This window comes from Vipera berus, assembly GCF_964194415.1.
Source record: "Vipera berus genome assembly, chromosome: 5".
Taxonomy (NCBI): domain Eukaryota; kingdom Metazoa; phylum Chordata; class Lepidosauria; order Squamata; family Viperidae; genus Vipera; species Vipera berus.
The window spans coordinates 48,031,505-48,092,452 of record NC_138207.1 but is presented as its reverse complement, the minus strand read 5'-3'; the positions used below and the strand labels follow the sequence as shown (position 1 = coordinate 48,092,452).

The following is a 60,948-nucleotide window of genomic DNA, read 5'->3' as shown; positions in this document are numbered from 1 at the left end:
TTTCATACATGTCTATTCATATTTTATCCAAACAAATGAGTTTGTGTGTAGTTCGTATGTATGAACTAAACAGCTGCAAATTAACACTGATAACTGTATAAGTTGCACTGAAACCCCCTTTTTGCAACTCCTGAAAATGAAATCGGTGTCTTTCCCCAAGAATAACCATTATTATTTTGGAATCCTTGCATGTATTTGTATAAACAGATGTAGATACAGCTTAGATCACCCTTCTCAACCCCTTTTCATTAGACACTTACCTGTTAGTGTCCTACTGCCAAGGATCATAATTCTTGCATGCCTTCCTATCAATTGACAAGTCTGCCACCTGACAAGGCAATATATTCATATACCAGTGAAGATGGTCTGGGGGAGGGGAGAACTTGGGACCACCCTCCAGTATAATCTGAAGCAGATCAAGACTTTCTCAGTTGTTTTTGCTCTTTCCTTCTATGCTCCTTCCTGGCTTTCAAGTTAATGGTGTCCACAGCAAGGGCTCTAATGCTGATTTTTTAAAATCATGCCTTACACAACTAGATAAGCCAACAGGCATGTTTTCCATGAGCAGCCCAAAAAAGATTTTTGAATTGCAGCAAGCAGATAAATAAGTAAATGATTTTTAACTTGCCCGAAGAAATAAATCTCAAAGTATTTCATTTCAAACATCATTTTTTTGTAATCAAGACAATACATCTTTATATTTGTTATTGCGTAAATTAAAAATACCATAATCACAAGGTTCAATGCAATGACAGCATACTTAATTGTATTAGGTTATAAATTACGACAAAATGAATTTTACTCAAGGTTAAATATTAAAAATATCAAACGGAGTGCAAAGGATGTAACACCCCATACTTTTTCAAGTACTGTAACATTAACAACATACTCTTCTATTTGTTTATTAGAAGTCCCACCCGGTTCAGAACATACTCTTCAGAAAGTGTTTATGGGATTTCATTCTATTTCCGCCCCCCCAAAAAAAAAACATTTAATCCCACTGAACATATTTTCATAACCTAATTATTTCCCAAATTTCATGATGAACAAAACAGCAGGGGTGAACAATACTGAAGCGATATATGGGGAAAACAAATATTACAAACATTTCACCAACACTAACCGCGACCAATATCCCTATCTGAAAAGAGCATCACCGCTCTGTTCTTCTATTCCACACACTGTCCTCAAAGATCCTTAAATTACTCAAGGCGAAGCTTCTTAGAACGATCTCAGGATTTCTGTGCGGCTCCTGATTCCACAGATTCCCAGCATTTTTAGACGCTCCCGCTTCATCTTACGATTGCAGGGCACAAGGCTTTGTCGGGGCCTTCCGCGGCTTGTATCGGGAAGCCCGCAGCAGAGCACGGAGGAGTCGAAGCCGGGGAGGACAGCCCTCCCTCCGGGTAAAAGCAACAAGCGGCGCCGGCTGGCCGCAGGCCCGCCGTTCTCCGCTCCGCCCGTCCTAATCCGATTTCAGGCGGGCAGTGCCAAGGAGAGGCCTCCCTTCCCCCCTCCGCCCCTCCGGGCAGCCCCTCCCCGCTCTAATGCTCGCCCCGTAGCTCAAAGTAACGTGCTTGTCCCGGCCCTGCCCCTTCGATGGGCTTCGGCGGCGATCATTGGCTCTCTGGGCCCCGGGCTGCTCCGCTCGGAGCCAGGACAGCGCCAGGGAGGGGCCGGTCTGAGGAGGAGAGCGCTCCGCACTTTCCGCGCCGCGATCGGGTTGCAGCCGCCGCTCGTCGGAACAAGTGAGTCGATTTATCGTAAAGGTGGCCGCGTCTCCCTGATCCCACCGTTCGCTCGCCGTGGCCTCTGCCTCCTCCTGCCTTTTCTTAAACCGGCGCCTTTGCGGATCCAGCCTCTTCCTCCTTTCACGCTCCAGGCAGGGCGCTGTCCGCCGTCTCTTTCGATTTCCACCCGTGCCTATGAGTCAGGGCTTGGGGTGGAGATCGGCCGCCTGCGCCCACCAGTCCCGTAGGAGTGGGGAGGGAGCGCTCTTCGCGGGCTAATCTAGGATGGGGCGCCATCCATCCGTCCATCCCAGATTAGCCCCCGCGTACGGATCGCGTCGGCAGGAAGTCTTAATCCCCACCGCAACCGAGGATCTTTCCTTCTTTTCAACCCTACAGGGATTTCTGCTCTTTTAACGTTGGCAGCTTCCCCGTTTTGTAGTCGCACCACCAAGGCTGGGAGTTTTGCGAAACTGAAAGGTTTGGTTGAAGCTGCGGGATTGGCTTCAGTTTGCTTTAAGCTGCTTTGCGACCGTCGTACTTTAGTGGGATTTCAGCTTGCATCGCCCATCACACCTGCTTTCTCTTATCTAAATTACCTGTCCAGCAGCACGGCTGTTGGTTCTGTGGCCAACCATAATGGGACTTGAACCCCAACATCTCAGAGTGATACCGCAAGGGGATGACTTTGCTGTCCCGTGAAGATGGAGCAGGCTGGGTGGAAGGGCTACCTACATCTTCTGATTGAAATGATGGAATGATTATGTAGGAGGCAATGGTTTTTAAAAAGCTAATTTGCAACCTGGGTTGTGAATTGGAATAGGAAGTCCTCTGTTTGATAGAATTGAGGCTTTCTGTATGCTTGCAATAAATAGTTGGAAAAAGGGAGAGGTGCTCTTTTGACAGAAATCCTACCTTGGAATTGCTTCTCCCATTTAGTCAACCCACTGGGTTATAGCAGTTTAAAGGTGATGTCTAAGAGTAGCTTTGATTCTTCTATAATTTAAGGACTGTTTTGTGCTCAGTGCTCAAATTTCAGTGCTTGTTTCACTCTCATATACAGCCAATGTCTATTAACAAAACAATTAAAATGATGAAAATTGCTGTGCATGACATTGAAATAGGCTTCAACTTGAGATCATATGCCACTTGTGCAACCACAGATCATATGATATTCCTGTATTCCTTCAAAGCATACATATTATAGGCACACGTGTTTATTATTTATTAAAGTATTGCTTGCTTGGTATTTTATGATTTCAGGTATGTTTTTTTTACCATTTATTTTATTTCCAAAGTTAAAATACAAAATAAAGAAAACAAAGAAAAAACAAACTAACAAAGAAAAAAAATAGAGAGAAAAACAAATTAAGGATTTTAAGTGTATTCAAGTTACAATATAAAATTATAAAAAAAATATAAAAAAATAAATGATCAAAGATTAAAACAGCAGTAGTTACAGGATTCATCCCTTGTGTGAAGACTCCCTGCTAAATGAACCTAGAAAATATGTCTAACTCACAATGTCACCTTTGCCTCATTGTCAGCCCATGAGACTAAAAAGCCAGCTCTTCACTTGGCATCGAGAAGCAAGTGTTGGCCCACACTGACCTACAAAACTGAAATGACACAATAGAGCAGGTGCTGTCCTGAATCTTCCCAGGACATTCTTCTGAGGGAGTGAGCTGCAATCGTCCACAGATATTAATGTTTGAGTTGGTACATGCTGGCAGAGATGCTCCCTTAAAGAACATTGTAGACCTTTATAGCAGCCAGTGGTAGTTCTCTTAGGATCTACTTAAGTGTTTTATCATCTCTAGCCAACGGTGTCTGCATGGGAAAGAAGGTGCAAAAGGGATCTGAGAAATTAACATACTATCCTGAGGCTGCAACACAAGTCCCATTGCTTTTCTATGTGTGTCGTGTGGCATCTCATGCACATCTCAAAGTTGAAGAACTTAAAGTGCAATATGGTAATGTTGCTTCATCATTCTGATAAAATCTGTAGACACCCCTGTTTCTAGGTGTGAGTTCCAAGCCACCTTCAAGGGCAGTTCCATGCACATTGCAGTACTGTAATCTGATATGCCAGAAATGGACTAGCTTAGTTTAGCTCACCCCTCCATCAAAGGCATTGTAGTCAATGAGTCAGTTGCACCTAGTCAAACTGGATCACTGAAATCACCTGGATCTGGGTGACAGATGAATTCCACAGATGGTCACCTGCTCCTTCGAAGAGAGTGCATGATCCTCCAGAAATATTCCTGAACTTGTGAGCTACCACACAAATCACAATTTGATTTAGCATGGAGTGAGAACCATGCCAGAGGATAGTAATACTTGGGCTGATTTCTTCCAGAATTGAAAGTGTCTCAAGAGCAAAGCAGAAATAGGATATTTTGTATCTTCTTTAGAATCTTCAAATCTCTTGAGTTCCAAATTTTAGCCAGGGACAAGATAGAATACAAGTAAATTGAATGGAGATGTGTCAATGAGGTTGTGTCATTCTCTTATCTGTCTATATCTATTGTGCAATGATATGATTATTTTGCTTTCTTTGTCTTCTTGCCCAGAATGTCTGCAGAACTGTCTTTGCTCATCAACGTAAATGAGCCACGATGGGATCAGAGCACCTTCACGGGAAGAGCAAAGCATTTCTTCACAGTGACAGATCCCCGCAACCTTCTGCTTTCTAGCAAGGCCCTAGAAGATGCCCGAAGAGTGATACAGGATTACAGGTTCTTTTGGAGAATTGATGGGAAGCAGTTATAATGACAAAAGGGAATTCTAATAACTTGGTCCAAGTTGCTTAAAACACCTAACAGAATTGTGACCCTCCTTTTCCATTCATCTCATCTACTGTAAATGCTTGCCTTCCCTTGCCTTCCATTTTTCTTCTGAGCATTATTCACTGCTTGCAACATTCAGTATGGTACCTGTGATAAATAGTGAAAGCAATGGGAAGAAAATTTATACAGGTGAAGCTGGGCTGGGAAAGTGACTCTCACTGATGTTCCAAGGAAAAGTTTTGTTTGTGTTTTTTATTGAACTCTTCTGGTGGTAGTTTGGTGGTGTGACTTTTAGTTAGCTCAAGACTATTGCACCGTTTTTATATGCAGTCCCCAATTAGTATTTGGAACATAAGAAGAAATATACCCTAACACAACCTTAGGGTGATGAGAGTGAAGCTGTGTGAAGAGAGCAGCAAAGAGCTTTAATTCACTCTTCTTTTCTGAAACTCCTTTTTTTGGGAATTACGAATATAGCTCCCCTGTTCCTAAGGCTATCTCTATCTCCTCTTGCCATTAATATTTTCTCCAGAAACCTCCACAACATTATGTACCATCTTCATTTTTCTTTCATTTGTGTGGACCTTTCCAGAATGGGTAAAGTACAACCAGGCTTGACTGAGGACCAACTATGGCGGGCAAAATACATCTATGACTCTGCCTTCCATCCAGACACCGGTGAGAAGATGATCCTGATTGGACGTATGTCTGCCCAGGTGCCTATGAACATGACCATCACGGGATGTATGCTCACCTTCTACAGGCATGTGTGTAACGACTAAGATCTGACACCTTGTGTGGGAATAGTATATGGAGAAGTATGAAGTGAGGACCAAAGACATATGTGATGAATGAATGAGAGAGCAGCTTCTATTTTACTTTATGAAAAATACAAATGGGGTTAAGGGAGTATTTAGACCTGACTATATGCTACAAATACAAGTTTTTGTTCCATGGATTGCTCAAGATGCTATTAGTCATAGGAGGGGGGGGGGAAAGATAGACAATATAGATATCTCTCCTCCCTTAAATTTCAGCACTATATCAGATGAGGTGACTTAAGGCAAGAAAGCGGTAGAATAGGTGGGAAAAATTATCTGCCACACATGTCTGACTTAAATGAAAAAGATGCTGCTCTCCTGCATGATATATGCTTGGGATTAATAGCTTTTTCTGGATATTTGACTTTCTATTTCTAGAAAGGAATGGAGAATAGGGTGCTTAATGCCGGAAGTGTGAAAAAGGCAGTAAAGGCCATGTCTACCAACTTCAGTTTGGTTCAGTTTCACAATTTGCCAATGGTTTAAAATGAAAGTTTGAACTGACTATACGGATTTTAGTATAGATTTTTTCCTACTGTGTACTTTTTATACGGACTTTTTTAAAATAGCGTGTGATAGTATGTATCCACTCTTCAGCATATATATCTGCAGCATACTATATAAGATGTGAATCTTCTTTAAAGGGTTCCAAAGACTATGAGCATGATAGATACAGATTTGATACTTTATGCATATAAATAACATATAACATATGAAATAACATAACATATAAAATGCAACAGCATTTTAATATTCAAACTATTGCATGTAATTGACAAAGGGATACATACATGCCAACACATGTTCTGGAGAGTGTTCAGTGGCTTCACTGAAGACCATGTGCATAAAACTACTTGTGTATCTGTAAGAATGTGACTGCCAGATGTTATGTTAATGTTTCTGTATGTGTGAGGACAGATAAAGTTAAGGGCATTTAGAAATGTAAACGTTTGCAAGGACATGTATTAAACATGTTTGCAACTTGTTATCAAGTGAAACCACTGCCAGGCCTCTTGAAGTAAATGCACAAATGGGTGTTACTGTACACTAAGATAAACAAGGACAGTTTTCTTAGGATGCTGGAAGTTAAGCTGGCATTTTGGTTTCTCTGATAGCTTTCTGTCTTGCCTTCTTGTAGCTTCTGGGAATCCTGACTGTCTCTTTTCCTACAGGACGGCCCCTGCCATGGTTTTCTGGCAATGGGTGAACCAGTCATTCAATGCCATTGTCAATTATACTAACCGGAGTGGAGATGCACCTATCACTGTCAAGTAAGAAAGCAGTAAAATAACTGGAAATTAATATAAACTTCTCTACCAATGGTCTTAAGTTGCTTGGCCTTAAACCAGCAACAGGCTGTGGCAATTTCTAGGAAGTACCATTTTCACGATTCAGTGCTTACCTAGATAGCAAAACAGGAGACCTCTGTTCTCTAATTCCAAATGTGATTTGTACTCCTGAAGGTATTACTGCCATGTTACCGCTTACTCGTTTTTTTTGTTTACTGAGCTTACAGATTGCTCCAATGGTTGCTGATTATGAGCAGCAGACATGCCCAACATAATGAACATGATTAAGACCATAAGAATAACATAATAAAATTTAAAAAATGTATCAGCATAGATAAGTACCTTAACCAAAGAGAGAGAGATAATATATCCAGTGCTAGAAGAAACAAAATTATAACAAAGTTACAAAGATTGCCAGAGTTAACAAGTTTTAATATCTTTCTAAAACCTAGTGGGAGCTACTTGGTTTTCCGGGAAAACTCTTTATTTCACAGGAGAGGACAGAAATTGAAGACAATCTTTTCCATGATCCTGAGAGTAATGGTCCCCGAGTCTGGGGATACAGAGGGACCACCCTACTTTACCAGAACTTATTGCATGGCAGGTATTACTAGCAGGGTGGTCCCAGAGATCCCTGAGCCATGCAGTGCTTTAAAAGGTGACAGCGTGCGGCTTGAATTGTATTTGGGAGCCATCTGGCAGCCAGTGGAGCTCTTGAATGAGGGACAGGAATGGTTCCATTTGATAAAGGGAGGCAAGCCTCGTTTGGCCTAGTATACCCAGGTTCGTTTTTGTGTTCTCAGCGACCACTGATTGGCAGGACTGGCCTTTTTTGTCTGGTGTTTTTGTATTTTGTTAACATTTTAAGAAACTTGTTCATTCGTTTTGCCCTTAAAGCCCTCTAAAATGAAAAAAAAAAGCAACTTGGTTAAAAAAAGAAGGGTCCCTCAAGCTCCTGCAAGGTGTAAGGCACTATCATGCTTGTTAATTTTCCACCAGCCCCAAATACAATCCAAAACTTTAATTTTGCCCATCTCTGATGAGAGGCATATGCGCCTTATGATACTCTGAGGCTGCTTTAAATACGCAAAATTGCTACCCGCCCTGCCATATTTCTGGGATGGGACTGGGCTTAAGGTTAAGGTTAGACCAGAGGGCTGAGAGTTTCTTAGCGTCACCAAGTTGTCTATTTCTTTTGCAGACAGTTGGGAACAGCTTATGTCAGTGCTACCACTGGAGCTGTGGTGGCAGCTCTAGGACTCAAATCTCTCACCAAGGTAAGAGACCCGTTGGCTCCCTTGCCTCACAGAGGAATACTGTACACAGCTTGATCAAGACTTCCTGAAGATAGAAATCCTCATCTCTGAAATGAGAAATAGCAATCCGACCTTGTTTACAGAGATGTTTTTATCTCCTCCCTTGGTTACGACATGATCTGCCTCTTTCAGGAGCAGGAGGATTTATGTTTATCATGGACATTTGGATAGTGGTATAAGCTAGCTGAAAGCTAGCTAGGTATAAGCTAGCTGAAAGGGACGCGGTGGCTCAGTGGGTTAGGATGCTGAGCTTGTCGATCAGAAGGTCTGCAGTTTGGCAGGTCGAATCCCGAGTGCTGCGTAACAGAGTGAGCGCCTGTTACTCGTCCCAGCTTCTGCCAACCTAGCAGTTCGAAAGCATGTAAAAATGCAAGTAGAAAAATAGGGACCACTATGGTGGGAAGGTAACAGCATTCCGTGCGCCTTTGGCGTCTAGTCATGCCGGTCACATGACCACGGAGACATCCTCGGACAAGCGCTGGCTCTTCGGCTTTGAAACGGAGATGAGCACCAGCCCCTAGAGTCGGAAACAACTAGCACACATGTGCAGGGGAACCTTTACCTTTACCTATAAGCTAGCTATGGATTTCATGGAGACATCTTTATTTCACATTAATAAGCCAGGCTAACAATTTCACTCTTACTATCCTACTTACTATTTGTATACATATAAATATTAAGAAGTTCCTAATATAACAATTCTTGTGCTGCATAACTCATTTATCTGAAAGGAAGATAGTTCTGAACGTAACTTCCCAAATCGCTAAGAAAATTGGATAGAATACTCATCTGCTTTCCTTTGCCAGATTCTTAAAGAATTATTTTTCCAGTTCAAAGGTTTTAAGAAACAAATCTTTTTTTCAGTTCAATTCTGCATCTCAGTCAAGTGTAGAGCATTTCCCCATTTGCAGCTGGCCACAAACCTGACCCAGCAATGCCTTTTTTCCCCTGCCATGTCTTCATAAAGTTCATTTCATCTCACCCCAGCTCGTACCCAACCCAGTTTAAAGTTTCCTGAAGTTGTTCCTGTGGGAGGATAGTATATTCCCCTTCAAGAAGTTTGTCAGTGTTGCAATCAGATGTTCCATGGAAGGTTGTAAAAAAGGAGCTTGTCAAAGTTGTACCAGCTTGCATTTTACAAGTTGCTTAGATATACTGAAAAAGCAACGTCAGTCAACCTTTGGCAACATATACCCCTTAATATTTTTCTCTTAGCAAATTTTCTCAATTTCACCAATCATTCCTCAATTTGGATAATACTAAATCTTTCCATTTTTTGCATACGGTAACCTCAGTGCTATAATCATTTATTAAAATAATCTCCTGTGTCTTTTTTCTGTTTATCAATTAATCCTAAAAGGAAAAGTTCTGGTTTCAATATAATATTAATGTTTAAAATCCTCTGCATCAATGTATGCATTTCAATCCATTTCTTAGCTTTTTACGTTCCATCAAGCATGCTAAAATATTCCTTAATCTTGTTCACATTCCCAACATACATATGAAATATCTTTATACAATCTAGATAATTTGTTTGGCATAATGTGCCAACAATATATCATTTTATAAAAATTTTATTTTTGAGATCACAACATAATATAAATTTCAAGACTTTTAGCCACCTATTTTCCCATTGATCCATCTGTTTATTAAAACCAAAATTCTTGTTCCAGTTGATTAAGATCCCTTTTGGCATTAACTATCTAAAGTGTATTCCTTTTGCGATTAACTTTGTAGTCAAGAAAGTATTACTTCGGGTGTCTCTTATTCTCTTAGGGATCTGCTTCAACAACACAATTTCTTTGTTTTTATATTGTAATGGTTCATCTCTAACTCTTCTCAGTATCTCATCTCTTATTGTTTTAATAATTTTAATTTCTCTCATCTTAATATTTCCTTCTCTTAATTTTATTCCATCTCTTAACATAATTATTTGAAATAATATATGATTCAAATACCCAAATATTTTAATTTTTTATCAACCTTCAAAGTTTTCTTCATCAGTTCTATTTGATTTGAATGAGATGTTGTTACAAAAGAAAATGGCCATGGAGGATTGCAAATATAAGTTAAAAGAACTTCTTGAGAATAATCTTAATAAAGGCACAGAAGTAAGAACATAATACAAGTAAGAGGACATTTTATACAACATAATAGTGAATTTAAAAAGAAAAAGCAAGAGAAAATACAAGTGATTTTGAATAGATAAAAAAGGAAAAAGAATGTTAAAAAATCTCTAAGGAGGATAACTATAAGCCACCAAATTAAGCTTCTACAGAGGCAATTATGTTAATAGTGAAAGAGATTAAAATAAAGGTGAATTATGCAAAGTGAAGACGAATGGAGGAAATGGTTGGCATATAAATTGCAAAAGGAAAAAGAAAATGATATTAAAGTTACAAGAAGAAAAATACTGCAATAACAAATAATGCAAACATACTAAAAGTGTTTCATCAGCATTATTCTATATAAATGTCAAGAAATTTCCAAAGTGCATTATAAATAAATATTGTTTTAGATTATTTTTCAAGCTGATAGTATGGTTTGTTAGTATGGCTTAAGCCTGAGCAATCTCACCAGTTGGAGGCCCGGCTGAAAGATTTGCTTAGTGGACTAGATAGTTGCTTTGCATAATCCAATGCATGAACAAAATAGTATACACTGATATAGAAGGAAAATAAAGGCTGAAATTTTGTTATATCTGTATGGTGAATTCTCAAAGGAATTAATGACAGTTCCTGACTGAATCAATGACCCTGTTGTAAAATATAATTCTGTTCATCATGTTATTAATTTAATCTGTATCACAAATCTCTTTCTTCTCTCATTTCAACCCTCCTTCCTTGATAGCATTTGCCCTCGATCATTGGACGCTATGTACCTTTTGCAGCCGTGGCAGCTGCAAACTGCATTAATATTCCATTAACAAGACAAAGGTAAGATGGTATGGTTTGTTGGATGGAAATGTAATGGGAGAACTGCTACAGGAAGTTCAATTCCTGGTAATTCCTTATAGGTTGCATATTTTAGTATTATCTTATAATACTAAAAGCATGGAGTATGTATAGCTGTAATAACATATATTCAAATTCCTGTAGTAGATCTTCAAGATAACATGTAAGGTTTATGCTGGTCTATGACCATGATAAAGTTTTGATTGATTGGTATGTAATGTTTGTATCTTAATATTAATTGTAAGCTGGGTCGCTGTTAGCAAAAAAATTCCACTGTTATTTAAATCAAGAACTGGGATTCTGAAATAGGAATAATCTTTTCCTCCATTCATCTTCATACAGCAACTTTCTTCCCTTCCCATTTATTCCTTTGCAAATACAGGTGCAGTAGCAAACAGAGATCAAAAATTTAAAACACTTCCACCTTCATTGGGATTCCACTGGAAATTAGCACTGGGGACAGCTGAGGTGTATACTAATCAGTTCTTCTCAGCTGTTTTCTACAAAAATGAAATCATCTGGGCATCTAAAAAAATCAGTCAAGTACTTCCTCTATTTAATAGAGAAGAGGTTTACAATGTAAAGCCTGTGATCATTGCTAGGCTGTGAAAGTGCTGCAGGTGGATCCTGGTGTGGGCATATATATGATCAAGACATTTAGATAGATAGTAGATTTAATTATGGGAATGTGCAAATGCCCATTGGATGGGAGCACATGTTGTAGTGATTGGCTTCTATTGTAACCCTTAAAAGCTTTTGTTGATAAAGTGGGTCCTATATAGAGGACTAAGGTTGCTATAGTCATCAGTATTATACAACAGATGAGGAAAAAACAGCGTAATGAAATACAGAGAAAAGACAGAATGAAGAATAGACAGTTTATGTTTCCCTATTAACTATTTCTATAGGGAGCTAAAGTTTGGTATCCCCATTATGGATGAACAAGGGAATCGGCTGGGGGAATCAAAGAAGGCCGCCCAGCAAGCCATTGTGCAAGTGGTGATTTCACGCATTGGCATGGCTGCACCTGCAATGGGTATGTTGTGGCTACCTTGACAAATATTTGAATTTCAGTGAATATTCCCTCTTCACCCACCTTTTTTTAAATGAGAAATTTTGAATCAAAATTAAAATAACCTCTGAAAGTAGAGCCTGAAAACCACAATAATATAATATTGTATTTCAGCTGTTTGCTTAGTTGCTGAAACTTCTGAATTCAGTAGAACTTGTTTCTGATGAGAAGAATATCAAGAATTATGCTACTGGGAAAATATCTTTGTTCTTCACAGTTGGGGCATTTGGGAGAGCTAGAGATACAAGAAGAAATATTTCAGCGTATTTGAAAGATCAATCGCAACAGAGATATACTGTGCAGTGGAAGAGATGGATAGATGGGACTAAAAAGTTTTACTTAGCATTTGAATAAGTAGCGGATTTATATGATGTATAATTAGCTTGTAGTTATTTTATTAAGAGTTAAAGTGCGATAGAATTTAATATCTTATTGTTGTTTGCATATTTTAGATTATGTTTGTTCGTATTTTTATACCCTGTATTTAGCTCTGGGAAGTCGGGGAGGGGGGAGGGGAGGGGAGGGGAGAGTTGGGGAGGTTTGGGGAGAGGGGAGGGGGAGGGGAGGGGTTTTGTATTCAAAAATGTACTGTAAAACTTTTCAATAAAAAAAAGGAAAAAAAAGAAATATTTATTGTAGCTCCAGTCTCAGTATATATAACTGCTTCTTGGAATAATCTTCTCTAGTGTATCATCTTCAATTATTAACTATATTTCTGAGACTAATGGGATTGTAGTCTAAAAGATCCCAAGATGAATGCAACTTGAAGGTGGAGAAAAGGTACATCGTGAAAACAAATATCCCAGCAAATCCAGCGTGTGCAGGTTTTCTCTGTCCCTTTCTTGGGAGACATCTAACTGACCTTTATGTTGTCTGACTCTTCATCCACTTCCTCCCCACAGCCATCCCTCCTGTGATCATGAATGCCCTGGAGAAAAGAGCATTTCTGAAGGTATGATCAAGTTCACGTTCCTCCATGACTTTAGGCCTAGAAGGATGTGGTTCCCATTTTTGTCAGGTTCCTTTCTAGCACAAGAGTAAGAAGGAAGTTGGCAAAGTTTAAGCCTAATTTTTGCCTAACCTGACCCCACACAAATGGCAGCTGCGAGACAGGAAAAGGAAATTTAGTTTTGTTTTCAGATGCATCAGTTGTCATGTTGGAATCAGGGTTGGTTGGATGGATGAAGAACATGAAAATTATATAAAAAGTATAAAATTATACTTTTTCCAGTTGGGTCCTCCCCAGAAGTGTCAATTTTATAATTGGAACTTATAACTATGCTGGCTAGAGGTCCCAGAAACCTGAAGGGCAACGGATTCTTCTTTTTTTGCAAATGGCAAATATGAGATTACCGTAAAAAGAAACTATCCTATGCCACGTTTAGCTCCCGGCATTAAAAACTATCATGAGATTAATACTTTAGTGAGATTGCTAAAGTTGTCCTACCATTTTAGTCCTATGATATTAATTCTGGGAACCATATACAGTAGCACTTTCCCCCTCATATTTCTGATTTCTATATTCTAGTGTTATTAAGCTTTTTTTTCTCTCAGAACTCCTTCCCACTTTTGAAATATGTGGAAGGCCCCAAAAGAGCTTTTGCTTGTATACGTTATATTATTTACCATAGTAAAAATTAAAATTGTCCTACGTGAAAGTGCCACTACTTTTTCTCATGATTTTTTTTTTAATCCCATTTATATCCCGCCCTTCTCCGAAGACTCAGGGCGGCTTACAATCTAAGCACAAATCAATGTGCTTAGCAATGATTGTTGATGGGATTTTAATATTATATTAGTTGTTGTATTGTATTGTATTATTGTATTTTTAAGGTTGATAGATGAATAGTTTTGATTTTGTGGATTCCTGAGAGGGTCTTGGGAGACTCCAGGGGTCCACAAAGGGTACACATTGAGGACCGCTGTTACCGTAATGTAGGGTTTTGGCAGCTTCTTTTAGATGTCCTTCCAAGGTCTGTGTTATCATTCATTTTCCCTCTCCAAACGTTTATTGCTGAGGACAGCAGCTTCCATGGGAAATGGCAGACAGAACATTGTAATTCAAGCCCCTCATGGGTCTTTCTATGTGCATCATCATTGTACACATGTTCAAAAGAAGTGGGACTTGCATTATGATGGTCTGCAGTTTTGCTGATTTTGCCCTCCCCCCTTTTTTCCATCTAAGGAAATTATACAGGTTTTCTGTATGTTAAATCAGTTTCTGGGTTTTAAAAAATAGAAATATTCATAGCAGGAGATTAACCTATTCCAAAACCAAGTGCTGAGAGCTTTGCTGAAATGTATAATGACTTACTTCCAGGTAAGAATGTCGTGTTTGTAACACTGAAGATATTCCAGAAGGATGGCTGTGGCAAAGGCAGGTGTACTTGCTGTACTTCAACACACCTGTTGAATTGTGACACTGTGTTGTTAAGGCAACATGACATTTTGCCTCTGCTTATATATTTTACCTTTACCTTTATATATTTTGTGCATCAGGCTCAAAAAAAGGTCCGTCACCATTTCAAGAAATGTATGGCTATGATTGCTCCATAAATCGTTTCACCTATATAAACTATAAATAAAGAATTATTTTTTGCTTTGGAAAACAATATGAATATTCCGTGTAAACAATTTCTTTTCTATTTACATCAGCGATACCCCTGGATGAATGCTCCTCTGCAGATTGGACTTGTGGGCTTGACGTAAGTGACATCTTTCTCCTATGCAAATAGAATTGTCCAGGGACAGATATCCAGGACTTCTGTATTTTCTATACCGAAAAATGAGACTTTACTAGTTGACTAATGAGGAATTACACCAATATTTAGCAAGGGAGTTCCCATCTGTTTGTGGAAATTTGGGAAGACTATGATCTTTGGTCTTGTTTATCCTGTTCTGAGCATCTAACTTGTACCATCAGTCCAAAAACTTTGTGCAATCCTCTAGCACCAGTAGATGATGAACCTGGAGTCTTCCCAAATGTGGTGCCATCCATATTCTGGACAATTTACTTTATTCCGCACTGTTGTCCATTGCAGCTGGATGTTGGAACTGTAGTCCAAATCATATGCACTAATTAGGGAAGCTGAACAAGGGTTAACATTCAGTCCTTCCTCTTAAAAATCTAATTAGAGGAATGTTACAGTGTTGTTGGTTGGAGTCTGAAAAGGCACTGGATACTAGAGGGAAACATTGATTGGGAAGCAAGAGAACTACAATATAGGATTGTGTTATGTGTGTTGTTTTCCCTCAGCATTCTAATAAGATATTGGAAAATTGTTTTATGTAAATCCATTACATGTGGTAGACAATTATGGTTGTTGATACTCAAGTAGCTGGTGAGCATGATAGTTTTTTCCCCTCATGAGTCAAGTACACAATGACAAAATGGCAACCAACAGTATTTCTTCCTTTCTTGTCTTTCTTCCTGTAGTTTAGTGTTTGCCACACCTCTTTGCTGTGCATTCTTCCCACAAAAGAGGTAAGAAATACTCTTGCATATTCTTGCATGTTACTGTTGCTTTCAGTTACGTACAGTATTTGTTTCCTCAATATTTTTCAGGAAAGTGTATTCTAGAGCATTTCCCCAAATATTGTGCCAAAGAATTTGGGATATAAAGCCCAGCAATAGAACTTTGCATTGAGAAGATCCCAGATGCATTTTTTGATATTTCGGGCTGGAAGGATCTGCTAAGCAGTGAGGGACAAGAACAGCCAGTATCAATTAGAAAAGGTTGAAGGCAATAAGCACATTTTCTCCCCAATGGCAACCTTTGGTTCTTGACATTTCATACTTTCAAGCCAACATATGTTCAGAGTTACCTTCTTTAAGAACTTTTTTTAAATAGACATTTACACATTCTAATGGACAATTCCATACTGAATATTGAATTTCACATTTCTATGGGGTGGTCATAGAAGCGTAGAGTTCATAAAGTGTTGTATTTAACCTGCCCATTTTGTCTCTTGCATTGTGGTCAGAACATCTGGTTTATGAACTAAAAAACTGAATATTGAATAATATTTGAAATAATGCAGTCAAATGAATAATGAAGGGCACTTTGAATTTATTTGCCATCTTACAGAAATAATGATTTCTTTCCCAAGGCCACAATGTTGAATATATAGCTCAACCAGCTTTTCCATCTTTGTGTCTTTAAGAGGGCTATGCAGGTTATAGGACCTGTAATACAACATCTCCAGAATACATATTAAATAAAGTCTGTCAAAGTCTGTAGAACCCTAATTTTCCAAAACAGGCATCAGTAACCCTAATTCTTTAAGTTATTGGTGTCCATAGCAGATGTACTTTCAAATAATATGTATATTATTTCCTTTTGCAGTTCAATGCGGGTGAATCGCCTGGAACCAGGTGTCCAGAATTTAATCAGAGAGAAGAACTCGGATATTGAGGTTATCTATTTTAATAAGGGACTTTAAGAAATGATACCAGATATTAAACTGGTATGCATCTGAAAGAAGTCAATGATGAACCAGTGAACAAGCACACTAAAGGAGAAAGTTACATTTTGTAATAATATAATCTCTTTTACTGTATATGCTGCTCTCTTATTGGCTGCCAAATCTTGGCAGTCCTATGTGTGTGATATACCCTTTCTGCATTCAGGAACAGATTATAATCTGGCAGTGTACTTTTGCTGTGATCAAAACAGAATCATTCCGGTCTTGACTTGACTCAGCTTGATGACAGCACCAGAGCTGCTGACAGTTTTTACCCAATTCTTCTATTATGCATAATTCTGCTGTAATGTGTAGGGTGTTGTATGTGAAAGAAAGAATGTTTGTTCTACACATGTAATCCCTGTGAAGTAATATTTAAGAATCATGAAACCAAGTTCATTCTCAGGAGACGAGCTCTACTGAATACTTTTAAATTTTACAGGAATCAGGTTCAATGGAAAAGCAATTTGCCCTTTGTTTCAACTGAAGTCTTTCTTACTCAGCACCTAATAAAAACATCATGGTTTCATGAAGGACTTGCACATGTTTTTGAGCTGATTAGATTCCTGGGATTGTAAAAAGGCTTTGCTCCAAACCATCTGTTCTTATAATCAAAAATGACTGCATAAATAACCATCTCTGCATCCTCTTGCTTTTTAAAACATTTTTGCAACCAATGAAGCATTCAGTTACAAAGATAGCAATATATGCAGCCCTACTGTTAAAAACCCCATGAGGTAGATATCATCATTAGTGAACTATGAGTGTGAGAAAATACTGGGGTTTCATGGTAATATTCTTTTTTACCATAGTCACCAAATGAATGTTTGTTTAGTAAATTGAGGACTACCTTACATGATGGTAATCTTTCCCAAAATAAGAATGACATTACTTATTTTTTCTTCATGCATCTTCATAATGCCCATTTTAGAGCACAAATCTTCTTACTCATAGGAATATTTGTTTGGATTACTTTAAGAAGAGAAATAACAATCTTTGGTCCATAATGCAATGTGTAACTATTATTCATAGAATGCAGGCATACCTGTGCTTGAACTGATTCAGTGATCCTGGAATTATGGCTTTAATCATGTCTTCGCAGAACATATGAATGGCCGAATGCAAGCATTTCCATGGCCAATTATGGCACCTCCTTCTGTGTGCCATCTAGACACAACAGATCAATGCAAGGATCAGTCAATTTGCACACAGAGATCAAATGCACTAAATCAGCATATCCACATCCTAGAAGAAACTTTGGGTGAAGATATCACATAGCACCTCTTAAATATTTTGAAAAACCTATGCAAAATGGGTGGCTGAAATGTCAGAATTATCTTTACAGAGGTATTTCTAGAGAAAATACTCAAAGGTGATAATAGTGGACAGTCCTTTGATGGTATGCTGTATAAATCTGGTATCAAATATTATTTGCAGTTTTAATCAAAAGTTATTTTTGCCCTTCACTAGAAGGACCAAAGAACTTAATTTAGGCACCACAATGCATAAGAAGCTTCACTGAAAATGATGCCAGAACTGCCTTTCCAAAAGATGTTGCAGGTCAGTACTTAATCCACTTTTCTGTTCATCTCTATAGCAAATCACTTATTTTAATCTGAGTAAAATTGCCTACCTTTGGTTCCTTATAAATGTCACTAATGTTGGAGGCTCAGAAGTTCAGTCAGAGGTTGCTATGTGCTTTTTTATGTTTACTCTTAATGAAACCTCTTGTTTAGATTCTCTGGTATGTAATCTTATAATATTACAATACCTTTTTGAATTTTTATATCAGTGTGGTTTTTTTTATATGCTAGGTTGTGGTGGAGTTTTATCAAACTAAAAATTATTTGTGTGCAGCAATCCATTATGTATTCCATATCATCATGACTGTTGTGCAGCTTTCCAAATAAAGAATATAATTTCTGTCTCTTGAATACAACACTGTTGCTGTCTTGGAGTGATAGAACACATGCACATATGGTTCCTGTTTCCACTTAATGAACTATAAGCTCTGTTTACTTTTTAAGGAAAGGGGTTGAACAAAACTCCTCTCTGTCTTCTCCTCTCCTGGTTTAAGTCACTTAAGTCTCTTCAGGATTAATCTAAAGGCTAACGTTCCAACCTCCCTAGGATTTATTTATTTATTTTTATTTTAATTCCATTTATATCCCGCCCTTCTCTGAAGACTCAGGGCGGCTTACAAGCTTAGCAGTATCTTTCATTCTATGTATATGCCTGCTTATTAGGGCTTTCATACACACCCCAAGTGGCATTATTACAAAGTCAGCTTAATTGCCCCCAACAATCTGGGTCCTCATTTTACCTACCTCGGAAGGATGCAAGGCTGAGCCAACCTTGAGCCTGGTGGGATGCGAACCTGCACTAATTGCAGGCAGCTGGTGTTACTTAAGGAGGCATTAGCCCACTGCTCCACCACAATGTCCAACCCACAATGTAAGAGATCAGCAGTCTTTTTCAACTGTGTATCTTCCAGATTATAACACCACGTTCTCCATCACCCCAACAAACCTGGCCATTGGACCTGACTGAATTTTCATCATCTCCAAAAAAACAATTCTTGCCATTGAACTGGGGACTTGAAATTTCTGACAAACCCTTAATGTCCACCAAAAAACTTCCCGTCTACGACACAGTCATCCCATAAATTGACATACCATGCCTGAGAAAAGAACTGAACCCAAAGCTGGGGAAGAGGAGCAGATGCTTCCTGCTTGTGCATATCCCCAGCTGCTGGCCACTGAAGGTTTCTGTCCTCTAGATGAGCATATTGCATGGAGGGTTGTGGGCATGAGCTCTCAATCAATGGCTGATAAATAATGTAGGAGTCTGGTGCAATAAGACATGTCACTTATAATGTTGCACTCATAAATTAAAGATGAAAAGGTACAAGTCTCTTGCCAAAAAAAATGAAGACAATTTTTTAATAGGTTGCCAATCTGCTGTGAGATGGAATCCTCTAGAAAAATGAATTACATTTTTATTATCTGTTTTATTATGCTTGAAAGAACAGGATTAAAAGAGAATACAGTTAGTTTTGAATATAGCTGAATGAAAGGAGACTACCTTCCTTCCTTTACAAAGGATGTTGTTGAATGTGGAGATATATTTGTTGGAAGAATATAGGGTGGATTATTTACATTGATGTGTAGGAAAAGGATTGCATTCCAGCCTACATGGAAGCCATAAAAAATATTCAGATGGTTAAGAAGAAAGTTATCTATGTACCTTGGATAGAGAAAAAGGTTTCAAATGAAAACCTGACTGGTTGCCTTAAAGAAATATGTGAAAATAACAGTCTTTCTTACCTCTGTAATTCTTGGCTGTTTCCATCTATTCTCTTTTCTAAATTCTCTCCTGATTTCATTAATTTCTCTGAACTAGTAGATCCTAGGTGTTGAGTGACTTAGGTATTCGTTGGTCACACCAAAGTAGTTAACTCACAATAACACTGAATCAAATTATTGTTTTCCTCCTAAATCAAACACATAGCTCAGATTTTAAAGATTAGAGGTGGCAAAGTCCATTTCAGCATATGAAAAATGTCTAGACTGTATTATGGCAGAATTTGTGCATTAATAATTATTGAAAATATTCAGTAACTCCCTTAATCCTCTTCGTTACTTGATGGCATCCTTGTCAAAGAAAACACTGGTTAAAAAAAATCTTGAAAGAAATCCCAGCCCCTTCCTTTGTTGTTGTTGTTAAGTATATTGTATTAAAATCACAAACTCTTGATAAATTGATAAACTGTTGAAACTGAACTAGATTATAATTGGAAATTGTACAACTCTGCAATTTTTTATAACTCTGCAAAGTTTTTGTACTTAGTTGTTGTTTAAAGAGAACTAACTAATTTGACTCATTGTTATTATGAGTAAATTATTTTGGTGTGACCAATGAATATCTAAGTCACTCAACACCAAGAATCTACTAGTCCAGAGAAATTAACGGAATCTCATACAGGAGAGAATTTAGAAAAGAGACTAGATGGAAACAGTCAAGAATTACAGAGGTAAGAAAATTGCTGTTTTCAAAATATTTAAAGTAACCAGTCCATAGACGAGAATCCAAGAATCTCTTATGTTCGACTATTTCTTTGTCTCTCTGCACTGGCCAGCTGCCTCCTATTTTTTCTGCCTTCTCTGTCCATCTGGCTTCCACATACCCTCCCTTCTCTTCCACATATGACTTTTATTTTACCCACTTCTCTGTGACTGTCAAAAATCAGCCCATCTCTACTAGAGGCTTTGCTTTCTCCATCACCCATTTACCAACTTTTCCTTGATTTCAGTATGGAGACACCTGTGATTGAAGGAATGCATGCCTCTTTTCAAAGCTGCCCTTTGTGTTGTGTTATAGTGTCCCTTGTAATAGGCATATTTTTAGAGATTGTCTCATGCTGTTTGATGTTCAGCTTTGATCTCCCACAACATTGTACTAAAGATCAGCAAATAACCTTCATGAATTCAGAAAACAAGCAAATTCCAAACCTGTTTGTGAAGTTGCTTGTATGCTTTTTAAATAGAAATCCAATGCCTGCACAGTTACAAAGCAGAAAAAAATGCATTACAAGTTAAGTTGTAGGTAGTGCATTAATAACAATAAGTAATCATATGTAAAGCTTTGTTTCATATCCAGTATAACAACATTACTGCACAATGCATTGCTACTCATATGAGATATCTGATAAAATATTTACACCCCTTTCCATTTTCTCAGGAATAAATGAGATCGCTTGTTCAGGTTGCTTGTTTCATTCTGAAGTTGAATAAGCCTCCATTCAATATTGCACATTATTTTTAAGCAATGGGACTTAAAAAGAGATGTGGGTTTCAATAGCTACATTTGTTACATCATTGATCATCTTAAACCATGATTTGTTGACAAATCACTATTTATGGGATTCAAACATTACACTACACTATTCATGATAGCTTATAAAACATAATGAAATTGATTGACACTCCAATAAAATTGGCCCAAACAAGCCGCATCATGGCTTAATGCAATGTGCACCTAGTTGTGTCTGTTTTGGAGATTCTCAAGGCATCTGGTTTATGAGATTCCCAAAGTTCTTTTCTGCCTAACTGTCTAACCTGCAACTCTGCTTGGCTCAAGTACAATGACAAAAGGAGTCAAGTCCACAACTAAAAATAAAATAAAATTGGACATGCTCAGCCTAGAAAAGAGAATTGTAAACATCTTTTTCCATTTCTCTTTTTAAACAGAATTCCTGACGATGGCAATTATTCTAGCTTTAAAGTAACTACTTTAAACTTAAAGTGAGTACAATATAAAATATTGTATATTATTAAGTGAAAGAGATCAATCTTTTCACCAATAAGTCAGAGCAGATGGTATGTATTAGATTGTTAAAATTCTAAATTGAGACCAGAGGAGGGTTGTTTTTTTTGCGGATTGATGGACAGATAGTTTGAGAAAAGTTATGGAACTTTGTTTTTTATATGATAACTGCAACAAAATTATTCTATGCACAAAGATGGAAAGATTTAGCAATGCCCATAATGGAGGAATGGTTGGTGAAAATGATGGAATTTGCTGAGATGGCCAAATTTACTTGTTAGATTAGGGAAAAGACAATATCTACATTTATTGCTGACTGGAAACACTTTACTAACCTAAAACAGAAAAAAAATGAATTCATGATTTATGGTTTTGATTAAACAGGATAGATTATAGAAATAAGAGAGTTATGCTGTAACCATACAGAAGTTAATTTATAATTGTACTTATAGCTGCTGTAAAGAAAATTGGAAGCTATTTCTTTGTATCTTGATTCTTTTCTATTTTACTTTTTTCTTTCTTGCACTTTTAGTTTCTCTTCGATTTTTTCTTTTCTTACTTTGTAAGATAGTTTGTACTAGTTTTTATTTTCCCTTTTAAAACAACTTTTATATAATTATGTATAATTATATGTAGAGAGAGAACTGAACTTTAACACTCTGATAAGTTGGGCTGGGCTGACCATACTGGCATAATTTCCAAGCAAGAAAACAGTAGCTGTGAATGTTACATATGGATAGACTTAATTACTGCCAGGGCTCACTGGGATTCAGCTTTGGCATCCATTTCAAATGCCAATTTGAATCTTAGTCAGCCCTAGTAATAAATAATGTGGGAACAGAATCCTGGGACATATCAGATATATACGTCCCCTGGGGAAATATATAATGGATTTCCTTTGCCGCCATCAAGATAATTCCACTAAGAAATGGGGAAAAGACATCCTTTTTTTCTGGAAAGAACTTGAATAGCAGCACTTTTCTTGATTTAAATGGTTACATAAAGGTAGAATAGAAAGTTTGAATAAGGGAAAATTTTCACTTATTTAATATTACATCATTGCAGAGAGAGAGAGATGCAGAGTGAAAAGAGTAAAAACAGGCAGAGAATTAGACAACCCAATATGGTTTGTCAATGTCAACTTAAGCCAACCCACGAGGTCATGCAGGAAGAAAAATAGGCACCACCCATTTTGTCTCTTATTCAGATCACCAGGGATAAAATTAGATGAGACAATGCAGGCACACATCTTTTCATAGTAAGATAAGACATTTGAAGACAGTATTCCTTAAACCTCAAAGTTTATGTATTTATTACTCTGCAGACTTTCCTGGCTCACAAATACATGGCAATGAAAACAAAAGCCTCAAAGCATTTCTTTGTTTTGGAGAGAAATGTTTATAAGCTCTAGGACACACACACACACACACATTTCTTTTTGTGTACAACTCATCTAACTTCATCCATGGTGGCTTGCCTGCCCCCCCCCCCCCCCGGCCCCAATACATGTATAACCATTTTTTCTTTCCCTCTTTCTAGCCTCATTAGTGGGTTCTTGTTCTTACCTGCTGTCATCTATTACCTTTTCTCTTTGCCTCTCTGAGGGATCCCCGTGCTTGGTTATGATGAAGCAGGCCATTAAGTGGAGTACAGTTTTACCTTTAGGGCTGGATTGTTTGCTCTCTTACTTCTCAATTAGTATTTTGGAAAATGTGAACCAAGATTAATGGTTGCATTGTTTCAGGACAGGATAAATGAAGACTGGGAAAGGCAACTTGCAACTGGCAGAGCTATGGTTGGCATAGAGACCTGCTGCTTCCAAGACAGGCAGAGGATGCCAATTCAACAAGCTAGAATCCATTTGGTAAAGGCCAAAGCAGTTGCCAATTTATGGGAGATGAATGTTGAGGATAAAAAATAGAACCAGGAAGAAAACAGATTCTCTGGAGATGTGTGGAGACTTATTTGAACAGCAAGATAGATAGACAATGGATACCCTACCAATCTTTCATCTTGGGAAAGACTGCAGTGTGACAGAGGAATAATAATGATATACTTTGACACCATTGTAGATAGTAGTAGATATACTACTACTCTACTCTACTCTTCTGCAAGAACTTGCCCTGCAGCGACTCTGAGCTCTGGATGTAATCTTCAGAGCATCTCCACAAGTGGATGCTGAGTAATCATTGAAAAATAAACAAGAGATAATTACGTTTCACCAGATTTGGTGTCAGGTTATCTGCAGAACTACTTCCCAGCAGAGTTGGTCCAACTGTTTTAAATGTCTTCGGAGAGGCAGCTGGTTGTTGCCCGTTTTCTGGAAATTAGTGTGGTTTTTAAAAGTTTTAAAACATCTGTTATATAATTTGGGTTTTATTGTGGCAAGATATACATTTGATAAATAAATTTCATTTTATTTATTTGTATCTATGCCACCCGTCTCACAGATATATTGACTCTGGATGGCTTACAATGTGATAATTAGTTTACATAGATATTAATTGTATGTAAATGGAAATCAAATGTAATTTTTGTCCTGAACCTCAATCCTAACCCTAATTCAAACTCCTTTATTTTGTCTCAGCACTTGGGATCCTTCGACCTAAAGCATTTGTGCCATCAATATTGCAATAGATGTTTCTGAATCTCTAGAGCTGGACTCAATGCAACAGAAAGTAGAGTTGATGAAGAATGATCTTCAGAAATTCCTACTTACTGTAGAAAAAGTCCTACTAAGATGCTCATATAAGGTGGAACTTTTGATCAGTGGTTTATCTTAAATCATCACCACGTATGCATCCTCTGTCCCACAGGAAAGTTTTACAAAAAGAGGGAAATAAAACAACAGCAACAACAAGCAAATGGAACGATTTAAAATGGTACAAATTTGTATGAAATAATTACTAAAGAATAAGCCAGAGGGCAGCATCCTCAGGGCTTTTTATGACAACATTCACATAAACTTTCCCCGGTCAGTTCCCTCCATCTGTGGTGATTTGAAATGGGTCCTGTAGAGGTAGACAAGGGTAGACAGCTCATGGGCAGGTAGTCTCCCTGGGCTGCACGTGAAATAGTTGCCCTTTTGTGTTTTTCGGTAGCTTTGCGGAAATGTTCTTAATGGTAATTCTCAAAAAGCATCCTCCAGTCCCACAGGGCCTTTTCCTGTTTTAGGGGAGCTTCATGTTTAAAGCATTCATTTAAATGTTAAAACCTCCTTTTGACATCAAATGAGGTGATTTCCATGGTTTTGCCATGTTTGAAAGTACCTTTTGCTCCTTAAGCCCCAAGGGCCTCAGGATTTGGCTCCAGGCACTCCAGGGACATCGTGACTTTATTACTTTTTTCCTTTTCCAGCCCTGGGAGGCAAAAAGTTTACCTTGAACACCCCCACCTCTCAAAAACTGGCATTAAGAAAATTGCCCATTTTCAAAGTAGATTGAAATATTGGAAGGCCATCAGTCTGCAAGAGATTGCTTTATGTTGTTATCTAATGCAGGAAACTGTACAAAGTTTACACATGCACCTCTGAAACAATATTGGAGCTAGTATATTTATTATTGAATGTAATTTTTGTACAATATATAAAATACATAAAATACAACAGAGATTCATAACCGTGGGGCGCAAGATGATATTCCAGGGGGTGCGAGAATATATCAGAAGCATTCTAGGGATGCGGGGTATAGAAAAGCTTGGGAACTGCTGAAATGCAATAACAGCAAAAATAAAAGTTTTTTTTTACTCAGATAAAATAGGAGCAGAACCGTATTTGCCATCGTAAGATGTACGCCAAATTTATAGATTAGATTGAAAATAGATAGTTAATTTGGTCAGTTCGCAGTGCTGGAATATTAGGGCATTTGTCCTCCCATGTAATTTCAAATCAGGGCTCAGTCCGAATCCAGGCTAGCTGAAAACATCCCCAGTGGCAGCTTACAGAATTTCTTCTTGTAGCAGTGATGCTTCTAGTTTCTTGCTGAGTTCAGTACTGGTTTAACTACCCAATAGGAAGAGAACAGGGAGCCATTGCAACATTTCTGAGCAATTATAGAAGGAGCCATGGGCAAGGCAGGGGCGGAGCAGGAATCGATTAATCTTGAAGATATTTAATGAGGAGCCCCCAACCGCAGACTTTAACCTTGCAGATAATGGGGTTAGGGCTGGTAATTCCTATCGACAGAGTCGGCTCCCCATACTTAATGAGCTAATCAATACTTGTTCTCAGCTTAATTTCCATCTAATTGCTCTTTAACGACGCCTGATAATGGCCAGTCTCCTGTGAGTGCATGGGGTGTATATAGTTTAGGATAAGATTGTCATGGGAAAATAGTAAATTGTCCTATCCCTGCCTGCTGGGTTATTAGTACTTTAAATAGAAATTAGGAACTGGTATTGCTTTTTAATCTGCCTTAGTGATTGGCAGTGGGCATACCTTTTTGTATTCTAGGTAAGTTGAAGGCAATTTGGACATTAAACCAAAGCCTGAAATTAATTTATTTCATGCACTGCTGTCAATTCATATTTTAGGTGGGGCTGGCCATATAATCCCATTTCTCTAATTCAGTGTTTCTCAATCTCAGCAACTTTAACATATGTGGACTTCAACTCCCATAATTCTAAGATTTGAAACCCATACATCGTAAAGTTGGCAAGTTTGAGAAACACTGCTCTAATCCAACAAGTACTTCTCCCTGTTTAGGGAATTATGAAAAGAACTAGCTCAGTTGTTTTTAGAACCACATCCTTCTAGGCAGCATTCTAGGGCATGAGTATATTCAGTAGGAAGACAACTTTCAAATCTAAACCTTTAAAAAGATGCATTTGAAAATGAATGAAACATAGGAAAAGTTTGTGTCATCACTGTTTACATCAGACATTGTATCCAACTAGTACTTAAGATGATAATTATGGTTTGAGAGATAAGTGATGCTGCAGTTATTATTGTGTATGATAGGTGCAACTTTAATTCCCTGTTGACATTGTAGTAGTAATACTGATCTCATGAGTAACCAAATATTAATGCTAGTGCAGGAGGAGAGCTCTTTCCTTGATTTCCCACTGCTCCATATCAAATGCAATACTTTGACTACATTACTTCTTGTGATAAACATTTTATTTTCTCAAACTCCATATGTTTATTTGTGGGCATGCACTTCTTAGGAAACTCTAATCGTATTAGCAAAAGAATAATGTAGAATTGGAAAGCAAGCTGAAGGTTATTGATTCTAACCCTTGCTCAATATCTATTTGCTATGAAAGATGAATTACCATATCCTTGATAGATGATCATTCAGCATCCAGTGAAGAGTAGCAAAATATTTCAACTGATAATCGTATAGATTAATTTTCCTTGTACTCTTTAAAGATTTGTGGAATGCATCTGCTGCAACTCAGAATTATTAAAATTGTACTTTAATCCACTTAAAGTAGACCAAACTGGGGAAGTTTTCAACTAGGGGGTTTATTCAGGATAACCAGATAAAAAATTACTCCTTTACACCCAGTTCATAATTTAATTATCAGTCAGCTTCTATGGCTGCTGACAGCTTTCTGGTCTATGCAGACCACTAGCGTGTGTCCTTTAGATGGCAGCAGAGGGCGCTGTATTCACAATATAGAACAGAGATAACTGAGCTAGTGGGAAGATCAAATAACTATTTTGCTTACTCTTGTTAAAGTCATATGTTGCTGCCTGTGATAAGTGAAGATCATAATTCCACAAAGAGATATGAACAATTAAACACATTGCCTGGAGTAATCCCTATATAGAAAACTATGACCAGAATTTGGCCCAGTATTCTTTGTTCTTTACAGGAATAAAGAAAATAAGTAAAGACTGAAACAGTTTTCAGGGCTATTTGAATTGTTCCTTTCAGTCCCAGAAACTTGTTTTCTTGCCTCCCCTTATAGCAGAAGGAAAGTTGCTTGCCAAGTTGCTTCCTTTTTTCCCCTGTTTGAATTTCACAAAGTAGATTGGATACGCTTAATGGTAAATACAGTTAAGAGCAGTGCTTTTTTTGTAAAAGAAAAAGGTGCCAGAACTCACCCATGTCATACAACCCGCCTTGCCTACCCTACAAGGTTCCATCCAAAAAAGGTGCCGGAACTCCATTCTGAGCGTTCTATGAGAAAAAAAGCCCTGGTTAAGAGTATCCCATATGTTATAGATACAAAGTTGATGTTGAATTTAATTATAGCAGCGAGACTTTTAGTAGCACAATATTGGAAGAAGGAAGAACTGCCGACTATAGAAGAGTGGACTTTGAAAGTCTCTAACTTGGCGGAAATGGCAAAGATTTCAGCGTATTTGAAAGAACACTCGCAACAGAGATACATTGTGGAATGGAGAAGATGGATTGAATATATCTAGAATAAATATGGGACTAAAAAGTATCATTTAGCATTTGAATAAGTAGCGGATTTTTTATGACGTATAATTAGTTAGTAGTTATTTTATTAATATTTTGACTATGGAGAATTAAAGTGTGATAAAATTTAATGTTTTATTATGGTTGTTAGCTTATTTTAGATTATTCTTGTTTGTATTATTATACCCTGTATTCAGCTCTGGGAAGTCGGGGAGGGGGGAGGGGAGGGGAGGGGAGGGTTGGGGGGGTTGGGGAGAGGGGAGGAGGAGGAGGAGGGTTTTTGTATTCAAAAATGTATTGTAAAACTTTTCAATAAAAAAAGAGTATCCCATATGTGAGGAACCTAGAACATATAGGACAACTGCCATCAAATGATCCAAGTCCCTACATTTGCCTGAATCCCTGATGATCAGGATACAAATGTACATTATTTGCACTGGAGAGAATCACTAAAACAAACTTTCAGAAAATTGTGAGTTCTTGGTGTTCTCTGAGCTTTGTTGTTTTCACACAGATTTTTCATTACTCAGCTAAGTTACATCTTCAGTGCTAGAAGGATAATCAAACAACGAATCAGTGAACACCTAGAGGCAAACAAAGTCATTACTAAAAGACAACATGGGTTTGTCAAAAACAGATCATGCCAGACAAACCTTATTGCATTCTTTGACCAAATGACAAAATTAGTGGACCAGATGAATGCTGTGGATATAATTTACTTGGACTTCAGTAAGGCATTTGATAAAGTAAATCACAACCTACTACTTGATAAGATAGAAAAATGTGGGTTAGACAGCATCACCATCAGATGGATTCGTAGCTGGCTGACTGGCCGTACTCAGCGTGTGGTCCTCAATGGAACTGCATCTGCATGGAGGGAAGTGTGTAGTGGGGTGCCCCAGGGCTCTGTTCTAGGCCCAGTGCTCTTCAACATCTTCATCAATGATTTGAATGAGGGGATAGATAGGGAACTCATCAAATCTGCAGACAACACCAAGCTGGCAGGAATAGCCAACACTCCAGAAGATAGGCTTAAGATACAGAAGGCTCTTGACAGACTTGAACACTGGGTGCTATCTAACAAAATGAAATTCAATGGTGAAAAAAGTAAGATTCTACATTTAGGCAAGAAAAACCAAATGTACAGGTATAGTATAGGTGGTACCTTGCTCAATAGTAGTAACTGTGAGAGGGATCTTTGAGTCCTAGTGGACAATCACTTAAATATGAGCCAGCAGTTGCTGCAGCTGCCAAAAAAGCCAACACAGTGCTAGGCTGCATTAACAGAGGGATAGCATCAAGATCACGTGAAGTATTAATACCTTGGTAAGGCCATACTTGGGATACTGCATCCAGTTTTGGTCACCACGATATAAAAAAGATTTTGAGACTCTAGAAAGAGTACAGAGAAGAGCAACAAAGATGATTGGGCCACTGGAGGATAAAACATATAAGGAATGGTTGCTGGAATTGGGTATGTCTAGTTTAATGAAGGGAAGGACTAGGGCTGACATGATAGCAATGTTCCAATATCTCAGGGGCTGCCACAAAGAAGAGGGAGTCAAGCTATTTTCCAAAGCACCTGAAGGCAGGACAAGAAGCAACAGATGGAAACTAACCAAAGAGAGAAGCAACCTAGAACTAAGGAGAAGCTTCCTGACAGAACAATTCACCAGTGGAACAACCTGCCTCCAGAAGCAGTGAATGCTCCAACACTGGAAGTTTTTAAGAAGAGACTGCACAGCCATTTGTCTGAAATGGTATAGGGTTTCCTGCCTGAGCAGAGGGTTGGACTAGATGACCTCCAAGGTCCCTTTAATGATGCCTGATTATTATTATTATTATTATTATTATTATTATTATTATTATTATTATTATTGTTTTTGTTGTTGTTAGCTGCGAAGTCGTGTCCGACCCATCGCGACCCTATGGACAACATTCCTCCAGGCCTTCCTGTCCTCTACCATCTTCTGGAGTCCATTTAAGCTCGCGCCTACTGCTTCAGTGACTCCATCCAGCCACCTCATTCTCTGTCGTCCCCTTCTTCTATTGCCCTCGATCTTTCCCAGCATTAGGCTCTTCTCCAGTGAGTCCTTCCTTCTCATTAGGTGGCCAAAGTACTTGAGTTTTAGCTTCAGAATCTGGCCTTCTAAAGAACAGTCAGGATTGATCTCCTCTAGGACTGACCGGTTTGATCGCCTTGCAGTCCAAGGGACTCGCAGGAGTCTTCTCCAGCACCACAGTTCAAAGGCCTCAATTCTTTGGCGCTCAGCCTTTCTTATGGTCCAACTTTCACTGCCATACATTGCAACTGGGAAGACCATAGCCTTGACTATACGCACTTTTGTTGACAGGGTGATGTCTCTGCTTTTTAGTGTGCTGTCTAGATTTGCCATGGCTTTCCTCCCCAGGAGCAAGCGTCTTTTAATTTCTTGGCTACAGTCCCCGTCTGCAGTGATCTTGGAGCCCAGGAAAATAAAATCTGTCACTACCTCCATTTCTTCCCCATCTATTTGCCAGGAATTGAGAGGGCCAGATGCCATGATCTTGGTTTTCTTAATGTTAAGTTTCAACCCAACTTTTGCACTCTCCTTCTTCACCCGCAACAAGAGGCTCTTTAGTTCTTCTTCACTTTCTGCCATTAGAGTGGTATCATCTGCGTATCTTAGGTTGTTGATATTTCTTCCGGCAATCTTAATTCCAACTTTTGATTCATCTAGCCCTGCCTTTCTCATGATGTGCTCTGCATATAAGTTAAATAGGCAGGGCGACAGTATACAGCCTTGCCGGACTCCTTTCCCAATTTTGAACCAATCAGTGGTTCCGTGTCCAGTTCTCACTGTTGCTTCTTGACCCGCATATAGGTTTCTCAAGAGACAAATAAGATGGTCTGGTACTCCCATCTCTTTAAGAACTTGCCACAGTTTGTTGTGATCCACACAATCAAAGGCTTTAGCATAGTCAATGAAGCAGAAGTAGATGTTTTTCTGGAACTCCCTAGCTTTCTCCATGATCCAGCGTATATTGGCAATTTGATCTCTAGTTCCTCTGCCTCTTCGAAATCCTGCCTGTACTTCTGGTAGTTCTCGATCCACATACTGCTGAAGTCTAGCTTGTAGGATTTTAAGCATGACTTTACTAGCATGAGAAATGAGTGCAATGGTGCGATAGTTTGAACATTCTTTGGCACTGCCTTTCTTTGGAATTGGAATGTAAACTGATCTTTTCCAATCCTGTGGCCACTGTTGAGTTTTCCAAATTTGCTGGCAAATTGAGTGTAGCACTTTTACTGCATTGTCTTTTAAGATTTTGAATAGCTCAGCTGGAATACTGTCACTTCCACTAGCTTTGTTGTTGCTCAGTTTTTCTAAGGCCCACTTCACTTCACATTCTAGGATGTCTGGCTCGAGGTCAGTGACCACCTCATTGTGATTATCAGGGACGTTAAGCTCATTCTTGTATAGTTCTTCTGTGTAATTTTGCCACCTCTTCTTAATCTCTTCTGCCTCTGTTAGGTCCCTGCCATTTTGGTCCTTTATCATGCCCATTTTTGCATTAAACGTGCCCTTCATTTCTCCAATTTTCTTGAAAAGATCTCTGGTCCTCCCTATTCTATTGTTTTCTTCTATTTCTTTGCACTGTTCATTTAAGAAGGCATTCTTATCTCTTCTAGCTATTCTCTGGAATTCTGCATTCAATTGGGCGTATCTTTCTTTTTCTCCCTTGCCTTTCGCTTCCCTCCTTTCCTCAGCTATTTGCAAAGCTTCCTCAGACAGCCATTTTGCTTTCTTGCATTTCTTTTTCTTTGGGACGGTTTTGGTTGCTACCTCTTGTACAATGTCGCGAACCTCTGTCCATAGTTCTTCAGGCACTCTGTCTATCAGATCTAATTCCTTAAATCTATTTGTCACCTCTACTGTATATTCAACAGGGATATGATTTAATTCATACCTGAGTGGCCTAGTGCTTTTCCCTACTTTCTTCAGTTTAAGCCTAAACTTTGCAAGGAGAAGCTCATGGTCTGAGCCACAGTCAGCTCCTGGTCTTGTTTTTACTGACTGTATAGAGCTTCTCCATCTTTGGCTGCAGAGCATATAGTCAATCTGATTTCTGTGTTGACCATCTGGTGATGTCCATGTGTAGAGCTGTCTCTTGGGTTGTTGGAAAAGAGTGTTTGCTATGACCATCGCATTCTCTTGACAGAATTCTATCAGCCTGTGCCCTGCTTCATTTTGCACTCCAAGGCCAAACTTGCCTGTTATTCCAGTTATCTTTTGGCTTCCTACTTTAGCATTCCAATCCCCCATGATGATAAGAACATCATTTTTTGGTGTTAGTTCTATAAGGTGCTGTAGTGCTTCATAGAACTGGTCAATTTCATCCTCTTCAGCACTGGTGGTTGGGGCATAGACTTGGACTACTGTGATATTGAATGGTTTGCCTTGGATTCGAACTGAGATCATTCTGTCATTTTGAGGATTGTATCCCAATATTGCTTTTCCTACTCTTTTATTGACTATGAAGGCTACTCCATTTCTTCTGAAGGATTCTTGCCCACAGTAGTATACCTGATGGTCATCTGAATTAAATTCACCCATTCCTGTCCATTTTAGTTCGCTGATACCTAAGATGTCAATGTTCAGTCTTGTCATCTCTTGTTTGACCACGTCCAGCTTTCCTTGATTCATGGATCTTACATTCCAGGTTCCTATGGAGAAAAAATCTTTACAGCATTGGACTTTCCTTTCACCACCAGACACATCCACAGCTGAGCGTCCTTTCGGCTTTGGCCCAGTCGCTTCATTCTTTCTGGCGCTACTAGTACTAGCCCTCTGCTCTTCCCCAGTAGCATATTGGACGCCTTCCGACCTGAGGGGCTCATCTTCCAGCGTCATATCGTTTTGCCTTTTGGTACTGTCCATAGGGTTTTCATGGCAAAGATACTGGAGTGGGTTGCCATTTCCTTCTCCAGTGGATCACGTTTTGTCAGAACTCTCTGCTATGACCTGTCCGTCTTGGGTGGCCCTGCACGGCATAGCTCATAGCTTCATTGAATTACGCAAGCCCCTTCGCCACGACAAGGCAGTAATCCATGAAGGGGATTATTATTATTATTATTATTATTATTATTATTATTATTACTACTACTACTACTACTACTACTACTACTACTACTACTATTATTATTATTATTACTATTATTATTATTATTATTAAAGTGGGGTTTGCTCTCTATTTATATCCAATAGCTTGCCCTGACAGTGTGGGGAAATGGGCGTTTTCTCTTTGCTAGTTTCTTGATCGGCTGTTTTTCATTGTTTGATTGTTTTCTGGTGTTGCCCCTGGTATTAACCCCTGTTTTTCTGGGTGTTGAAATCAATGTAATTTATCTCTTATGTGCCTGTAGATGCTGATTTGTCTGAGTGCCATGCTTCTGAGAATTCTCCAGCATTTTTTTTTATTTAGCTTGGTCTCAGATGCCCACAGTTTCCCAGCTGATGCCATAGTTAAGTCTGCCCATGTGTTGTGAAATTTTCACTTAATGAGAAAAAAAATATTAATGAGAAAAAAATGAATTTCAACAACTGTAGAATCAGCTACAGCATAACAAAATTGACAAAGTGAAGGGGGTCTGAATATTTTCTGAATACTTTCTCTTCTTACTTGCTTTGCTAGGCAATCATGAACATATCCTGTTACCCCCATATCGTGTTACCCCCCCGTTGATAGGGCCCGCAACTTGGGCGTCCTCCTGGATTCACGGCTCAGTTTTGAAGATCACATAGGAGCCATGACAACGGGGGCTTTTGCCCAGGTTCGCCTGGTGCGCCAGTTGTGACCCTACTTGGACCGAGATGCCCTATGCACAGTCACTCATGCGCTCGTGACCTCCCGTTTAGACTACTGCAATGCTCTCTACATGGGGCTGCCCTTGAGGACCACTAAGAGGCTTCAGCTGGTGCAGAATGCGGCCGCGCGAGTTGTGATGGGGGTTCCCCGATACTCCCCTGTAACACCTCTACTCCGTGAGCTGCATTGGCTTCCAGTTGCCCTCCAGGTGAGATTCAAGGTGCTGGTGATGACCTATAAAGCCCTAAATGGCTTGGGTCTGGGATATCTGAAGGAACACCTGCTGCCGGCATCAAGTTCCCTTCGTCCTGTGCGCTCCCACAGGGAGGGCCTTTTCAGGGTTCCGCCGGTAAAAGATTGCCGGCGGATAACACCCAGGGGCAGGGCCTTCTCTGTGGGTGCGCCTGCCCTCTGGAACCATCTGCCCATGGAGCTTAGGACTGCCCCCGACCTTCGTTCATTTTGCCGGGACCTGAAGATCTGGCTCTTCGAGCTCTCTGGCCCAGGCTGAGAGTTTTAACTCGGTTTTTTTATTTCTTCAGGGACTTAATTTAATTTTTTTAATTGTTTTTAATTTTTGTATTGTTGTTTTAAGTACCCTGTAAACCGCCCTGAGTCCTATGGGAAAGGGCAGTACATAAATTCAATAAAATTCAAATTCAAATATCCAGTTAGGTGAATTCAAACTTCAGCCTCAGGCCTGGTAGAATAATGCTTAGTTTGCAGTGTAATGAATTATCTTCCAGTTATAAAGGGGCACAACCCAAATTGTATTCTCTTGTCCTTTAAATGCCCAAAGGAGCAATTCTTTCAAAAAATACAGGGTTAGTTTAAAAATATAGACTGCAGCTTATGTTTGTGCCAAAAAAAGTAGTGCTTGACATAAAATTGTAAACAGATGTTTCTTCAGCGAAAGATTTCTGTGACAATTATTCCTGTCCTTAATTGTAAAGGAACCTCTAACAACAACAAAAAATCTAGAGACTCCCATTAGGCTAGAACAGTGTTTTTCAAACTTTGCAACTTTAAAATGTGTGAACTTCCACTCCCAGCATGCAGGGTGGGGAATTCGGGGAACGGAAGATCACACATCTTAAAGCTACCAAGTTTGAAAAACATTGGGTTAGAACAGGACTGGGGAACTATGGCCCCTTTATGACCTGTGGACTTTAACTCCCAAAATTCCTGAGCCAGCATGGGGCCATAGTTCCCCACACCTGGCATTAGAAAGTAGCCATAATTGATTATCCCTTGTACCACTAGAAGTCTGTGTGCCAGTGTGCCACAGTTAGACTAGCAAATGTAGACATTGATCAGAATTTTTAAATCTAGCAATCTTGGTGCAACCTGCCATGGAAGTCTTGGTCCCAAGCCTAGTTTACCAGCAATAGTTAAAGAAAATGGTAGAAAAGGATCTCTGTCTCAGATCCATGGTAAAACAAATGGCAGGCTCTTCTATGGGGTACTGTCAAGACAGACTACTATTGGTTTCTACATGAGTCTTCTGGGCAAGTCTTAGTCTGGCAGTCATGATTCTGAAGAGCAGAACAGCTTTGGGCTGAAACTGGAGGGAATATGTCATTGTGCCTGGTGACAGTACAAAAATGCCAATGCAAAGAAATATCACATCTTGTTGGAGACTTGGGATTTCTTTGTATTGGCATTTTTGTGAAAAGTGAGTGTTGCCACGTTTTTAAAGACGGCAGACCATATGTCACAGTACAATCCTTCCTTACAGCAGAAGACATTCTGCAAAATCAATCGAGTTTCATTAGAGAGTCACACATTCCATGGTAAATTATCCTGGTTACAATTAATTGGATTTGAAATGGATTTCACAGTGGGAGACAATCCCAGAGCTGTGTTATTGGGAAATAATAGCTTCAAATGAGGAATTTGACCTAATTTGAAATAACCCCTTCAGAGTATATATCATTGGCTACCTAGTCCATTCTTCTGGTTTGAATGCTGCTGAATTGCTTTTGTTACCTTCCTTCACCTTTGGGTATGCTGGAATGCTGACATACAGATGTTGTCTACCCCTTAGCCTCTTTGTGGACTGTTTCTATTGCAGTGCAACTAATATCACAGGGAGATAATGACCAAAACAAAACAACCCTCTCCTTTTATTTTTCTCTGCTAGGCTACATAAAGTGCTTTCCTTTCCTTTTCTTATTTGGAAACCAGATGTCTGATTATCAGAAACCCTGCAGCAGGGGTCCCTGGGAGGCAAGCAGACTATTCTGCCAGATGTTGGGAAGGGGGCCAATTTTAATGTCTTCTTACCCTGGCTGATTCTGGCTTAACTTATCTGGTCAAACAATAAGCTATTTGGTTTTGATGACAGGAAAATAAATGGCTGGTGCAATCTCTGATCGCTCCCTAGGATTAGGATTGCTACTGAGGTTTAAAAAGAAACAAACCAAAATCTTTTTTATAGGTCTTTTTATGGGTCTTTCCCAACTTTTTATTACAAATTTAGAAATAGGTAATGGGAAACATTTGAATTACTTTCGTATATGCAATACTGTGCTTCTGGCTTTTTTTTCTGAGTAAAGGAAAAACTCTACTTTTGCACTTGAGTCTATTTTGCAATTGAGGTAGCATTGTGATAATAGAATGTTGGATTATCAAAAATTTCTATTTATTATAGAATTGTCTAAAATAATTGCCTACTACAGACAACTATAGAATTTTCTTCTACTTCTATACAGCGCTGCAAACACAGTTTGTTAGCTGTCTCAAAATAATTACTTCATGATCACTTAGACCCCAAACTGAGCAAAACTGAAGAGATACTTACAGTTTTCCAAGAAGTTCAAGTTCTCCAGCTGTGTGAGAATGGAAGACCTCACAGGATCGTGTTTATTGCTCTTGGCTTCTTCTCACTCACTGCTGAACTGCCTGGAAAAGCACAAACCATAATGCAGCCACATATCTCAGAAGACTTGTTCTCTCTCATCCTAAAGGCAAGGCACAGAAATTACAGGAAGGCAGATTCCAATTGAATGTTATAATCCATTTCCTAGCAATAAAAAAGCTTGACAATAGAACCAATTTCTCAGAAAGGTGAAGCGCTCTCCCTCACCATCTGAATTCAAACAAAGATTGCACAACCATGTGTTGTAGACGCTTTAATTTGGATTTCTATATTCCTATATTGGGTGAGCAGGTGGATTAAATGGTTCAACATGAAAATTAAGGTTTTTCATAGGACTATACTAACTAGTCTCAAGGTTTTAGCTGAGCAAATTTGGTTGGAATTTGGTTGAGAAAGGCTGATTTAATGTTTTAATCACTATGGAGAGGATTGCCCAGAGAACTTTAGCTCTTGTGCTTTATAAAGAAGACTATAAGCACGCCATCCTCAATCCCCCTTTGTCCCCAAGCTTTCATGGACCATAACAGTGTTCTTTATTTGGTAGAGTTCTGTTCTTTCTCAGCATTTAAATAAATAAGAAACATTTCCTTGCAGGAAAACAATAGGCCTATTTTCTGTAATTTGCCTTGAAAGAAGAGGAAAAACTAGAAGTATGTGAGGGATTCAGTTGGCAGCTCCCAAAACTGGCCCCTTCCTGGCTGGTGATGATGGTGGACTTAAGAAAATCAATCTCTCTGTCTCTGTCTCTCCCTTCCTCCCTCCCTCCCTCCCTCCCTCCCTCCCTCCCTCCCTCATACCACTCATCTCGCAGTGCGGAAGTTGTGCTCTTCTCAACAGCTATTCCTACTCTGCTGCCAAGGCCCCCCAATCAATGTGTCTGCAAGATTGGGTTAATCACATCAAATATTTTTAAAATATTTTTAAAACAATCTGAAAAGTGCATAGATCTTATGGTAAGTAACTTGTTTGTGCTGCGTATGTGAAACATATATGAACTTACTTTAATATATTTACAAGAAGGTGTCCCTAAACATTTTAAAAATCTCAAACAATTAAATGGAATTTATATCAGATAGGCAAAGATAGGATTGCACCCTCCAATTGGTAGTTCACTCAGTCCTGAATGGTAGTTTTAGATAATATTTTTGTATAGAAATGCAATAATTTGTATGTTTGTGTAGATATGTGTATGTGTGTATGTGTATAATATTTTGAGAAATAACACTGTAACTCATAAAGTACTCTATTCAATGTATCAATCACACACTCCTGTTAGTTTCCATAATATTCTACCTAGCTTTTATCTATTGTGCAGCAAACAATCTTCCATGGCCACTGAGTTTGGTAAGTTACTCTTCAGGTAGCTTTTCCAAAGAAGGTTTTAAAAAATTAATTAACAAACATTTTGCTTTTATGATTGCAAACCTTGAGAAAAGATTCTTCATAAATGTAAATGACTTGCACATAAAGGGGCCTGCTTATCATATATCTTTCCAAGTTGACCTTTTTTTTTACCTTTCCTTAGTCCAATAATCTCATTTTGGAGATTGTTGTGCTTCTCCTTTGTCCATCTAGCCATCTATATCTATATTTATATGTTTTAAATGACATCTCTGGGAGGGGAGTGATAATTTGTTATGGAAATTAAAGGCCAAAACTTTCTTAAATCCCTAGCTGCCACTAATGGAATATTTTGAAATATTTTTGCCAATTAGGCAGAGGTGTTGCAGCAATGTTAGTGCACTTTGCTGAATCTTATTGACAAAGTACTGTAGCCATACAAACTGGGATGGGGTCTAAACACACACGGAGACTGAAATCATTATTAATGATCTATAGAGAAAGGGTGTACTTGGATAAACAGTCAACATGTACCTATCAGCTCTAGTATAAATGACTAAAAGGCACGGATGACTTTTGGCTGCTTTCTCCAACTCAGTATGCTTTACAAGCAGTCAAAGGGTTTCTTTGGGAGCATTAAGTAAACTTTATGCTTGTCTTTCTTCCTCCACATTTGGCAAACTGTATGAGATACCATATACTTTCTGTCAACTCTCTAACATTCAATGTTATTGCTTGACAAGAGATGAAGAAGTAGCCGTTTCATATGTTAAACTTGCTTTAAAAGATTAGTTTAAGGTTGGGAGGAGGGATGAGTAGAAATGCACTTTCAAGGCCATTTCTCTAACTAAAGAAGATAAGGCCTTGGTGGTCTTCTAACGGAAGGGAAACTGATTCTTTAAATTAATTGGAGAATATGATTAATGACAAAATTAGAAAGGTGGAGAATTGTGTTTTAATATATTGTGCAAGGGGTGGAGATTTCAAATTCCAGCTTCCTTCGAGCAAGCATTTGCTGGTGTATTAGGCTAATAAAGGACTTTTAAGGTAAACAATGCCTCAGAGTCACTTGAAAAGCCCATAGGTCAGAAACTTGACATCAAGCTGGAATCCACACTACTTTTTAAACTAATTAGGGAGTCCTGACCTCCCGTCGCTGTCTCCAAGTTTGGGAGGCAGTCTGGCAAAGAGTTGGGGAAGATCCCATAATGGAGGGAGTAAAAGAGCCTTGGTGGAGCAGTGGGCTAATGCCTCCTTAAGTAACACCAGCTGCCTGCAATTAGTGCAGGTTCGAGTCCCACCAGGCTCAAGGTTGACTCAGCCTTCCATCTTTCCAAGGTAGGTAAAATGAGGACCCAGATTGTTGGGGGCAATAAGCTGACTTTGTAAAAATGCCGCTGGGGGGGGGGCGAAAGCCCTAATAAGCAGGCATATACATAGAATGAAGGCTATTGCTAAGCACATTGATTTGTGCTTCTTAGATTGTAAGCCGCCCTGAGTCTTCGGAGAAGGGTGGGATATAAATGGGATTAAAAAAAATTGCCTGAAGCCAGCTCTCCAGCACCAGCAGCCACCCCAGCTGGGGAAGGGCCAGCGAAGAAGCCGGCAGGGAAAGAATTTCAGCAATCCTCCCAGCTGGGAGCTAGACCCAAACAACCAGGAGAATTGGACTGGTCATCAGAGTAGATTAAGCCCAGCAGAGACTCCAGGAGCTTTGAAGCAGCCAGGCCAGCTGAGATTGAATACTCGGGTGAGTGGAAAATCCTGTCTGCAGATCAGACTGCCTGCCAGACCCAGGAGTCCCCTGCCAAGCCCTCCAGACCCATAGAGACAGAGGACCCCAGCCTAGGGCCTCTGCAGCAATGGGAGGTTGGGAAGCCCCCACAAGTGAAAGGCCAACAACCTCTGAGCTTGCCCCAGCTAATAGAAGCCTTGCAACAGCTAGGGGTGGTTCAGAAGCCTGGAGATCAGGAGCTGGTAGGAGGACAACAGCAAGGGTGGCAGCAGCAGGACCCAAATGTGCTGGCAGCCATTAAATCAGCAACCAGAAAGGGGTGCAGTTCACAGAAAAATTTTGGAGAAACTTTCTTAAATTAATTGGATCATCTCAAGGCCTATCAACTGCTTTTCACCCGGCTACTAACGGAGCCGCAGAATCCGCCAACAAAATGGTGGAACAATACCTTAGATGCTACGTCTCTTACCAACAAACAAACTGGACCAACCTCCTCCCTTTTGCAGAGGTGGCTTACAATAATTCAGTACATAGTAGCACCGGCTACACTCCTTTCTGTGTAGCCACAGGGAAAGAATTCAACCCCATACCAGAATACCCACAGTTACCCTCCGCTTCCCAGACTCTTGATCATTGGGTGAGGGGTTGGGAAGAAGTTTGGAAAAATACAAAGGTGGCCTTAAAAAAGACCTTTGAGACCTACAAAAAGCAAGCTGACAAAAAGAGAGCTCCCCAAAGAACATTCCAAGTTGGGGAAAAGGTCTATTTGTCAACCAAAACTTACGGCAATAAGAAATTGGGACCGAAATTCTTGGGGCCTTTCCCCATTGTGAAAATCAACCCGGTCACAGTAAAATTGAAACTACCCAGACTTTTGGGGAAGATTCACCCAGTGTTCCATTGTAGCTTGCTGAAAACTTTTTGAACCTCCACTTTAAGATCTCCCACTAAGAAAGCACCTGGACCACTCATGGTAGCAGGTCAGACCCATTATGAAGTGAAATGTATTCTTGACTCTAGAATCTTTAAGGGAAAATTGCAATACCTAGTACAATGGAAGGGATACCCATTGTCTGAAGCCATTTGGGTGAAATCTACTGATGTGAAAGCTGACAGACTTATCAAGAGGTTTTATGAGAAACACCCCAACAAATCAAAAGCCAGTTGCTATCTTGTATTTTGTTTACATTACAGGATCTGTCCTTTTTGTAAGGGGGGCCGGATGTCAACTCTGCTAACATTGAATGTTATTGCTTGACAAGAGATGAAGAAGTAGCCATTTCATATGTTAAACTTGTGTATTGCTTTAAAAGATTAGTTTAAGGTTGGGAGGAGGGATGAGTAGGAATTCACTTTCAAGGCCATTTCTCTAACTAAAGAAGATAAGGCCTTGGCGGGTCTTCTAACGGAAGGGAAACTGATTCTTTAAATTAATTGGAGAATATGATTAATGACAAAATTAGAAAGGTGGAGAATTGTGTTTTAATATATCGTGCAAGGGGCGGAGATTTCAAATTCCAGCTTCCTTCGAGCAAGCATTTGCCGGTGTATTAGCCTAATAAAGGACTTTTAAGGTAAACAATGCCTCAGAGTCACTTGAAAAGCCCATACGTCGGAAGCGTGACACTTTCAATATGCTTTTTATCACTAGATTTTGTTCCTTCTTAGTTTCATATATAAATTACTGAAAGAATTTAGGAAATGTTTTTCTTTCTAAACTACAAACCCAATTGTCTGTATTTGTTTGAGTTTGTCCAACCCAGACCATAGTTTAAACCTGAACTTGGTCTTGAAGGACCCTATTCTTTATCAAAAATTCAGCCTCTACACTGGGAATTCAGTGGTGACAAAGATCTTGAAGCATTACACTAAAAATGCTGCAACACTTTGTGCAAATAAACAGAGGGAATGAGGATTTTGCTTTCCTAACAAAAGAATTATTTCAGGAATAAACTACTTGCATAATAACAGAGTGAGATTTCTCCACAGGAATTTGGAAAGTGGAGTTAAAATTAGCACACAAAATCAACTTAAAATAGAAGTGTCTTTTTGAAAACAGTAAGAAGTATAATTTGGAATTTACCATACTAGTTTTCTTTTTCATTAATGAGAAACCTCTGCAGCTCTGAGCATCAAAATAAAACAACTCACTTTGGAAAAGGGCAAATATTCCTTATACAGTAAAGCAGATACTTCTGTGGTACCTCATCCTTTTTATAGCAGGAAGAATGGATCAGAGCAGAAGTAAAATAACAGAGTGAAAGTTCTGGAGTTACAGTCCTGAAAAGCATGGTCCCATTTGACAATTCAGTTCCCTCTGTCAAGCAGCTGGAAATAATAGAGCCCCTTAAATCTATAATTCTTTGGCTTATAGAAAATTTGGGGGGAAGAGGCAATTTAGCTTGAAATTCAGCAGTTTTGCTATCTAGCTTCCAGGTTTTTTGGGGGCGGGGAGGGAAGGGAAATGAAATGCAGGCTTCAGAGATGAAGAAGTCAGACTGTGAGAACCAAGGACAGTTCACCAAGTGTCTGGCCAAACTCAGAGACACTTTCTCATAACAATATTTTAGCACGTAATTGGGAAACGTGACCTGACTAAAATGGGGGAGAGGGCATTTTACACTTTTACTACATGGATTGGGGTTTTTTCCAGAGCTGCTTTTGTTTGCAATCGTGCCGAAATGAAAATTTTGCATTAAGAGATTGGATTGTTTCAGAGCCTGCTTGCTTGCTTGGATTCATCAGTCAGAACCTTGAGACCTAGTTTTCTTGCAGCTACACAACAATTCAAGGCTAATTCCCCACTTGAGTCCTCCTCCCTGCCTGGCTGGGTGTTTCTCAACCCACATATGTTCAAAGTGGCTTAAATGTTTCGTAATAAAATGACATTGAAAGGGGAGAGAAGCACTCCAAACAATGTCATGCCCCAAAGTAAGGATATTGTATTTAGTTGGATTTTACCAAACCCAATTTAATTAGGACTGCATTTTATAAAACTTATTTAGAGCAGAATATTCAAAGTTGCCAAAAAGGATAAACCCACAACCTCTTCACCAACACCGTGTATTATTTTTCTATTGTTCATGTAGCTTCTGTTTCTTCCTTATCTTGCTTTCTTGTTTCTCAGAATTCATAAACCAATTTTGCTCCAGCTTTTTTTAAAACCCACGAACGACCTTCATGAGTTTATTGATAAATGTTATGATGTCTTCACATCAGAAGTACAATCCTTACTTCATCAACAAACCATCTGGTCATCACAGTCAATAAGATAAAAGGATTGTGTGGTCAGGGGAAACTATAGTGGACTATGAAGGCAATGTGAAAGAAAAAGAGCAATGCAAAAAAACATTCAGAACAAATGTTGCAAGCCACTGAAAATGGGAGGTGTTCATTATTATGAAAAGAGAGAAAATGAAGCAAACAGTCTTGATAGGACTACTACTTAGCAAGGATGAAAATAAGTAATTGCCAGCTCTCAGATTTTTTTTTAATTGAAAAGTTTTAACATACATTTTATCTTTAACAGTCCCCCCTCCCCCTCCCTTCTCCCTCCCTCCCTACCCCTCTCCCCCTCCCCCCCCCCCCGACTTCCCAGAGCTAAGTACAAGGTATAAAAACAAAAAAAAAACGATCATAAACATCCATATGCTAACTACCATAAACTCTAAAATCTATCACTCTCTGGCTCATATAGGATAATACAAACACTATTAATATTAAGTATATATAGAAAAAAAAGAGAAAAAAGAAAAAGAAAAGGAAGACTTATTCAAATGCTACATGAAACTTTTTAGTCCTATATTTGTTCTGGATATACTCAATCCATTTTCTCCATTCCATGATATAACGTTCTTGCGAGTGATCTTTCAAATAAGCCGAGATCTTTGCCATCTCTGCCAGGTCAGAAACCTTTAAAGTCCATTCTTCTATGGTCGGCAGTTCCTCCTTCTTCCAATACTGACCTATTAATAGTCTTGCTGCCGTAATTAAATTCAACATCAACTTAGTGTCCACAACCGTAGCATCTGTAATTATTCCCAACAAAAAAAGTTGCGGACAAAACTTTATCCTTTGCTTGAAAATCTTCTGCATATTCCACCAAATTTTTATCCAGAAGGCCTTCACCTTTTTGCAAGTCCACCATATGTGAAAATATGTTGCATCTTCATCGCCACACCTCCAGCATTTTGGCTGATAATGCCAGCTCTCAGATTGAACAAAATAATTTCACATGCATTAATTATATGATGTAGGCATGGATTTAGCAGACACGTAAACAGCCAGCCAGTTGGCAACAGCTATGTGATTAAGTTAGGCTTCTAACTACACAGACTTTTTGTCTAGACCTTGGCCAGAAACTGGGACTTATTTCTTTCAGCAATGTGTGAAAAAGTCTGCAAATACTAGTATGAGCTTTTCATGTTTTAGTGGCTTTCTTGCAATGCATAACTGCATTGGACGCATTAATGCCCTTCCGGTGGTTTTGCTGTCTCCATCTCCACTCCTCCTTCAGGGAGAAGAGGAAGAGGAAGAGGAGAGGAGAGGAAGAAGTTGCATTAAAAACAAAGTTCTGCCCTGTCATTTCAAAAGTGAAACAGATTTCAGTCATTCTACCCAGAAGTCTGGCTTAAATAGCTTTGCTTTCGTTGAATTTTAAATGATGCACATTTTAAGGAGAAGGGCGGGTTGTAAAGCAAAAAGACAGAAAAGGTCTGGAGTAATTTACTTACTCTAGGACTCTTGATGCTAGGAATTCATCCCAGAGGAGTTGCATTTTATGATTCAGTACACCTTACATTAAGACCAAGTGATTTTTCCTTCAGGTGATCATGCCTTTAAGTGTGTTCTTTTCCCCACTGCTTTGCACATGCATAGCAGTGATGTGATGATGTTTCCAGAGGAGGCAGGATTTAAAAATTTGGCTATTTACCCCCTCTCTTTTGGGGTGTTGGTTTTCTTTCTTTAAAAAAAATAGCTCTCAGAAGCTCAGCTCATCAACTTTGGTTTCCCCCCCCCCTTTACAAATGCTCAAGAACATTCAGGTAAATGCTTAAAAACACTCTGCTAAATGTTGATTGTTTGCCACCTAACTACAATGTCAAAATATTATTAGTATCTAGCGGCATAGGGAGAAAAAAACAAGCTGGGGCCACTTCTGGTTCTTTGAACATGGGGTGCCTGCATTATGGTGAAAAGTCAAGATGGCAACCAAAATGATGCATCCAAAGCAACACATATTTTAAAAAATGGGCAGAGCTTCGATCGTACCATCTTGATTTTCTTTACCATATCCTGATGATCCCTCTGATGGAATGCAAGTTGCCCATCCTTGAGTTATCCAGAAAATCCATTGCATTGTGAATAACAGAATATTTACATTACCTTTTCTCCCAGAATCAAGAGATTCAAGGTACTGGTAACGGTGTTTAAAGCCCTCCATGGCATGGGGCCGGAGTACCTCAGGGAACATCTGCTGCCGGCATCAAGCTCCCTGCGCCCTGTGCGTTCCCACAGAGAGGGCCTCCTCAGGGTGCCACCGATCAGAGAATGTCGATTGGTGGCCCCCAGGGGGAGATCCTTCTCTGTGGGCGCTCCGGAGCTGTGGAATCAGCTACCAGTAGAGCTCCGGATGGCGCCCGATCTTCGCTCCTTTCGTCGCGATCTCAAGACATTTTTGTTTGTACAAGCTGGCCTAGCCTGATGGGGATCGGTGGGGTTGTTTTATCTTTGGTCTTTTAATTTTATCTTGGGGTTTTTAGAATTGTACTTCTATTTTTTTTAACTAGGGCAACTGTTTAATCTCTTTTTAATGTTTGTATTTGCTATTTTATTCTGCCCTGTGAACCGCCCTGAGTCCTCAGGGAGAAGGGCGGTATATAAATGTTATTAAATTAAATTAAATTAAATTAAAGTGAACAGAGAGGGAAATATATAACTATAGGGTATTGTAGGTTATATTTAATGTCTACCCTGAATATATGGATGAAATATAAAATTGATATATAGAACACGATGGGATTAGGAAAATGAATGCCATTGCCAGTCTTGTGGACAGAAAAACTTGGTGGGTGATACCTTGATGGTTGTATCAAAGTGCTACCTCACATACTAATATTAATATGTTTCCTCCGTTAGATTTGTCCTACTTTCACTCAGTTTAGCAAAAGGATAGCTGGGTCCTCCTATTTCCTAAACGTATCATTTTCAATAATGTTTCTTTATTCAAATATTTCATTCAGGCATTGCACTAGGAACTAGATTTTTTAAAAATGCATAATATTTAAATATGAATTTTTGACACCTCTTTTTAAATATATTTTATTTTTGGCAATTAATTAAGCCAAAATACTTTGCAATACAATATGAAATCTTAAAGCAATATTCTGGTAGACATGTGGGGCAAAAGCACAGATCATATCAGATCCTATCAAAATTCACAATAATTTATTCAATCAAGTTATTTAATATTTTTACTTATATTGATTTATATAACTACCTATCTCTGCTAATTGCAATTCGGTTAGTTAAGCCTAAATTTAAAACCAGTAACAAATGAGAACAACAAACAATAACAAAATAATACCGTAAGACCATAACGCTGCCTAAGGACAATCAAATCAAATTCATACAGTAATGATCATATTAAAAAATCACACTGACAGGCTCACCCAACCTCCAGATCCAGAACCTCCAAATTCCTCAAGTACTTCTAACTTTAGGGAAAGAACAATACTTCATTCCAATGTACAGTATATTTGACTACTGTATTTCAAATTTCCAGGAATCTGCCTACAAAAGGGATTACCATACCAGCTTGAAATTGGAAAAAGCAACCTGATGTTTTGGACAACATCTATCATAATCCTATGTCATTAGCTTCGTACCTAGCACTGATGGAAATCCACTATAGCTGAAGGACCTCAGGATGCTGAACTGAATACTACAGCAAGAAAATGTGGTCCTTTTAATTGCATTCTTACTAACAGTAGTAGTGAGGATGTTAGTCTCCATGAGTTTGTGAGTTTCATTTCTAGTTAACTGATTTATTAATGGTGTAGTTACTATTGTAGGCTTCATATCTCAGTCAGTCATTTTAACTCTGTTCTTGTTTCATTCTACTTTATCTTGCAATGAACCCTCATGAGAAAAATGCTCAGGACCTTAATGTCTGAATTAAGTGGAAGTGTAGAAGTGTAATTTAACCACATCTTCCTGCAGTCCTCCTAGCTGGCTCACTAGACTGAGATGAAGCCACAACAGCAGAAAAATATGGCAAATATCCTTCTTGTTTTTCCAACCTCAGAAGTAGTTCCTGATGGGATCCTTGCATTTTAAATTAGGTCTGCATGCTAGAAATGCCTCAGCTGTTTGTAGTGCTTACAGTTAATAGGCAGGCTGCCTTTTCTAGACATTAAATGAAGCTGAGCACGGTCCATTCCGACTAATGCTGCTATAACCTCTTTTTTTTGGGGGGGGGGGAACAGACTAATCCAGTATATTTATAATGGAGAAAACATGTATTGCCACTGGATGCCCCAGGGACCCTTGGGAGGTATGTGTGTGTGTGTGTGTGAGTGTGTGTGTGTGTGTGGTGGGGGACTCATCTACCAAGTGCTGAATTCTTTAGTCTGAAAATTTAAACTCTACTTTCCTGAGTTTAACTCTGAGAAAGGAAGTGTATAATTTCTAGAAAGTAGCTTGTCAGTTTCATTGTTTAGCACAGGATGGAGAAAAGTTGTGCTGGAGCAGACTTTCAGGTTTAGGAGCATAGGTGTGTATGTTATGGTATGTATGTAGGTTATGGACATAGGTAGGAGTTAAACCTCATCATTAGATTGCGGGGTAACACAGTTACCCAAAGCCTCCACTATGTCCCAATCAGCTCTCTTGTGACAATGAGATGCTTTATATATCTGGTTTTGTTGTACAATATTAATTATTTTAAGTTTTAAAAAATGAAAGCAAAAACTAGCAAAACAAATTATTACCTCCACCATCTTATTTACCTGAGCCCCATAAAATTACTACTGGAACAATAGAGAAGATCCTTGAAATCAGTTTTCTTCTTGTAAATGAGCTGTGTACCTTGTGGTGCTTATCACAGTAGCAATTTTACACCTACCATATGTAGTAAAAGTTCCAAATGTGTAGCCAGGCCAAAAAAAAATTGCTTTCCCTGGTGAAAAGTCTTAGGAAAGTCACAGCTGTATTAATAACAATTCTTCATCTATAAAATGCAGAACTCTGAAAAAAGTGACCATTGTAACATCCCCATGGCCACATGATCAAAATTCAAATGCTTGGTAACAGATTCATATTTATGATGGTTGCACTCTTTCCTCCCCCACAAGGCAGCGATAGCTGAGCCCTTGCACAGGCTCCTAGACAAGAAGGCTGCATGGAACTGGACCAAGGTCCACGAAAAAAGTTTTCAAAATTTAAAAGAATTACTGTCCAGCAAATCTACAGTCACACACTTCATTGAGTCAAAGCCCATCTGCATTGCTTGCGATGCTTCCCCCTATGGAGTGGGCACAGTGCTGAGTCACCTAGAAGGAAACAAGTAACAGGTGCCCCTCGCATACTACTCCAGAACATTGTCAGGGGCAGAAAGGAATTACGCCCAGATTGACAAGGAAGCCCTGGCAATAGTGGCTGGGGTCAAAAAATTCCATGACTACCTCTGTGGCAGGGAGTTCACCATATTCACTGATCATAAACCTCTATTGGGGTTGTTCACTACAAACAAACAAACCCCCCAAATTCTATCCCCAAGGATGCTCAGGTGGTCCATATTTCTATCTGCATACACCTATAAACTGGTTCACAAACCAGGCAAAGAAATGGGCCATGCAGATAGGTTAAGTAGGTTACCCCTAGCAAACTCAGAACCCGATCCGGCGCCGGCAGCCCAAATACTGGCTATCCAGGACCTACCCGAATGCCTCTCACATGCAAAGGACATAGCTGCTGAGACAACATCAGACAGAATCCTGAGCAGGGTTCAGTCTTGGGTAGTCATGGGGTGGCAAGAGAAGAGTCCAGGTTCAGAATTCCAGGCTTACTTCACAAGGAGGCATGAATTGTCTGCCCACAGGGATGCCTGTTGTGGGGTAGTAGGGTCATCATTCCGGAGACACTGAGGGACAGAGTCATACAGTCGTTACACAAAGGGAACCCAGGCATAGTTAGGATGAAGGTGTTAGTGAGGAGTTACCTGTGGTGGCCAGGTCTAGACAAGACAATAGAGGAACGGGTACACAGTTGCTATGCCTGCCAAAGGTCCAGGCTGGAGCTGCCCCACACGCCTGTCCACAAATGGGAGGCAACACCCCCCCCTGGTCCAGGGTCCACATTGATTACGCTGGTCCTTTCCAAGGACAGCTATTCCTAGTGGTGGTAGACAGCCACTCCAAATGGCTAGAGGTAGTGCCAGTCACTAATATGACCACGGCCAAAACAATCCAAGTGCTCAGGGGGCTCTTTGCCACACACAGCCTCCCTGACATGTTGGTCTTGGATAACGGGCCTCAATTCACCTCTGCTGATTTCCAGGCATTTACGAAAGCCAACTTGATTAGGCACGTCACAGCTGTGCCCTTCCCCCCTTTGACCAATGGACAAGCTGAGCACATGGTGCGAATGACCAAGGACGCGTTGAGGTGCATCATCAGCGGTGACTGGCATCACAGGTTGGCACAATTCCTGTTAGCACAACACACCACACCATGCACAGCCACGGGGAAGAGCCCAGCGGAACTTCGTTGGGGCAGGCGCCTCATCACCAAATTGGACAGGCTCCACCCTGACAGAGTGGCTGCGGAGACTGAGCAACCTAAACCCCCTAGGGAGCTACACGCCAATGACTTGGTTTGGGCCAGGAACTATGGTCCGGGACATGTGTGGATTCTGGGGGTGGTGGTTGACAGAACCAGGCCCTTATCCTACATTGTAGGGGTGGAGGGGGGATGACAGATCAGACGACACATAGACCAAGTCAGGAAACAGGTTCCTGAAAGGTCACAGAACAACCAACCGAAGGACCACCCTCCATCGTCCACAAATCATCACTATCAACCCTACCAACAGACAACTGGACCCAAGCCCGAGGAGGACCTCACGGACCCACTACTGTTGCCAGAGAGCCCTGCCCGGCCTGGGCAACAGCCGGCCCAGGGCCATCATGACAACCTAGCCACAGGGTCAGACTCTGGGGTGGGTCAACCAGAAATGGCCAGCCAGGACTCAGCCACTGACTCTGCTGTCCAGGACAGGGGGGAAACCCTAAGACAGTCATCCAGGACTCATAGATCACCCGCCTATCTTGCCGAATGTGTGCAGACATGAAGGGAGGCAGAAGGGCATGGTATTACGGCGTGTTGTTGTTAAGCCTGTTGTTACTGTATTGTAGTTATTTGCTGTTCACTCTATCAAAACTATTGTTTGTTCTTAAAGGGGGAAGGGGTGTTATGTATGGGGGTTTAAGAGATACAGTAAGCCGCAGCATAGCCGATACCACCAGGTGGCGCTGTACCGAAACTGCTGTGGCCGGTTAGTTTTGGCGGGAAACTAAGGTTTAAACTGATTGGCTGAGAGCGTACCTGGCCAGGTATATAAAGGTACAGGTAACCCCTATTTTCCCAGTACAGTTTCTACCACCAATAAAGAGCCGCTATGCTGTACTGTTCCAGAACCCACTACACAATAGCCACAACCGAGAAAACATGCCACCTACGGTAGGTCTTGCCAGAGCTTTTTTAGAGATGGAACCCATGGCATACCTCTCATGCCTGATCCGGTGGATGGGTAAATGTAATTGGAAAGGTCCCTCAAATAATAATGCCATGTAGGCTTTAAAGATGAAAAACAGCACTTGAATTGTACTCAGATTCAAACTAGCAACCAATACAGCTGGGGAACAGAGTTGTAGCATGTGGCCTCCAATATATCCAAGACTGTTTTGGAATAGTTTAACTGGCACATGGAGAAAGCAGGGATCAAGTAAGAAGGTTGCAAGTTAGATCCAACACTGACCAGACTATCCCAGAACAATCAGTGAGAATGGTAATAATAAACATTCAATGTATGTATTATTATATACATTCAAACAAACATACATCACTGAACCATAGAAAAATAATTTATCACATTACAGAATACTGTCAATTATATACTAGCTCTGCCTATAATAGTCAGCAGGAAAAAAATATGTGTGCCCCAGCACAGGCCAAGGTAAGTGTTGTGAGAGCCTCTCTTAACAGGATGTGATGTTTGGCAGACAACACATTCAGTGGAGTTTCTGGCTAAGCTTCACATGGACTGGAGCCTCTGTTAATCTCATGCTCGTAAAGGTTTGAGAAACAAAACAAGGTTCCCATGGAGTAGGGGCCTTTTGAACATACTGTATCGGAAAGCTAAAGAGAGGCTTTGGCTAGCTCCTTTGCCAATGCTATTTGATGGCCTTTTAAAAATGTGCCAATTACTAAATTGTGGATAGAAATATACCGGCCTATGGAAAATCCAGCACCGGCCTAGAAAGAGAAAGGTGTATAGAAAGCATTTACAAAAGGAAAAGGATGGAATCGTTTAGAAACAGAGCTGGCCAATCTTTAGTAGCCTTTGAGTGTTAGCTCTGAAAAGAACCCTGGGAAATTAGTGTGGTTGGCCACAGCATGCAAAATGGTTTCTAGAAGAATTTGCTGAGAGGGAACTTTCTACCAAGAAGACAGTTCAGAATATGCCCAGGATAAGCCAATAGGCCAGAGCCCCCTTACTTATCCCTCCTGTAGTTTATGCAGATGGGGAAAGAATCTGATTTCTTGATATGAGAAAGTTCAGCTTGGGAAGAGCAAGAATTGCTTTTGGAGCAGAGGGACCATGGAGAGGCTGACTTTAATATGTCCATGTTAACTTATAGTTTTTTTTACAGATTTCATTTGTTTCCTGTAGATTGCCCTAGGAATCATGGAGCAAACTCCAAGAGAGATGTCCCAGCACTTCTTTTACTGCAGCTGCCTATTTTGGAAAAGACTAACATGTTTTTCACATATCCGAGGGGGAAATCCATCCTTGGAAATTTGAGTTTTCAGACATACATTCCTCTTTCTCTTCTCCACTTCTTCCTTTTTCTACATATTGAAGGAAACTAACATTTAAACTCAGGATAAATGCCACAAAGCTACTTTCAAATTGATAACATAGAGCTCTGTAAGTTTGGTATCCCATTCAGTAGAGCAAAAGCAAAATTGTACAGTAGACTAATTATTTAATCTCCCACTTTCCTATTGTCTAAGAAAACAAATGGTAGGATTTTTAGTTGGAAAAGACAAAGGTTCTACAGTTGGGGATATGGCAGCTGCAGCCAAAGACATCTGGTGGCCACCAGTTGGGGAAGATTATTGAAGTCTGAAGCAGGCAATGTGCATAAAATGTTTTTATAATGACATTTACAAAGTCCTTGCCAAAGCTTTTAGGATTAATTGCAAATTGTATGTTTTTATTATTGGCGCTCTCTACTTCTCCAAGAAGAAGAAATGCAACTGCAAAGTAGAAGAGAGAAGGAAACATTTGAGTGATAAAACTGCTGCCTGATTCCCATTAATTTCCTTCGTTAATGAAAATATCATCAAAATGAACAGGCTTGGTCCAAATACATTCTTTGAAAATGAGTATTGGGAGGAGGAGGAGGAGGAAGAAGAAGAAGCTGCAAAATTAAGAAAAGATAAAATCATCAGTGTATTGTCTGAAATAAATGTTTGAACATATTTGTGTGAGTATATGTGTGAGGGGGAACTTGTAAGTTCAGCCTTTATTGTGATAATTCTGTCTAAATGTATGTTTGAAAGCAATCTGCTAAACATGCAGATTACTAAGGGAGGAAAATGTTGCACTGTACAGGTGAAACTCGAAAAATTAGAATATCGTGCAAAAGTTCATTTATTTCAGTAATGCAACTTAAAAGGGGAAAGTAATATATGAGATAGACTCATTACATGCAAAGCAAGATAGTTCAAGCCGTGATTTGTCATAATTGTGAAGATTATGGCGTACAGCTCATGAAAACCCCAAATCCACAATCTCAGAAAATTAGAGTATTACATGCAATCAATAAAACAAGGAGTGTACATAGAACAATATCGGACCTCTGAAAAGTATAAGCATGCATATGTACTCAGTACTTGGTTTGGGCCCCTTTTGCAGCAATTACTGCCTCAATGCGGCGTGGCATGGAAGCTATCAGCCTGTGGCACTGCCAGGATGCTTCAATAGCGGCCTTCAGCTCTTCTGCATTGTTCAGTCTCATGTCTCTCATCTTTCTCTTGGCAATGCCCCATAGATTCTCTATGGGGTTCAGGTCAGGCGAGTTTGCTGGCCAATCAAGCACAGTAATCCCACGGTCATTGAACCAGGTTCTGGTGGCTTTTGGCAGTGTGGGCAAGTGGCAAGTCCTGCTGGAAAATGAAGTCAGCATCCCCATAAAGCTTGTCTGCAGAAGGAAGCATGAAGTGCTCCAAAATCTCCTGGTAGATAGCTGTGTTGACCCTGGACTTAATGAAGCACAGTGGACCAACACCAGCAGATGACATGGCTCCCCAAATCAACACAGACTGTGGAAACTTCACACTAGACTTCAAGCATCTTGCAGTGTGTGCCTCTCCATTCTTCCTCCAGACTCTGGGTCCTTGGTTTCCAAATGAGATGCAAAAGTTGCTCTCATCAGAAAAGAGGACTTTGGACCACTGAGCAACAGACCATGTCTGTTTTTCTTTAACCCAGGTAAGACACTTCTGGCATTGTTTGTTGTTCAGGAGCAGCTTGACAAGAGGAATACAACATTTGAAGCCCATGTCCAGGATCTGTCTGTGTGTGGTGGCTCTGATGCACTGACTCCAGCCTCAGTCCACTCCTTGTGAAAGTCCCCAACACTTTTGAATGGCCTTTTCCTGACAATCCTCTCCAGGCTGCGGTCATCCCTGCTGCTTGTGCACCTTTTTCTTCCACACTTTTTCCTTCCACATAACTTTCTATTAATGTGCTTTGATACAGCACTTTGGGAACATCCAACTTCTTTTGCAATTACCTTTTGAGGCTTTCCCTCCTTATGGAGGGTGTCAATGATGGTTTTCTGCACAACTGTCAGGTCAGCAGTCTTCCCCATGATTGTGATTCCTACTGAACCAGACTGAGAGACCATTTAAAGGCTCAGGAACCCTTTGCAGGTGTTATGGCTTAATTAGCTGATTGGAGTGGGACACTTTGAGCCTAGAATATTGCACCTTTTCACAATATTCTAATTTTCTGAGATTGTGGATTTGGGGTTTTCATGAGCTGTAAGCCATAATCATCACAATTATGACAAATCATGGCTTGAACCATCTTGCTTTGCATGTAATGAGTCTATCTCATATATTAGTTTCCCCTTTTAAGTTGCATTACTGAAATAAATGAACTTTTGCACGATATTCTAATTTTTCGAGTTTCACCTGTATATCCTTGGTATAGTATCCCACAAGATACTATATGCTCTTACTTTTCAATCAAAATTCTTCCTAGATCCCTGAGCCACCTGGTTTCTCTATAGGAATCCCTTGAAGAAATAAAACATAATGGATAAAAAGTCTGTCTTTGAATTTACTGGCCTGGAGCCCTTGGATTTCTCCATGTTTGCATAAGAAGAGCTTCCAAATCAGGTGCTGGCAAGAAGCAGATTTGTCAGCTCATTTCCTCTGATATCTTGACTGTTGCCAATATGATTCTTCAGTGTACTAATTTCTGACTTGTTGTAAAAATAATATACCTGAGACAAGCTAGTTTAGTCACCTGGTCTTCAGTAGATTAAAATAGTAATTGAAACCATTGCATTGTGCTGGTATTGTAATCAAATTAGAGAGGCTTTAGGAAGGAAGGAGAATTCTTATAACCATAGTGAAGAGATCTGAATGCTCTGGCAATTCAGTGCTTGCAAACCAGACAAGAGAAACAGGCCTCTGTCATTTAACTTGACAGGTTACTTTCATCTTAGACTTCGTCAAGATGGAAAAGGATAGGACAGGAAAGGAAAAGTTATAGTCCTGGAGCAGGATCAGTGGTGGAATTCAGCCAGTTCACACCAGTTCAGCAAAACCGGTAGCTAATTTTTTGTGGCCCAAGCCCAGAATGGACTTCCAGAAGTGGCATCTACACAGAGAACCAGTTGTTCACATATTTGAATCCCATCACTGAACAGGATAGGATCCTGCATTCTTCCTCCTCTAGGACTATGGTTGCACACAACTGCCATTTGCAAATAGGCAGTCATGTGCTGGTAGTTCACATCCTGAAAAGCCTTTTGGTACACTTATACTCCAACCAACAAACCATTTAGTTTAGTCAAGCCTGTTTCCTTCCATATGCTAGATCAGGGCCTTCAAACTTGGCTCCTTTATGACTTGTGGACTTCAACACCCAGAATTCCTCAGCCAGTGTGCCTGGCTGAGGAATTCTGGGAGTTGAAGTCCACAAGTCATAAAAGGGCCAGGTTTGAAGTCCCCTGTGCTAGATAGTCACCTTTTCCTTAAACATAGTCAGCATTAAATATGTGGTTCTTGCACTAGGTGTCTACTAAATCAAGGGACTACAAAGTTTCAACCTGCTTTCTTCAGGAAGTGACAGGGGGATATTAGCAAAACATCAAACCAACAGTAATCCCGCCCTCTTTGGTCAAGCAGGAACCAGTGGACACAAAAGGGAAAGACAGATCAAAGAAGATAATATATTTCTAGCCTATGTAGCTCAGGCTGAACTGTGGATTCCTTGGTGCTTTTTCAGCTTGATTGTTTACTTGCAGATGTTTCATTACCAGACTAGGTAACATCATATCTGGAACACCAAGAACTCCACATTCCTATTCATTTTATCTATCCTTGCTGCTGCCACCATCTTAACATCCTTTTAGCCAACCTTTGCCCAACATCTTCTCCATCTCTTTCTCCAAAAGGGCCACAGAAGGCAAGCTGATGGAGCACTAAAAGTCTCCCACTTCTCTCCCATCACTCTGAAGGTCAGGCCAACCCATCCCCTGCCCTAGGAAAACAAAAATACGTCCTCATTTTTTGTAAGGAACACAAAACTTTAATGAGGGAGAAAAATAACAGCAAAAGACAAAACCTTATCTTAGGCCTATGGTAATTGGCAGTGCTTTTTTTGTAAAAGAAAAAGGTGCCGGAACTCACACATGTCATACAATCTGCCTTGCCTACCCTACAAGGTTCCATCCAAAAAAGGTGCCGGAACTCCGTTCTGAATGTTCTATGAGAAAAAAAGCCCTGGTAATTGGGCTAAGGAAAAGAAACAAATAACTGACATCATAGCCCTCAGATTCAGGATGCAAAATCAGCAGTGGCCCATCTTGGAAAAAAGGGGAATGGATACAAGATCCCTTCTACATTTGCTGCCTTCAATAAGCCTGCCAGCAGTACATCCAAAAAGCATTTCTTGGACATGCTTACATTTAGAGTGCATCTGTGTGGTTATTTTCAGAATTTAGGCACAAGAACCTGTGCTGAGGGTTTCCCCCCATTGATGGCACATTGCTGACTGGAAGAGCTTGCAGAAGATGTGTTTGCTGGCGATTGAAAGGGGGCAGCAGCCAATTATTCTTAAGAGATGTTGGAGAACCTCTCCCCAGCCCCCTGGCAAGGTTCAGGTTTGCTCCTCCAGTCAATCAGGACATTGATTAAAAATCTTCAAAACTTTATTTAGAATCTACAGTCTTTGTCAAATAGGCAGGACATCTTAAGCACTACAAATGCACTCTTTTTTTGTGGTGGTGGTGTTGAGATTCCTTTGAATCAATGTTTATGTCTGGTGATGGCTTGGACTAGTTCCTGCTGTTTTCTTGAAAAGATTTCAGATGTGGTTTGCCATTGCCTGCTTCCTAGGACTGTGGGAGAGTATCTGGCCCAAAGTCGCACAATTGTGCCTAAGGCAGGACTGGAAATTGCTGTTTCCCAATTTCTAGCCTTATGCTTTAGCTTCTATTCTAAACTGACTTTTCAAATACACATACAAGTCCTCTTATATAATCAGTTTTATATACTGTATTTCAAATGGTGCCATTTCATTGGCTAGTCCACATTTGGTTACTTACATATTTCTAACCAGTTGAAATCCTCTTCCCCCAATTTACCTTTGCACATGCATTTAATACTGTAGAAGCATTCCCATAGCAACATACTACAGGACTGTATCTTTATAGCAGTTGTTTCATGGCATACTGTGTACTTCCACCCAAACTGCACCCTTGCACCTGTGTGAGCATGGGAAACATTTATCTGTTCAGTGTTGTTTCAGCTAACTTTGCATCATACTAATGAAGTCTTTTTGGCTAAACCTAAACATTTTATTAGAACTAAATTCCTCATGAATGCCCCAAATTCCTTTGCCATTGCAAAATGTAGACCAGGACATTTTAAGGCACGCTTTCACACTAATGCTTTTTCTTAGGTGACTAGTATACAAACCTGGATAACTGACTATTTTTCTGTTCCCACAACTCACCTGAAGGAATAGTTTTACCCTATATAAGATTGAATTTATTTTAGATTAGTTTTAACTTACAGGTCAACTGACCCTTTCTGATGTTTTTATGACAGACTATCTCCATTGATTTAGTTATGTACTTTTTGGCACAAGGCTAGTGTAAAATTTTAAAATTTAATCCCACCCAAAATTTGCATGGCCCACACCCTGTCTCTATTTAAACAAGCCGTTAAAACTTTGGTCTTTTCTCTGGACTTTCTTTGGATAATATTTTTCTGTGGTTTTATTGCATGTTTATTGTATTAAGTAAACCACCCAGAGTCTAACATTAGGACAGCCTATAGATAAAAGCAGATAAATAAACAAGTATATTTACTTGGAAATAATCAGCGAGACATTGGTGGAATAAAGCAGCATTTATTGGGTTTCATTTATCTATGCCTTATGTTTAAGAATATTCTTAATTATGTATATAGCATCAATGTGCAAAAATAGTTTCCATCAAAACAGCCCATGAGTTAAGAATAGTTTAGACATGATACCAGACTTCATGAAACATAGAACACATACTCTGCAGTCATCCTCTTGTTCAAATCATTCCCCAGAGTAATTTCTTTTCAAATAAATTGAGCTGCCAGCCTCCCTAATCATTGTAATCTCCATAAAACATATCTGCTATTCAAGACTCTGATGATGACCTAGAATGGAAAAAATCAACAAACACCTCTTTGAATATTCTCTTTGGAGGATATGAGTCAAAAGATAAAATGCCTGAAATGTTTAAACGAAAGAACAGTATAAGAGACGGATTCTTCTTCCAAGGTACACAAGAGAACAACTGCAAGCATCAAACAGAGGCAGTCATGAGCATTTAATTACGTCTCTGCCCAAATTTAAATGCTGGGCATAGCTTGATCTGGAAATGGATGCAACTTAAGACTTTTATTTTCTTTCACAAAGTTTCATTGTTTCTCTATCTTCTTTGTTGGCTTATAAGTATCTTTTTTGTGTGCGTATGAGTTATCCATACTCTGAAATCCCATTCTTTTTCCCCCCTTCTCTCTATTTAGTGGGGTGAAATTATCTTCTTCCCTTCCTGACATTTGAATTTTCTTTGGGCTTAGACTTTTTCTGGCTGGGATTCTAGTTCCTCTGATTATATTTGAAATTTAATGAAAGTTTCTGGTTTTTATTTCAAAATTCCACTATGAATGTAAATGTTAAGCAGGGGGAGTTTCCCTTCTTCAGAATGTTGTTATAGGATATTTTGAATTAAAGGTGGATTTGAACTATGACAACAGCTATAAATAAAGAAGAGATTTGGTTTTCAGATGCCTGCTGTCTTCTCACTCAGTAAACAACGCTACATGGATAAATCACAAATATCAAAATAATATTTGGGATTATGTTATAACTGTTAACTGTATTAACTTGAATAAAGAGGTATAAATTCGTCTGATATGGTTTTCCCTCCATATGTAAAATCTGGGAAAATTGTTATTCTCTAAAATGATATTGAGGAATGGAGATACCTCAAGATGTATGGAAAATTTCAGTATCCTTACAATATTTCCATTTATTTCCTTGCTATCTTTTCCCCAGTATTAGTATCTTATCATGAATTTTGTTGCTAGAGTAGGGAGGTAGATGAGAGAAGATCCAATCACTTTAATGATGGTAGTAATGCTGAAAATGCTAGCATTGAGCTACCTATATTACAGGAAATAGTAGTAGAATTGATATTAATTTAGTATTTACACTTAGATTTGTGATGATTTTCTATTCAGTCTGAATCCTTTTATTTACCAAAGGATAAATCCATCTTCTGGTTTGCCAAGCAGATCACTAGGTTGAGCCTAAAACCTTCAGACGCTTATTAGCAAAAAGAATGGTTAAGGCACACAATTTATCAGAGGGCACATAGGGACACTCTGGATTTTCCCCTTCTATTAGCTTAATGTGGTATTCACTCCTTGGGTTGGCAGAGAACAATACTGGTGTGCATTTTTTAAAAGTTAAATTGTTGATCCCTATGCTGCTTCTACTGCATCTGCTCCCAAACTTTATTGAGTGATGCTGTCTTGATTTTAGTATATGCAACTTGGGATCGTCTGGCTTTTCTGCCCTTCATCTTCAATATATTACTAGCCAGAAAAGACAACAGCAATAGGCAAACAGATGGAGATAGCAGCATCTGCAGGGAGGAAGTGTAAGATGGTAGACAAAATATTGTGATGTAAGCAGTGTTCTTTCAAACATGTGTGTGATAACACACACTCACAAAGAATGGGGCAAGAATCATGAAACTCTAATTTTGAGCCCCTTCCCCTCATCATGGACACCAATACCGTAGAGAAATTGTGAGATGTGTGAATACTAATGAAAAAGTAAAAGATAATACACATCTGTTGTGTGAGATGACTTCTGCCTACATAACTTACAAAGTAAGTTACAGGTCAAAGTTCAGTATGTCAGGAGAAACATAAAATTAAATTGAAGGCAGAGGGAAATGTACTGTATAGGGTAAAACAAATGGGCCATGAATGAATATCTTCTAAAGGAATGTGCTTGAATGCAAACGTGAATCACTACTGCACATAAGAGGTACATTGAGATGGTTTGGTCATATAAAAAGAACTGTTAGGATTGACTTACTAAACAAATATATGAAAGAAGAGTGAATAGCTCAAGAAGAACGAGGGGCTTGAGAAAGCCATGCAGTTGATGAGATTCTCTGAAAGAGAGATGTAAGACCTTTGAAGAACAAATGGCAGTGTATGAAATGTTGCATAGAGGTGATGAAAGCAAAGATGGTTGCAAGGATAGAAAAGTATGGAGAGGAACAGTGAATGGTCTTCATATAATTTAGATTTGCTTACTATTTTTTAATCTCATGCTTTTAATTTTATTTTTGCTTAATGTTTTTTACATACTTCACTCTTCCTGTATATTCTATTCCTTATCTCAAAAAGAAACAGCATACTAGGTATCTGTATGCAAGTATGTTTCTAAAAGGGGGAATCAGTGATAATTTGCTTATTTCTTCTTGTAAGACATTTTTATCCAAAGTGAATATAAAGACCCTAGCAGATTATTCCATTCGTCCACCTAAGAATATAGCTTAATACAGGCAAGAGTTGACCAGTGGTCTCATTCTCTCCCGCTTGTCCCCCCCCCCCAATGAGTTTCAGAAAAATCAAAAGCTTGTATGTTATTTTCTAAACCTTTTGTCAGCCTCCTAAAGGCATTGGTTTAATATGGATTTTATTTTTATTATAAGGTCACGTGAACTTTAATACCACTTTACAATGCCTTGGTAAGGCCACACTTGGAATACTGCATCCAGTTTTGGTCACCACAATGTAAAAAAGATGACGAGACTCTAGAAAGAGTACAGAGAAGAGCAACAAAGATGATCAGGGGACTGAAGGCTAAAACCTATAAGGAACAGCTGCTGGAATTGGGTATGTCTAGTTTAATGAAGTGA

General features: G+C 39.4%; 1 protein-coding gene across 10 annotated transcripts; it reads left to right on the top strand.

Annotated features, from left to right (window-relative positions):
- Nucleotides 1–1,584: 1,584 nt before the first annotated feature.
- SFXN3 (sideroflexin 3) lies at nt 1,585–37,892 on the top strand. 10 transcript variants are annotated; one of them, XR_014026639.1, is made up of 14 exons: nt 1,585–1,748; nt 4,304–4,468; nt 5,112–5,282; nt 6,513–6,611; nt 7,831–7,906; nt 10,796–10,881; nt 11,808–11,935; nt 12,874–12,923; nt 14,627–14,676; nt 15,408–15,455; nt 16,318–16,387; nt 17,906–17,995; nt 21,685–21,738; nt 37,674–37,892. XR_014026639.1 is itself a non-coding variant. In XM_081329375.1 (12 exons), exons 1-12 carry the CDS (start codon nt 1,600–1,602, stop codon nt 17,921–17,923), a joined length of 1,110 nt encoding a protein of 369 aa, XP_081185501.1. In that variant the 5' UTR covers nt 1,585–1,599; the 3' UTR covers nt 17,924–18,374. The 10 variants fall into 10 exon arrangements, 4 of the variants coding, with proteins under 4 accessions (XP_081185501.1, XP_081185499.1, XP_081185500.1 ...); XR_014026641.1 differs by lacking the exon at nt 37,674–37,892 and adding an exon at nt 29,670–29,903; XR_014026642.1 differs by lacking the exon at nt 37,674–37,892 and adding an exon at nt 24,348–24,558.
- Nucleotides 37,893–60,948: the final 23,056 nt, after the last annotated feature.

Bases quoted from the DNA above. Each gene is read 5' to 3' on its own strand.
- SFXN3 (XM_081329373.1), top strand. From the start codon at position 1,600: ATGGGCTTCGGCGGCGATCATTGGCTCTCTGGGCCCCGGGCTGCTCCG. The intron at 6,612-7,830 runs GTAAGAAAGCAG...TTTCTTTTGCAG, and splicing joins GATGCACCTATCACTGTCAA to ACAGTTGGGAACAGCTTATG. The intron at 7,907-10,795 runs GTAAGAGACCCG...CTTCCTTGATAG, and splicing joins GACTCAAATCTCTCACCAAG to CATTTGCCCTCGATCATTGG.